Source organism: Muntiacus reevesi, chromosome 1 (assembly GCF_963930625.1).
Source record: "Muntiacus reevesi chromosome 1, mMunRee1.1, whole genome shotgun sequence".
NCBI lineage: Eukaryota > Metazoa > Chordata > Mammalia > Artiodactyla > Cervidae > Muntiacus > Muntiacus reevesi.
This window is the reverse complement of record NC_089249.1, coordinates 192,686,485-192,758,573: the sequence shown is the minus strand read 5'-3', so window position 1 is coordinate 192,758,573 and position 72,089 is coordinate 192,686,485. Positions and strand designations below refer to the sequence as shown.

General features: G+C 39.8%; 2 protein-coding genes, 1 non-coding gene and 4 pseudogenes across 3 annotated transcripts; 5 read left to right on the top strand and 2 right to left on the bottom strand.

The window, feature by feature from the left end:
• Positions 1-449: 449 nt before the first annotated feature.
• LOC136156339 (olfactory receptor 7G2-like) lies at positions 450-1,442 on the bottom strand. Its single transcript, XM_065919027.1, has one exon. It carries the CDS (start codon positions 1,440-1,442, stop codon positions 450-452), a length of 993 nt encoding a protein of 330 aa, XP_065775099.1.
• Positions 1,443-4,829: 3,387 nt separating this feature from the next.
• Positions 4,830-4,902, bottom strand: TRNAC-ACA (transfer RNA cysteine (anticodon ACA)). The gene has a single exon. It is a non-coding gene; the product is annotated as a tRNA-Cys (tRNA).
• Positions 4,903-13,368: 8,466 nt separating this feature from the next.
• On the top strand, positions 13,369-14,298 carry LOC136166345 (olfactory receptor 7E178-like; annotated as a pseudogene).
• Positions 14,299-18,655: 4,357 nt separating this feature from the next.
• Positions 18,656-19,585, top strand: LOC136166337 (olfactory receptor 7E178-like). The gene has a single exon (XM_065932474.1). The coding sequence runs from the start codon at positions 18,656-18,658 to the stop codon at positions 19,583-19,585; it is 930 nt and encodes a 309-aa protein (XP_065788546.1).
• An 11,395-nt stretch (positions 19,586-30,980) lies between these two features.
• Positions 30,981-40,983, top strand: LOC136156328 (olfactory receptor 7E178-like; annotated as a pseudogene).
• Positions 40,984-47,574: 6,591 nt separating this feature from the next.
• On the top strand, positions 47,575-48,556 carry LOC136156320 (olfactory receptor 7E24-like; annotated as a pseudogene).
• An 11,957-nt stretch (positions 48,557-60,513) lies between these two features.
• LOC136156313 (olfactory receptor 7E24-like) lies at positions 60,514-61,523 on the top strand (annotated as a pseudogene).
• Positions 61,524-72,089: the final 10,566 nt, after the last annotated feature.

Sequence of the window (72,089 nt, the reverse complement as noted above, 5' to 3'; positions counted from 1 at the left end):
ATATACATATATATATACATATATATACACACACACACACACACACACACATATATATATATATATATACAGATACATATATGAAATTGTGAAATTGTTAGTCGCTCAGTGGTATCTGACTCTTTGTGACCCCATGGACTGTAGCTCACTATTCTCCTCTGTTCATGGGATTTCCCAGGCAAGAATACTGGAGTGGGTTGCCATTTCCTTCTCGAGGGGATCTTCCTGACCCAGGGATTGAACCTTGGTCTCCTTTTTTGAAGGAGGTTTCTCTTATATATTATTTATATATAATTCATTTATATACATATAGTCAATTACCCATTGCATATTCTTGCCTCCTTTGTTGTATATCAATGATCCGCATATGATCTATGCTACAGAATGTCCATGCACACACAAAAATGTATATTCTGCCACTTACAAATGGAATATTCTACATATATCTATTAACTATTATTTTGCCTCATTCTACAAACACAAGTCCAAGGTAGAGGGCACAACCACAGAAAAGAAGGTGTCCCACTGATGAGTTTTCTCAAGGCTCCCTTCATGTCCCTGTTTCTCAGACTGTAGATAAAAGGGTTCATCATCTGAGAAACCACAATGTACATAACTGAAGCCACTGCAGTCTTCCTGGATGAGCCAGTCAGTATAGAACTTATATAAACTCCAAAACCTGTCCCATAGAATAAGGAAACAACTGACAAATGAGATCCACAGGTGGAGAAAGCTTTCAGCTTTGCACCCGCTGATGGCATTCTCAAAACAGAGGAGACAATTCGAGTATAAGAGAAAAAGATCCCAGAGAGAGGAACGACACCAAATATGCTACCCACCAAATATAACAAAAGGTCATTGATGTGCGTATTAGAACATGTTAGCTTGACAACCTGAGCAAGTTCACAGAAAAAGTGAGGGATTTCCAGGTCCTTGCAAAAAGAGAGCTGCAATGCTGTTAGACTGAGGAGCAGAGCATTCAGAATGCTTAGCAACAGTGAGAATATAATCAGCAGGCCACAGTTTTGCGGATTCATGATAATTGAGTATCTTAAGGGGTGACAAATGGCCACATAGCGGTCATAAGCCATGACAGTAAGGAGAAAATTTTCCAGAAAGGCAAAAACCATGACGAAGCACATCTGGGTGAGGCAGCCTGAATATGTGATGCTCTGAGTTTGTGCTTGGATGTTGACCAGCATTTTGGGGATCGTGGTTGTGCTCATGCAGATGTCAGTAAAGGACAGGTTGGAGAGGAAGAAGTACATGGGGGTGTGGAGGTGGGGGTCACAGCTGACAGCCAGGATGATGAGCAGGTTTCCCAGGAGACTGATCAGGTACATGGACAGGAACAGGAAGAAGATGTGGAGCTGTAGTTCTGGATCATCTGTCAATCCCAGGAGATAAAAATTGGAAACATCTGTTTGATTTCTGGCTTCCATATTGTTGATGAATCTGAAGGAAAAATAGAGTGAAAGCAAAATAAAATGAAGGGTCCCCAGGTGAGCAGCAGCAGCCCTTGGGAACTGATTAGAACTGGAAACTCTTGGTATCACTGTAGCTTTACTGCTGATAAACTCTAGGGGCAAGGGCCAGAAATTCAAATCTCAACAAACCCACCAGATGAATTTGATATATGATAAAGTTTGAAAAAATTGTGCTTAAATATTGAATATAAAGACATAAACTTCTATGTATATTGTAAACCCAAGAGAGCATTTAAGTATTTCCCTTTGCTAATTTTTTCCTCGATCATCACATTTCACACTTTGTTGGCTCTTATTTTTATTGATCACCAGCACTTTTTCACACCTTGTGCCAAGTGCTGAGACTGAAATAAAGAATAAAATGTGACATTTCCTTCAGAATTATTCATTGCTTCAAACAAGCAGAAAGATGAGAATGCATTTATTTAATCTGTCTTGTGGAGTGTGGTGCCCCAAACTTGACATACCTCAAAATAACTTGAGAGGCTTATCAGACTATAGATAAGTTATCAGATCTAAGTTACATATATCATATCTGAGTTATAATATATCTCTATTCATCCAGGGAACACTTAGGTAAGGTGAGGTTACATCAAGGTCATGAAATACACAGTGGATAGAAAATATTAAGTCTGAGCTCAGATCCTCTCACCACTGAGTTGACTCTGGATAGTACAGAATTAGCATTCCAAAACCAACACTCAGATTTTATAATTTTCCTTTAACAGTTTAATATTTTCATCTTGAAAATGCGCCAGATCTTTTCTCCTGCCTACAACATATGTTCATCTCTCCCCATGAAGTGTTGTGCAGCAGGTCATGGCATCTATACAAGTATATGCTCTGCACCTGAGCAAAGACTAGAAATGACATATATCCTCACCCATAACAATCTTTTACTTGATCTTTTCATAAAACCAGCTCTTTATTTTTGGTAGTTTATAAAGGTCAAAAGTAAGATTCACTTACAATAGTAACAAAATGGAATACTTTTAGAAAAGATGTTGATTATGTTTGAATTTGACATTTCATTATATCAATTTTCACTTTAAAAAAGAAAATATCATGTAAATTCCTTCATGATATGCAAATCATTCGCATTAGCAATTAATTCTAAGAGAAGCTGGACAAATATCACATTCTTTGTTTCATCCTAGGGGAATTTCTTCCCCTAAGATGATGGGTGAGATATCATTAAAACAAAATAGCTAGATGAGAGAGAATTAAATTCATAAGCTTCAAAAAATAGATTAAAATAGCAAAAATGTGGGCTTCCCAGTTGGCTCAGTGGTTAAGAATCTGCCTGCTGAAACAAGAGCTGTAGGAGACACGGGTTCTATCTCTGGATTGGGAAGATCCCTTGGAAGAGGAAATGGCAACACTCCAATATTCTTGCCTGGGAATTCCCATGGACAGAGGAGCCTGGTGGGCTTCAGTGAATGGGAGTCACAAAGAGTCAGACACGACTGAAGAGCCTGAGCATGCCTGCAGAGCAACAAGTTTTGGTCCTTAGAAGACAGAAAACTACAAGATAAGACAGACATATGACACTTCAAAAATATTCAGGCATTGAGACTTCCCTAGTGATCCACCTCGTAATGTAGGGGACGTGGGTTCCATCCCTGGTCTGGGAACTAAGATACATCATGCCATGCGGCAACTAAGCCTGTGCACTCTAACTCCTGAGCCGACCTCCTCCAGAGCCTCCTGCTGCAACAAGCAAAGCTTGTGTACCACAGGGAGAAGCCCACATGCCACAACTAGCAGCAAAGAGTCCTGCACTGCAGCAAAGACTCGGTGCAGGCAAAATAAAAATTGTATAGCTGAGCACCAAAGAATTGATGCCTTCAAACTGTGGGCCTGGATAAGACTCTTGAGAGTCCCTTGGACAGCAGGGAGATCAAACCAGTGAGTCCTAAAGAAAATCAACCCTGAATATTCATTGAAAGTTCTCATGCTGAAGCTGAAGCTCCAATACTTTGGCCATCTGAAGGAGTCAACTGGCTGGAAAAGACCCTCATGCTGGGAAAGATTGAGGGCAAAAGGAGAAGAGGGTGGCAGAGGATGAGATGGTTAGACAGCATCACTGACTCAACGGGCACGAGCAAATTCCAGGAGATAGTGAAGGACAGGGAAGCCTGGAGTGCTGCACTCCATGGGGTCACAAAGAGTTGGATATGACTGGGTGACTGAACAACAACATATATATTCAGGCATCCTATAGGACTATAAAGCAATAGTCCTCCTCAGCTGGGGGAGACAGAAGTGGCTAGGTCAGTCCTTATTAGCTGGTATATTATTTAGACTCAAACACTTAATCCAGGACCAGCACTTTTCTTTCAGAATTCAAAAATTGTTCAACTGTGTAAGAAACTTCAAAGTCCTTATTTGTTTAATGGGAGCTATTATAAAATATTATGGAATATTGAAATGATGAGAAATGAATAAAGAGACATCAGCATAGTACTCAGCATATGAGACCCTTGTACTCACCTATCCTATTTTAAAATTTTCTTCATGAACAAAGGCACCTGTCTCATTACACTCCTCAGAAGGAAGCAGTGATCATATTGAAAGAAGACAATAGAAAGGGGGAATGAATATTCCTCCATGGCAACTGAAAATTTCAGGGAGGTGTTATGGGCTTAAACTCCAGTTAGAAATCATCATCACATAGAAAAAATATGAAGGAAACTTTGATGATATCCATGTTCATTGGCCATGGACACATGATGAAATAGATAGAAATTAAAATGAAATAAATGATAAAATAAACCAGATACACACATCAGTACCAATTATGAAAACGGTAAGATAAATCTTTTGAATGACAAGGTCTACAACATTAGAAAATGTAAAATATATATTGAACACTTATAAGTAATAATCCACAACAAATATAAACCTGGAGGATTATTCAAGCAAAGAAATACAGAAATAAGTGCAAGCAGCATTCCCATCTTGTGAAAAGTATCAAATTCACACACATCACAGTCCTCATTCTAGGTGTTTTATTGCAATAAATAACACAGATGTATATGGAGTCCCCACAGCATGTGTTGGCAAATCTTGATGCTTTTCCTTCCTCAAGAGAACCACTAAATGAATTACATATACATTATTCTTCAACAATTTTTATTATAAGAAGAGTTATTGTTTCAAGGACAATTGCATTGTACTGCATTTTGAAGTTTTATGTAGTTGAAGTAAAGTGAAGTGACGTCGCTCAGTCGTGTCTGACTCCTTGCAACCCCATGGACTGTAGCCTAACATGATCCTCCATCTATGGGATTTTCCAGGCAAGAGTACTGGAGTGGGTCGCCATTTCCTCCTCCAGGGGATCTCCCTGACCCAGGGATTGAACCCGGGTCTCCCGCATTGTAGGCAGACGCTTTACCATCTGAGCCATCAGGGAAGTCCATTAATATAGTTAGGACCACATGGTATACGTCATTTACAATTGGCGTTCTTGTGTAATTTATCTCCTCTTTATTGTTATATTTTTAATCCCTATTCATTAATTTTAATTACCAGAGAGTATTCCACTATATTGTTGTGTGTGTGCCCAGTCATGCAGTTGGGGCCAACTCTTTGAAACCCCATGGACTGTAGCCCATCAGGCTCCTGTGTCCATGGAATTTTTCAGGCAAGAATATTGGAGTGGGTTGCCATTTCCTCCTCCAGGGGATCTTCTTGACCCAAGGGTCGAGCCCACGTCTCTGTGTCTCCCACACTGGCAGGCAGATTCTTTACCACCGAGCCACCTGGGAAACCTCACTATGCTGTTGAGCTTCATCACTCAGTCGTGTCCGACTCTTTGCAACCCCATGGACTGTAGCCCACCAGACTGCTCTGTCCATGGGGATTCTCCAAGCAAGACTACTGGAGTGGGTTGCCACGCCCTCCTCCAGGGGATCTTCCCAGCCAGGGATCAAACCTCCCATGCTGCAGGCAGATTTTAACACTATATTATTACATCATCCTTTACTTCTCTGCTTCCTAACTGATGGGTGTTATGGTTAATGCGCTTGTCTTACATATGTTTGTGAACACACGCACAATATAAAACAATGCAAGGGGGAACACTATCACGTGCAAGATGATTTTGACTCTCAGGAGGAGGGAATAAGATCTGTGGGGGATACAAACTGGATGCCTTTTGTATGTGTATTATTTTCTTACATTATATTTACAGATCTGAAGTTGGGAACAGAATGTCACCATTTTAAATTTTCAAATGAGTTTAAGGATGGTTTTATTTTTTAAAAGGTATTATACTATCTTTGCTGTTCATGTGTTAAATTCTTGTAAATTTTATAGATAGAGGTGTGCTAGGAGGACAGCCAGCTAAGGCTCTGCATGTCTCTACTTACCCCAGGGTCTTCACAGCCCAAGTACAGCAATAAGGCAAACGAACTTCTGTGCAGTGGTATTTGAAGAACCAGAAAGGGAAATAAAGGGAAAACTGACCAAATCTCTTCCCCACAACCACCACAGTATTCAAGCAAACGTCAGAAAGTTTTCTGAGGCATCAGGTTTGAGAAAGGGCATATTTCTGCTTAGGAGAATAAAGAGTGGATAAAGAGTTCTTCCATTTTTAGAGGAAATAGAAGACCAGCAGATTGAGAACTGGGTGAGCATTGGTACAAACTTATCAGCAAAAAGACAGGTTGTCTGGAATCTCATAGGACACTTCATTCTGATCATTACATGCTTGAACTCTCCTCATCGTGTCCCTTAGATAAATTTTTAGTAAAACATTTTTTCCTGCTACAAAAAAAAAAAAAAAAAAAAAAAAAATCCCCAAATCATTAACTAAGGGACTTTACCTGACTGGCATCAGTGTGTAATGATGCTTGACATGACACTTGGATATTGGAGACAGATCTGTCCTCAGAAAGGGCAGACACAGCATGTGAGACCATGGACTCCTGGTCAAGAAGGATCACCTCTGAAAGGTGGTTCAGGTGTGCCTTTCCTAGGAAGGCAAGGGCTGTTTCATATCACAGGCTGGCGGCTAACCATAGCTATACCCCTGGGGATCAATAACCGGTGTTCCTCATTAGACAAATATTTTTTATGCCATTCTGATCCCTGGGCTGTGCAAATCCTTAAAGACCACAGCAGTACAAGAGAGAATTTCATGATGGATAATCCTTGACCTTCTTAGACCAAGTGTATGCCATGTATTCTATCCACCCATTCATATACACCTGCATTTCACATATAAACATTCCTTTTCTAATTAATTCCAGGCTTCCTTCCTATTGTTTGTGGGGTGGGGCACAGAATTTTATTTTATTTATTTATTTTTTCATGGAAAGGCGTTATATTTTAAATATAGCAATATGTGCATGTCAATCCCCAACTCCCAATCTATTCCTTATTAATGTTACATACAAAGGCATCTCTGTTTATTTTATAAAATCAGAAAGCCTGATTCCAATTTTAAGTGTGGAAACCTATTTTGCATATTGGCCAAATAATATATTTATAAACATAGTTAAGATATCAGAGATCAAATTGCCAGCATTCGGTGGATTATAGAGAAAGCAAAGGAATTTCAGAAAAAAATCTACTCTGTTTCATCGACTACGATGCAGGAGACACGGGTTTGATCCCTGATCCAAGAAGATTCCACATGCTGCGGAACAACGAAGCCCATGCACTACAACTGCTTAGCCTGTGATATACAGCTTGGAAGCCACAAGAATTGAGCCCAAGTGCTGCAGCTACTGAAGCCTGCGCGCCACAGAGGCTGTGCTCTGCCTCGACAGAAGCCACTGCAACGAGAAGCCTGGGCAACCAGAGAGTAGTCCCTGCTCACTGCAGAAAAGTGTGTCGGAGAAAACCGACACACATCATCGAAGACCCAGCACCGTCAAAAATAAATGAATACTTTTTTAATGTGCCCTTCTAAAAATATTCCTAAATGTTGATGTTGCTACTGTGATGGTCATGCAGAAGGACCACTCTTCTAAAGCATTGACCATTATGGAGCATGGATAATTAACACATCCACTGGCTTGTACATATCCAGTACTCTTCCTGAGCAGATGGTGACCCAGATCATCATAGTTCTGCTGGGAGTTCAAATCCACGAGTGAATTAAGCCTCTTCCTTGTCAATGGATCCTTAAAAATCTGTTCTTCTAATTTTTATTTTCATTTCTATGTTCTACCATTTGAGTTCTTATCACAAAATCTGTGTTCTAAATTTTCTGATAAACAGTAAAATTACTAAAAACCATAATACTGAAATGGGCTTCCCTGGTAGTTCAGCTGGTAAAGAATCTGCCTGCAATGCAGGAGACTATGGTTCGATTCCTGGGTCGGGAAGATACACTGGTGAAGGGATAGGCTACCCACTCAGCATTCTTGGATTTCCCTTGTGGCTCAGCTGGTAAAGAATTCGCCTGCAGTGCAGGAGACCTGGGTTCGATCCCTGGATTCAATCCCTGGGTTGGGAAGATCCCCTGGAGAAGGGAAAGGCTACCCACTCCAGTGTTCTGGCCTGGAGAACTCCATGGACTATCCATGGGGTCACAAAGAATCAGAAATGACTGAGCGACTTTCACTTCACTTTCACTTTCATAATACTGAAATAATCATTATTATACTATACCACCACCATTAATAACAGAGTTATGGCTACTGCTAGGCAGCTATCTCAGCATCTCCTTATGTTAGCTAATTTCATTCTTCCCACACACCTATAAGATGGGCACTTTTCTCATGCCCCACTTTACCATAATTTCACTTAGGTATAAGGTAAGTTTAAGCTGTACATACATGGATTCATGCTTTTGTAAGAGGTGGTGAAGGGATTTGAACTCAGGCTTCCAGACTTTAGAGTTGACGTCATGCCACCATGTAATACGACCCCAGAGTAGAAAAGGACTATGTGACTTGAAGAGTCAATCAGATTCCATCACTTACCTTTTGAAAACTTCCAGTGGAATAAAGTCCCAAATAGTTTTTCTAATTTTCAAAATCTCATCTCTGACCACAAAGATGTTGAGTTATTGAGCTGAAAGCATCCAACAGGATTCACTCAGGACCTGAGGTCAAGATTAGGATATGTTACCTGCAACTCCAAGCTCTTATGACTATGGTCATAATACATGTGAGATAAATCACGTGACTTTGTTAATGAGACTATCTTTCCCCCCCCCAATTACTTGAAGATAAAAATATTTTTCTCATGATGTGATAAAGTAGCACATTTTTTTTTTTCTTTTCAAATCATACCAATTGGAGAAGGAGCAACATGCATAAGGTTTCAGGACGAAACTGAAGGAAAAAAGCAATAATTGGTTAGATTCTAATTTCTTTTTTTTCATTTATTTTTATTAGTTGGAGGCTAATTACTTTACAATATTGTAGTGGTTTTTGTCATACATTGACTTGAATCAGCCATGGATTTACATGTATTCCCCATCCCGATCCCCCCTCCCACCTCCCTCTCTATCCAATCCCTCTGGGTCTTCCCAGTGCACCAGTTGAGTTTTTTCTCATTTTAAGAAATTAGAATCTGTAATTGCCTTTATCTTTCTGGATTACTTCACTCTGTATAATGGGCTCCAGTTTTATCCAATGTTCATCGCAGCACTGTTTATAATAGTCAGGACATGGAAGCAACCTAGATGCCCATCAGCAGATGAATGGATAAGGAAGCTGTGGTACATATACACCATGGAATATTACTCAGCCATTAAAAAGAAGTCATTTGAATCAGTTCTAATGAGATGGATGAAACTGGAGCCCATTATACAGAGAGAAGTAAGCCAGAAAGATAAAGACCATTACAGATTCTAATTTCTTAAAATGAGAAAAAACTCAATCTGCCAACACAAACATCCAGAAAGACTGAGCTTTGTTGTTTTCTTTTCCATTATTGCTTTTTTAAGGGATATTGAATATAGTTACCTATGCTACACAGTAGGGCCTTGTTTATTCATTCTATTTAATATATACACTAGTTTGCATCTGCTGATTCAAAACTCCCAATCCATCCCTTCCCACCCTCCATCACCAGGATTCAGATTTCATCTTGCCAGCCCTCTATTGACATCTTACCACCTTGCACTGATAGAAGTCAGTTGTCCTGTTGTCAGAAGCCCATTTGATAAGAAACTAAGGGAGTCCTCTGGCTCACAAAAGACTCAATCTTACCAATAGCCATGTAAGTGAGCTGGCATTCAGATACTCTTCCAGTCAAGACTTGACAAGACTATATAGCCCAGGCCCACATTTTGAATGTAGACTCTGAGATGCCTAGAAGTATTTAAACAAAATAACAGGTGAATGCATCACAATAAACAGTGTAGAATATAACAACATACACCAATTGAGCAGAAAACGTAGAGCTAAATTTTAAACTAATTGAATTGAAGCATTTTAAATTCCAATAGAATTAGAATGAGAATTGGAACTGTCATTCAAAATAGCAAAAACCATAAATTTCCAAGGCATAAATTCCAAAACCCCAAAACAGGACTATTAAAAAAAAAATGAAAAACAGTATCAAACTCTCAGAGGTATACATCTTAATTAAGGAAATAGAAATACTATAAGAATTTTGGTATGGAAGACATGCATATGTGCAGGTGAAGTCACTTCAATAGTGTTGGACTCTTTGCGACCCCATGGACTGTAGCTTGCCAAACTCCTCTGTCCATGGCATTCTCCAGGCAAGAACCCTGGAGTGTGTTGCTCTGCCCCCCTCCAGGGGATCTTCCTGACCCAGGATTGAACCCATGTTTCTGTGTTTCTTGCATTGGCAGGCAGGTTCTTTACCACTAGCACCACTTGGGAAGCCCATGGAAGGCATAAATCTCTCTAAATTATATGACTAATCAAAGATTTACAGATGAAAATCACATATTGCTTTCTCTCACTGAATAAATAAGTGTGTGAATCTTATGGTGAGATAAATAACTTGGAACTCAGAGGTGAAAAGTACAGGTCAACATCTTCTTGGGAGTAGGAAGGGTATAGGTCCTTCCTCATACATTCACTTTTCTCCGTTTCTTCTTCCATGAAGTTAGTAAATCCTCAGAGATTGAGAGGCCATGGGCCAATTTGGCTAATTATCTTCTAGATGCATGGAGGTCTCCAGGCTGCATCACTGTAAATAGTCAACCTGTGCTTCCCAGCCCTTCAGTTAGCCAGCTCCAGTCCAATGGGTTCTATATCTGTGTGTCTCATTTTCCTGGAGATGTTGTCTGCACCAGGAAGCACATACCTGAGACTGTTTTCCTGCATGTTCTGAGGACAAACTCAGCCCTTATCCAACACCAGGTAGGGGAGATGTGAGACATCTGCATCCCTTAGTCCTGCCCCAGCAGAGAGACAGCACAGCCCAGTGAGTGCCAAGTGCAGTGGGAGACACTGAAGCAGGAGGGATTGGGGGAGCCTTGTTTTCTCATCATCAAAGCAGAGGACAGATAGGATAGCCAGTAGAAGGATACCAAAATGGATAGATCAGCTCAGAAGCCTATGAAGTTGATGTTGTTGTTACTGGTGGGGATGCTAGAACTTTTATTTAAATGTCTATTTTCCTCTCAGAATTATTCTGTCTTCCTTAGGCATCTTTTTTTTTTTTTTATCTCGAGCAAGTAATAGTTTTCTCTGAAGTACCCTCTGGGCTTCCCCAGTGGCTCAGTGGTAAAGAAACTGCCTGCAAATTAGGAGCCTCAGGAGACGCAAGTTCGATCCCTGGGTCAGGAAGATCCCCTGGTGGAGGGCATGGCAACCCACTGCAATATTCTTGCAAGCAGAAGTCCATGGACAGAGGAGCCTGGCGGGCTGCAGTTCGTGAGGTCTCAGAGCTGGACATGACTGAAGCGACTTAGCACAGCACAGCACAGTGTCCTTCAAGTGCCTCAAATTATCATGAAGGTGATAGTGATGAAAGTCGTGACAATAGCCACAATATCACGAAGCCTTATGTAGGAAGTCAGGTGCCAGGCTCTGAACCAATGTTTTTATGTGACTTGTTTTCTTTTACCTGCATTATTACCCCCCAAAAGAGAGCAACTTGCTTTATTATCATTTTAGGAGCACAGGAGCACAGTATTTTAATGTAATTTCAATCTTGCCCCGTGGTAGAGAGGAGATAAAGTCTGATTTGAATACAGACAGTGAAATTCCATTTTGTTTATTATTCAGTGGCTAAGTCATGTTGAACTCTTTGAGACCCCACGGACTGTAGCCCATCAGGTTCCTCTGTCCATGGGGTTTTTCCTGCTAAGAATACAGGAGTGAGTTGCCATTTTCTTCTCCAGGGGATCGTCCCAACACAGGGATTGAACCCAGGTCTCTTGCATTGCAGGCAGATTCTTTACCACTGAGCCACCAATGAAACCCAAAACTCCATTTACAAGGCACCTAAACAGATTTCTCTCCTGCCAACACAAACTGCATTCAGGGTGCTGAATTTAAAAGAAATACAAATTCTCTGTAAGAAAGAATTTATACCTATGGCTGGCTCATGTTGAGGTTTGACAGAAAACAGTAGAATTCTGTAAAGCAATTATCTTCCAACAAAAAATTAATTAAATGAGAAAAAAAAAAGAATTGGCCTAAAAAGCTCTTAAACTGGCATGAGAAGCCCACTTAATGTTGGGAACTTATTTGGTCTTAAATTTTTTGATAGTTCATAAGAGATTGGATCTGATGAGAAATCAACCCTTCACAAACCTTTAGGATTAAAGATATGTCATAGTTAAGAAATGTTACCTAGCCACTACAAACAAACAAACAGCAAACAGCAATCTCAATTTCAGAACTTTCCCTGAAACTGTTATAGCACTGATAGAAAAACACTCTGCAATAAGAAAAGCAAGTTCAGGGCCTTAATTACAGTTTATTAATTAATCATTGGTGCATAACATGAGTGCTATCTTCAGGTTCAGTGATAGTGTATAATTTTATGCTTCAAAATATTTTAAAGCAATTATCATTCAATATAAAATTTAAAAAAATGTATAGCCAGTAGGAATTTGCTGTGTGACTCAGCAAACTCAAACTGGAGCTCTGTGACAACCGAGAGGGGTGGGAGGTAGAAGGGAGGCTCAAGAGGGAGGGGACATATGTATGCCCATGGCTCATACATGCTGATGTATTAGGCAGAAACCAACACAATATTATAATTATCCTTTGATTAAAAATAAATAAATTAGGGGGAAAAGGGATATGAAAAATGCATTTATAGAAGTATGAAGTCCACTCAAAGCAAATATTTATATTTGAGTTATATGCGAAGAGACTTTGACCACAGCACACACATTTGAGTGAACACATATTTCCATGGAAGATGGATGTCATAAAACCAAATAAATATGAAAAACCTCTAGAAGTTAATTAACAAATAGAAATGCTATCTGATTTTGAATATTTTTTTATTTATACTCCAGAGAGTGGTTTTAGCTGTTTAGGACTATGTTAAAAACCAAGAGAGTTTCTTGTACAGCATTTGGATAAGATACAGTATATTTGAATACTTTTTAGTGTCCTTTAATTAGAATGACTTTTCTAAGAGAGAAAAAACTTTTACTAAAGATTTTTCCTTCAAAACTAAGGGGACACATATTACATCATGTTCATGGATTTATTATGTCAAAAAGTCCTTACTTCTCTTGCATTCTTTGGCCCCATGCCTCTAAAATAGGCAAGTAAAGAAGCAAATAATATTTGGGGCCTCATTAAAGATGTGCACACAACTGAGAAATATTGCTAAAGGTGCTAGGCCATGTGCCATCAACTGTGAATATTTTATTTGTTAATTGCTTAAATCCAAAGTATGGACACTTCTCTGGGAGCCTCTAATATTGTTTTGTATATTCAACACTCTTCTTTTCATAAGGTATCCCGTGTACATGGAAAAAAAGAATTTAACAGGTGTCTCTGAATTCCTCCTCTTGGGCCTCTCAGATGATCCGAACCTGCAGCCCCTCTTCTTTGGACTCTTCTTGTCCATGTACCTGGTCACTATGCTTGGGAACCTGCTCATCATCCTGGCTGTCATCTCTGATTCCCACCTCTACACCCCTATGTACTTCTTCCTCTCCAATCTGTCCTTGACTGATGTCAGTTTCAGTACCACCACCATCCCCAAGATGCTAGTGAACCTCCAGACACACAGCAAATCCATCACCTATGCAGGCTGCATAACTCAACTGACCTTTTTTTCTCTTTTTGCATGTTTGGAGAGTCTCCTTCTGACAGTGATGGCCTATGACTGGTTGGTGGCCATCTGTCACCCTCTACACTACCTAGTCATCATGAACCCCCGCCTCTGTGGCTTGTTGGTCCTGGTGTCATTCTCCATCAGCCTTTTGACCTCCCTGCTGCACTACTTGATGGTGTCACAGCTTACCTTCTGTGCCATAGTGGAAGTTCCTCATTTCTTTTGTGATCCTCCTCAACTCTTCAATCTTTCCTGTTCTGACACCTTCATCAATAACATATTAATCTATTTCATTGGTGCCATCTTGGGTGGAGTTCCACTCTCGGGGATACTTTAATCCTATACTCAAATTATTTCCTCCACTCTAAGAGTATCATCTTCAGGTGGGAAGTACAAAGCCTTCTCCACCTGTGGTTCTCATCTGTCAGTTGTTTGCTTATTTTATGGAACTGGCCTTGGGGTATACCTCAGCTCAGCTGTCTCATCTTCCCACAGGAAGGGTGCAGTGGCCTCGGTGATGTATACTGTAGTCACTCCTATGCTGAACCCCTTCATCTACAGCCTAAGGAACAAGGACATAAAGAGTGCCCTCTGGAAGATTATTATCAGAAGAACCTAATTTCAATACCTGTGTCATATGTGCCTGTATGTGTGTGTGTGTGTGTGTGTGTGTGTGTGTGTGTGTGTGTGTGTGTATGTGTGTATGTTCCTAAGACTACTAAAGGCAGTAACAACAAATATGTGCAAGAAGTGATTCTGAATATTCAGTTTCACACCATATATGTACCTACCTATCTGGCTCTCTGTTTATATACTTTCCTATTAAAATAGCTCTAATGGAATTGGAACATTATTTAGTCACCCTAGTCATAACCATTCCAAGATTTTGCATACCACATCACTACACCTTTTCAATTTCCTTATGTATTACACAGAGCCCTTTGTCCCTGGAAGTCTTGTTTCTATAGTTACAAAATAAATTCAGCTCTTTGCTGTTGTTGTTCAGTATCTGAGTCATGTCTGACTCTTGCGACTCCATGAACTGTAGCATAGCAGGCTCCTCTGTACTCCACTATCTTCTGGAGTTTGCTCAAATTCATGTGCATTGATTTGGTGATGCTATCTAACCATATCATCCTCTGCCACCCACTTTTCCTGCCCTCAATCTTTCCCATCATCAGAGTATTTTCCAATGAGTCAGCTCTTTCCATCAGGTGGCTGAAGTATTGAAGTTGAAGCTTCAGCATCAGTTTTTCCAATGAATATTCAGAGCTGATTTCCTTTAGAATTGACTGGCTTAATCTCCTTGCAGTCCAAGGGATTCTCAAGAGTCTTCTCCAGCACCACAAATCAGAAGCATCAATTCTTTGGTGCTCAGCCTTCATGGTCCAAATCTCACATCTGTACATAACTACTAGAAAAACGATTTTGACCTTTGTCAGCAAAGTGATGTCTCTGCTTTTTAGTAGGCTATCTATGTTTGTCATAACTTTCCTTGCAAGGAAGGAAACACAGCTCTATTTCTTGCTATATATTGATTCTATACTTTTCCTTTTATTTTTCCCTATTTGTCATATGTATCTATACTGTACTATAATGATCAACATATCCAATTGCTTTATTTAATTGCTTATTATTGTTAATAATATTTTTGTGAAAATAGGATGGGTATATCATTTCCAAATCAGAGAAATTTGGAAATTTGGAAAGGGCACTATGAATACTGAGTTTACATAAGCAGTTATCAATTGGGACTTTCCTAGGAAAACTGGGGTATATGCTTCCCAAGGAGTAGCGAGGAGACTACCTACCAGAGCAAAATTGATTCCAAAATTTTCTGATAAATCTCCTTCCTATTCCATCTAACTTCTCCCCAATCATATTACTTAGTGAGACAGAAAGGGACAAAACACTGAATGATTCCACAGCTAAAGCAGTCATATTTAAAGAAAATGATGGTTGCAAAAGGCTTTGGGATCAGGAGAAGGGGAGTTAGTGTTTAATGGGCACAAAGTGTCCATTAGGTGAAGATGAAATAGTTCTGGAGGTGGATGGTGGTGATGGTTGCTAAACAATGTGAATGTACTTAATGCTGTTGAATTGTACACTTAAAAATAGTTAGGAGGTAAACCTTATGTTATGTTTTTTTTCTTATCACAACAAAAAAATCTCCTGTCAGAAATGAGAGATGGAATGCTCCAAGTTTGCATGTTAGCCCTCAGGAATCAACTCCTAGAGGTACCTGCCTCAGCTTCAGAGAGCCCACATATGAAGACTGCATTATGGGGGGGGGGAGGGGGAGAGAGCATTTGGTACCTTTCCCCCAACTGCAGTCAACTCTAGGGGATCATCGTTAGAGCACCCTGGTGATTTTCATAGAACTTTGAGGGTCTTCAACTTGGTTTGACTTTTCCACTGCCCTTTCATGCTACAGAGAGTTTGCCAAACAGCAGAGTCTACAGAACAGTTCTCACAAGACTGTCCTCATTTCAGACAACAACCCAAGTGCAGTGGTTCCCAGAGTGACTTTCACTATGGGTATCTTGGCTCCAAATTCAAAATATATAATAACAAAACCCATAAATCTCCAAAACAGAAAGCCCAAAACTTGAGACCAGGACTATAGAAAGAAAAATATGACAATGCCAGAGACAGAAAACTTAACCATGAAAATAGAAATATAATCACATTCTTTGAAGAGAAGACCAAAATCTCTCTAGATTTCATGATTAATTCAGTGAATTTACAGACATAAAAACATGTATTGCTTCCCCTAATTGAGAAAAAAGAGTGTCTGATTTTTATGATGAGAAAATAAACTGGAAGGCAGAGGTGAGGAATACAAATCAGCCTCTTCCAGGCTCTACTGGATCCTTCCTAATACATTCACTTTTCTTCTTTTCCTCCTCCATTAAATTAGCAAACCCTCAGGGACCGAGAGACCATGGACCAGTTTGGCTAATTATCTGCTCTGTGCATGGAGGTCTCCAGGCTGAATTACTGTAAATAATCAGGCTGTGCTTCCCAGACCTTCAGTTAGCCAGCTCTAGTCCAATGGGATCCATACCTGTGTGTCTCATCCTCCCAGAGTTATTGTCCACACCAGGAGGCCCACACCTGAGTCTGTCTTACTGCCTGTTCTTAGGACAAATCCTCAGTCTTCATCCAACAGCAGGTAGGGGACAGGCAGCCAATCTGCAACCCTCAGTCCTGGTCCAGCGGAGACACAGCCCAGCCCAGAGAGTGCCAAGTGCAGTGGGAGACCCTGAATGCAGGAGGGATGAGGGAGACTTGTATGCTCACCATCAAGGCAGTGGGACAGTTATAATAATCAGTGGGAGGCCACCAAAATGCAAAGATCAACTCAAAGTCTACGAGGTTTATGTTATTGTTAGTGGTGGGGATCCTAGAATGCCTATTCAAGTTTTGTTTTCCTTCCACACTGATTCTATCTACCTTGGGCATCTTTTCTACCTGATTAGGAGATGGGTCCTTCTAAAAGTGTTCCCTAAGTACTCCAGTTGATTTTGAAGGTGATGGTGTTGAAATGATGACAATAACCACAGTTTTACAAAGACTTATGTAGGAATCCATATGCCAGAGCCTGGAGTAATTTTTTAATGTAGTTTGTTATTTTATTTGCACTGGAAGTGTGAATGTTTTAGTCACTAATTCATATCCAACTGTTTACAACCCCATGCACTGTAGTCTGCCAGGCTCCTCTGTCAATGGAATTCTCCAGGCAAGAACATTAGAGTGGGTTGCCATTCCCTTCTCCAGGGGATCTTCCCAATCCAGGGATCAAACCTGGGTCACCTGCATTACTGGTAGATTCTTTACCATCTAAGCCACCAGGGAAACCACAAGAATACTGGACTGGGTTGCCATTCTGTTTTCCAAAGATCTTCCAAACCCAGGGACTGAACCCAGGTCTCCTCTATTGCAGACAGATTCTTTATTCTTTGAGCCAACAGGGAAGCCCTTTATCTGCATTCCCATCCCCCCAAAAAGAGCAACATGCATTATTATCATTTTCCACCTGAGGATAGGAATTTTAATTTTAATGTAATTTTGATCAGGCTCTGTGGTAGAGAAGGGGATAAAGTCAGATTTTTACAAATGCAGGCAGTGAAACTCCATTTATAAGGCACCTAGACAGTATTGTCACTTGTGACACTCCATTTACAGGGCAAAAGTGACACTCCATTTACAAGTCACCTTGACAGTATTCTCTCATGCCAATCCAGCCAACATTTAGGGGGCTGAATTTAGGAGAAACACAAAATTCTCTATAAGGAAGAATTGGCATGAAAAGCTCTCTTAAGCTGGCATAAGGAGGCCAAATCAGTGTTGAGACCTGATTAGGTGTTAAATTTTTTGACTGTTCATAAGAGATTTTTTGATGAAAAATCAAGCCTTCATATATATTCAGGAGTAGAGGGATATTTAAGAAGTTTTACCTGGCATGACAAAAAAATACAGCAAAATGTAAACTCAACCTCCAATCTTTTTCTGAAAGTATTTGATACCAATTGAAAAAAAATTCTGTGTATCTTTGGAAACATGTTACCTAGGTCTTCCATCCATTTTTTATTGATTTTTTTTCTGATACTGAGTTTCACAGGATCTTTCTATATTTTGGGGATTAATTCTTTGTCAGTAGCTTCATTTGCAAATATTTTTTCCTATTTTGAGGTTTGTCTTTTCATCTCATTTATGGTTATTTTTCCTGTGCTAAAGCTTTTAATTTTAATTGGGTCCCATTTTTGTTGATGTTGTCAATTTATTTTCATTACCCTTGGTGGTAGGTCAACAAAGATCTTACTGTGATTTATGTCAAGGAATGTTCTCCCTGTTTTTCCTCTAATACTTTATTTGTGAATTGGTTAAATCCAATTTGGACACTTATCTAGTGCCTCTACCATTGTTTTGTGTATTCAACACTCTCTACTTTTTTTGAAAGGTGTCCCATCAACATGAAACCACAGAATCTAACAGGTGTCTCAGAATTTCCGCTTCTGGGCCTCTCAGATGATCCAGACCTGCAGCTCTTCCTCTTCGGACTCTTCCTCTCCATGTACCTCGTCTCTCTACTTGGGAACCTGCTCATCATCCTGGCTGTCATCTCTGATTCCCACCTCCACATCCCCATGTACATCTTCCTTTCTAACCTATCATTGACTGATGTCAGTTTCAGCACAACCACCATCCCCAAGATGCTTGTAAACTTCCAGACACACAACAAATCCATCACCTATGCAGGCTGCCTAACTCTACTGACCTTTTTTTCCCTTTTTGCATGTTTGGAGAGTCTTCTTCTGACAGTGATGGCCTATGACCGGTTGGTGGCCATCTGTCACCCTCTGCACTACCTGGTCATCATGAACCCCCGCCTCTGTGGCTTGTTGGTCCTGATGTCATTCTCCATCAGCCTTTTGAACTCCCTGCTGCACTACTTGATGATGTCACAGCTTACCTTCTGTGCAGATGTGGAAATCCCTCATTTATTTTGTGAACTTTCTCAACTCCTCAACCTTTCCTGTTCTGACACCTTTATCAATAACATATTAATCTATTTCATTGGTGCCATCTTGGGTGGAGTTCCACTCTCAGGGATCATTTACTCTTATACTCGAATTATATCCTCCATTCTGAGAGTCTCCTCATCAGATGGGAAGTACAAAGCCTTCTCTACCTGTGGTTCTCATCTGTCAGTTGTTTGCTTATTTTATGGAACTGGCCTTGGGGTATATCTCAGCTCCACTGTCTCATCTTCCCACAGGAAGGGTGCAGTGGCCTCAGTGATGTACACTGTGGTCACTCCTATGCTGAACCCCTTCATCTACAGCCTAAGGAACAAGGACATCAAGAGTGCCCTGTGGAGAATTATCATCAGAAAAGCCTAATTTCAATACTTGTGTAATTTTTCTGTTGTTGTTTGTTAAGACTATAAAAGACAGTAAAATCACATATGTGCAACAAGTAACCGTGAATCTGCAGTTTCATAGCATATATGTAGCAATCTGGCTTTCTGGTTGCACATTTTTTCCCTCTTAAATTAGCTCTACTGAAATTGGGACATTATTTGAGGGTCATAAGCCTTCCAAGATTTTGCACACCACCTCATTGTACACTTCTCAATTTCTTTATGTATTGCCCAAAGCGCTTGGTCACAGGCAGTCTTATTTCTATCACCTCCAAATAAACACAGATCTATTTCTTGTCATATACTGAATCTATGGGTTTTCCTGCTGGACTAACAGTAAAGAACCCTCCTGCAGTACAGGAGATGGGGGTTCAATCCCTGGGTTTGGAAGATCCCCTGGAGAAGGAAATGGCAACTCACCCCAGTATTCTTGCCTGGGAAATCTCATGGACAGAGGAACCTGGCAGGGTACAGTCCCTGAGGTCTCAAAACATCTTAGGACTAAACATCAACTGCCTCTATGTTTTCCTATTATTATTCCCTATTTGTTACATGTATCTAAACCCTACCTTAATGACCAAGACATCTAATATATTTTGCTCCTTAATGAATTTTGGGCAATTAGGATGGGTATTTCATTTCATTTCCAAACCAAAGTATTCTGATATCAAAATAGAACACTATGAATACTAGGTTTGAAAAAGAAGTTGTTGCACTTTACTAGGGAAACTGGGATGTGTGCTTCCTGAGGGGTACATATAGAGTACCCACCAAAGTCATTTTCCAATTTTCCTGATAATTCTCCTTCCCATTCCATCTAACTTCTCCCCAATTTTATTACATAAGTGAAGTTGCTCAGTTGTGTGTGACTTTTCACAATCCCATGGACTGTAGCTTACCAGGTTCCTCTGTCTGTTGAATTTTCCAGGCAAGAGTACTGGAGTGGGTTGCCATTTCCTTCTCCAGTGGATCTGCCCAATCCGGGGATTGAACCCAGGTCCCCCTCATTTCAGGCAGACGCTTTTCCCTCTGAGCCACCAGGGAAGCCCAATCATATTACATAATCAGACAAAAAGAACAGGAGTTGAGTGATTCCACTGATATGAAGGACCTAAAGTAGTCAAAGAATAGACAGAGAAGAGAATGATGACTGCCAGAGGCTTTGGGAAGAGGAAAGGGGAGTTAGTGTTTAATGGGCACAGAGTTTCAGTTGGAGAAGACAAAATAGTTCTGGAGATGAATGGTGGTGATGGTTGCAAAACAATATGAATATACTTAATGCTACTTAACTGTACACTTAAAAAATAGTTAACAGAGTAAAATGTATCTTATGTTGTTTTACCACACACACACACACACACACACACACACACAATCAGTCAGAAATGAGAGACAATTTCCCCAAATGTTGGGTGTTACTCAGCCCTCAAGATTCATGTAGATGTATGGCAAGACCATCACAATATTATAAAGTAATTATGCTCCAATTAAAATAAAGAAACTTTTAAGAAAAGAATTAACTTCTAGAGGGATCTCTCTCTGCTACAGAGAGCCCAAGGCAACCCACATCCAAAGATTGTGCATGATGTGAGTGTGTAAGCATTTGATTCCTTTAGAGCACCCTGGTGGTTTTCATAGACCTCTGAGGGGCTTCAACTTGGCTTTACTTTTTCCACTGCCCTTTCATGCTGAAGAGAACTTGCCACACCACAAAATCGATAGAACCATCCTCACAAGACTGCCCTCATATCAGATACCACCATAAGTGCAGTGGTTCCCAGGGTTCCATGTCTAATTTGTGCTGAATGTTCTCAGTGCTCAGTCGTATCCAACACTTAGCAACCCCATGGACTGTAGCGCACCAGGCTCCTCTGTCCATGGAGTTTTCCAGGCAGGAATACTAGAGCTGGTTGCCATTTCCTATCCCAGAGGATCTTCACAACCCAGGGATAGACCCTGCATCTCTTGTGCTTCCTGCAGGGCAGGTTGGTTCTTTACCACTGTGCCCCTTGGGAAGTCCCATGTCCAATGTAATTGAATATTCTTATTATCTGATAGGCAGAAAACTAGACAAATAAATGCAGCTTAATTGAGAAAACTGCATATCTAGTTTTCTGTCTATCAGTTAATGAGGAATTAATCTCTGAGTTCCTCATACATAGACTATGAGCCAGGAGTACTGCAAGGATAAGATGTAGAAGGTCACAACAGACCACATCTCACATATCCTGCTTTAAAACTAAAAGGACACTGTCTTAATGAACACCAAGAGTTCAAACACAAAGGTTTTAAAGAAACATATATTTAGAGAGAGGTATAACCCCTTTGTTGAGTAGAAATAAGCAATGCAGGAGATGCCAGAGACCCGGGTTTGATTCCTGGGTTGGGAAGATCCCCTGGAGGAGAGCACGGCAACCCACTCTAATATTCTTGCCTGGAGAATCCCATGGGCAGAGGAGCCTGGTGGGCTATAGTCCAAAGGTCATAAAGAGTCAGACACGACTGAGGGAAGAGCACTGAAATGTTCTAGAACAGTGGTAGAACTCTGCCACTGGAAAGACTGTGGCTTATTCTAACAGTGATGGAACGACTCTATGGGTGTAAGAGAAACAAGAGGTATTTCTGACTATATGGCTAGGAAAAGCAAAGTGGGATCTGCAGAAGTACCCACAACAGGGCAAGTTTTTCATGTTCTAGTTCTTCTCTGGGGAATTTTTCTTGAAAAAATGATGTTTTGGAGCCAAGGTCCCATTTTTATGTTTGCTTTTATTTTCATTATCCTAGGGGGTAGTTCAAAAAAGATCTTGCTGTACTTTATGTCAAGGAGTGTTCTTCTGATGTTTTCCTCTGAGAACTTTAAACTGTCCAGTCTTATATTTAGGTCTTTAATCTATTTTGAGTTTATTTTTGTGTATGGTGTTAGGAAGTGGTAGGAATGTAGATTAATACAGCCACTATGGAGAACAGTATTGAGGTTCCTTAAAAAATTAAAAAATACAGCTTCTGTATCATCCAGCAATCACAGTACTGGGCATACACTAAGAAAACTGTAAATCCAAAACACACACGCACCCCAATGTTCCTTGCAGCACTAGTCACAATAACCAGGACATACAGCAACCTAAACATCCATCAACAGATGAATGGATAAAGATGTGGCACATATATACAATGGAATATTACTCAACCATAAAAAAGGATGACATTGGGTCATTTGTAGAGACATGGATGGACCGGACCTAGAGACAGTCATACAGAGTGAAGTGAGTCCGAACGAAAAAAAAATGAATATCTAGAAAAGAATCTAGAGAAATAGTACAGATGAACCTATTTGCAGCGCAGGAATAGAGACACAGACATGGAGAATGGGCTTCTGGTCATGCAGCAGGAGAAGGGTGGGATAAATTGGGAGACTAGAAATGACATTTATGTAATGTATGAAACAGATAGCCAGTGGGAAGCTACTGCATAGCGCAGAGAGCTCAGCTGGGTGCCCTGTGGTGACCTAGGTGTGTGGGATGGGAAGTGGGAGTGAGATCCACGGGGGAGGGAGTATGTGTGTACACGTACGTGATTCACTTTGTTGTACCACAGAAACACAACATTGTAAAGCAACTAAACTCCAATTTTTAAAAATTTGCAAATACGAAAACAAGTTCAGATGTATATTAAAATTTAATGGTTAACCATTGGCGCATTGTATATCAATACTGTCTTCAAGATCAGCAGTGCCAAATGGCTTTGTTCTTTCAACAAAAACATATTCATCAAAATGTGAAGTTCACCAAGAACAAGTGTTTATCAGTTACATCTATCTTTAGATGATCTTCAGACTGACCAAACCACCCACACATATGAGTGAGTTCTTATCCCCATGAGAGATGTATTTCATAAAACCAAAAAACAAGGAAAAACCCTTAAAGTTAACTAGCAAACAGGAATGCTATCTGACTGTAAACATTTGATTTTAATTTAGAGTCCAGTGAGTAAGGTTTTATCTCTTTAGAACTGCATTGCAAATCAATGAACTTTCTTGTAGTGCATTTAGATAAGATACAGTATATATGAGTGCTTTTCAGTGTCCTCTAAATATAATTTATTTATTTATTTATTTTTCATTGATTTTTATTAGTTGGAGGCTAATTACAGTATTGTAGTGATTTTTGTCATACATTGACATAAATTAGCCATGGATTTACATGTATTCCCCATCCCGATCCCCCCTCCCACCTCCCTCTCTACCCAATCCCTCTGGGTCTTCCCAGTGCACCAGGCCCGAGCACTTGTCTCATGCATCCCACCTGGGCTGGCGATCTGTTTCACCATCGATAATATACATGTTTCGATGCTGTTCTCTCGAAACATCTCACCCTCGCCTTCTCCCACAGAGTCCAAAATTCTGTTCTGTACATCTGTGTCTCTTTATCTGTTTTGCATATAGGTTATCATTACCATCTTTCTAAATTCCATATATATGTGTTAGTATACTGTATTGATCTTTATCTTTCTGGCTTACTTCACTCTGTATAATGGGCTCCAGTTTCATCCATCTCATTAGAACTGATTCAAATGAATTCTTTTTAATGGCTGAGTAATATTCCATGGTGTATATGTACCAGAGCTTCCTTATCCATTCATCTGCTGATGGGCATCTAAGTTGCTTCCATGTCCTGGCTATTATAAACAGTGCTACGATGAACATTGGGTGGCACGTGTCTCTTTCAGATCTGGTTTCTTCAGTGTGTAAGCCCAGAAGTGGTAATGCTGGGTCATATGGCAGTACTATTTCCAGTTTTTTAAGAAATCTCGACACTTTTCTCCATAGTGGCTGTACTAGTTTGCATTTCCACCAACAGTGTAAGAGGGTTCCCTTTTCTCCACTCCCTCTCCAGCATTTATTGCTTGTAGACTTTTGGATAGCAGTCATCCTGACTGGTGTGTAATGGTACCTCATTGTGGTTTTGATTTGCATTTCTCTGATAATGAGTGATGTTGAACATTTTTTCATGTGTTTGTTAGCCATCTCTATGTCTTCTTTGGAGAAATGTCTGTTTAGTTCTTTGGCCCATTTTTTGATTGGGTCATTTATTTTTCTGGAATTGAGCTGCAGGAGCTGCTTGTATATGTTTGAGATTAATCCTTTGTCTGTTGCTTCGTTTGCTATTATTTTCTCCCAATCTGAGGGCTGTCTTTTCACCTTGCTTACAGTTTCCTTTGTTGTGCAAAAACTTTTAAGTTTCATTAGGGCCCATTTGTTTATTTTTGCTTCTATTTCCAATATTCTGGGTGGTGGGTCATAGAGGATCCTGCTGTGATTTATGTCGGAGATTGTTTTGCCTATGTTCTGCTCTAGGAGTTTTATAATTTCTGGTCTTACATTTAGATCTTTAATCCATTTTGAGTTTATTTTTGTGCATGGTGTTAGAAAGTGTTCCAGTGCTGGGCCAGCCGGGAGATTTCAGCGAGCAACACGACGTGTTCCTTTAGGCTAAGAAATAAAGACACAGGACAGATGGGGTCGAGAGGATCGCTGCAGTCAACGATGCTCCTTTATTTCTCTAAGCTTCATTTATACTTAAACCAAGAAGGAGACATCACAAAGAAAATTCTTCCCCATGTACATCATCTTAAGATAACAATAATTAGAACTCTCACTAGGTGCCAGAGCACAGGAATGGCATCCTGATTTAGATTAGGGATAATCGTAAAAAGGCTATCTGTCTGCGTCTTGTGTGCATTCAAGGCTTCCTAGTGTTGTGTTTATCTTTGGATAGTAAATTCAGAGGGGTGGCGGGACAGAGAGCTATGTCCTTGAAGGAACCCTTGATAATCAAGGCAGCTCCCAGAGTCAGCTCTTTCAAGCCGCTCCCCACAGATCCCCCTCTTTTATTTAGTAAAAGGGCACACCTGATTCTTTTGGCGTAAGTAATTACTGTGTAGGACAGCCTTGATGTCCCACAACTCTGTAATGAATTTCTTTATGATACAAGGAGCAATGCACACAAAAAGCGCAAACACTAGGAGCACAGCCACGACCCCTGAAAAAAGATGCCAAAGTGAGGTAATCGAGGGAAAATTGGAAAACAAACTGTTAACAAACTCTTCAGCATTTTTTGCCAAATCCATACTAGCCCGAGGAGCATTTTCTATATCAAGAATTTCCTGATGAAGTTGTAATAGATCCAAGGAAATATTTTCATTATACCAAATACCATCTAAATGTAATTTTATCTTATTCCAAGGGGTCTCAGTATTATTATAAATTTTTGTTGTTACACAAATCCAACGATAATTAGCATGACACCTGATTTTAGCCCTCAATTTCAAGCCTAATATTTCTTCTCCCAAAAATCTCATGGTATCATAGAGGGCATTTAGCCTATCTTCAAGTTTTCTATCAATATCTTCCTGAATTCCTAAAGCTTTTGAAGTATTCTTTGCCAAATCATCTACAATATTAGCAGTATGCACAGATTGAGCTAAAGATACAGAAGCAGTAACAGCAGAAGCAATCAAAGTTATTAGAGTTACTACTCCCAGAATTATTAATCCTATCCCCCTTCGTGGCCTAGCAAGGACTATACGCACTCTTTCCCATAGTTCAAGCCCAGACTCTTCATACCAGGGCTCAATAAGATTTACAGGCAACATAACAAAAGGTGGTTGTTTAACTATTAAGACTCCAGAATTATTTCTTATTCCTCGAATGCAATTGGTTAGGGTACAATTAAAACAATGAACATGATATTGACTATTTTTCTTAGTAAGATTTACAGAACCAGCAATAATCATAAATGGATAAGGTACACAAGCCCGAGGATACCTCCAGGTTGCATTCCAAAAAAGTCCACCTTAACCTTTTCTCCAGTCTGCAGGAAGGATCCGCTTGTTTCAAAAGCGGCCAGCAACTTCCAGACCTCAGTTTGATAAACAAGGGTGCCGCCAAGATTCCACATTCTCACTGCAAACTGTCTGTTACTTTCCTTTCCGGGGTTTCTCTCTGAGTCTGGCGACCAGTCCCACAGTGAGTGCGTGCTGTCAGGAATAGAATACACCGTAGCAGTCTCATTACGGCAGAGTTTCCATGGCACCGCTATATGTTTCCCTTTTTTTTGCCCCAGGCCACAGAATGGGATATCCTGGGGTCCCGTTCTGTTGCGTCGCTGTGCATGCCCTGTGAGCTTGGTCACACCAGGAATATCCACACTCCAGCCAGTGCTGTAATCATAATATCTAACATCTGTAACAGTGAGACAACCTGAAACATTATGATTTCGGAAAAAGCACATTGGTAATTGTGAAGAGGATCCAGTATAAGAAATGTTGGCATTCTGCGGAAAAATATATTTATCAGAAAACCCCCCCAAAAGTATTGTGTCATTCACATACACAGGAACAGAACTCATTTCCCATCCAACAGGCTGCAAAAGAGGGGGATCAGGAACATATGCCCAGAAGACATCAGCATTCATGGAACTTATCTGGTTTAAAAGGAGTAATAAAGAAATTAATATACTAGTAGGAGAGGCGGGGGAAGGGTTTGGAGCATCCTCATACGCCATCTGTAACAGGGGCTGTATCTGCTGAGCTGTCGGCAGCGGGACTGTCTCCTGGATTGTGAGCTGTCTCACTCGCTCCACCAGTGATCTCCTCCGCCGTGCGTACCAGCCTTTCCGGGAGCCAGCGCGGCGCTTCAGCATTCTGCGGGAAAACACAAACATGACCTCTCCCCCATGTTAGAACTGGATCCGGCCCATGCCATCTGCCTTCCAGCGGGTCTTTCCACCTGACTAATGACCGAGCCTTTTTATTATCATAGTGCCAAAAACGTTGACCTGCTGATTTGCCATCCCGGTCAAGACTTAGAAAATTCAAAATGAATAAGGCATGGCTGAGGAGATTGTTAGGAGTAATAGTATATAAATTCCCCCCTTTTAATTTTTTCAATTGGTGCTGAAGGGTTTGATGTGCCCGCTCAACAATTCCTTGGCCCTGTGGATTATATGGAATACCAATCTTATGCACAATTTGTAATTGGGCACAGAAGGCTTGAAAATTGCGACCAGTATATCCAGGGCCATTGTCTGTTTTGATGCATTTAGGTAGGCCCATAGCAGAAAAGCTCCGTAAGCAATGCTGAATACAATGCTTACTAGCCTCTCCAGGTTGAAGTGTGGCCATGAGGAAACCAGAAAAGGTATCAACAGTAACGTGCACATATTTCAATTTTCCAAAATCAGAAATATGTGTAACATCCATTTGCCACAAATCGTTGGGGAGTAAACCCCGAGGATTGACTCCATAAGTGGGAAGAACAAAAAACTACGGGCAGGTAGGACAAGTTTTTACAATGTGACGAGCGGCCTCTCGGGAAATTCCAAATTGCAGCCGTAAAGAATTGCTATTCTGATGGTGTATTGCATGAGAGGCCTGTGCCACAGAGATAGGGGTTAAGGAAGAATAACATACCATACGGGTGGCTTCATCTGCCAGAGCATTCCCGGCCGTTAAAGGCCCAGGAAGGGCAGTGTGAGCGCGTATGTGCCCAAAAAAGCAAGGATGAGTTCGGGCTCGAATGAGATTCTGAATTTTCAAAAACAAGGTTTGAATAGAGGGCTTGGCAGCTCCAATGAGGGGTACTGTTTCAATGACTGAGAGAGCTCTGACAACATAATGACTGTCAGAGTATAAATTAAAACTTTGAGGAACACCTTGCAGAGCCTGGATTACTGCAAAAAGCTCTACTTCTTGAGCTGATGAATATGAGGTTTGACAATAATAAGGTTCATTTTTGATCACCAAACTGGCCATGCCACTGGAAGATCCATCAGTAAAGACAGTTGTCCCCTTTTCCAAAGGGCATTGCTGCACGACTTTTGGAAAAATAAACTGATGGAGCTGTGCAAATTGTAACAATTTATTAGCAGGATAATGTTGTTTAATCTCCCCTGCATACTGTGCAAGCGCAATTGCCCAATCATCAGAAAATTGAGAGAGCCATAACTGTTGTTCAGTTGAAAAAGGAATACAAATAAAGTGGGGATCCCTTCCTAAATAATTAACGGATTCCTGTCTGCCTTTGGCTATTACTTTAGCTACAAGAACATGATAAGGACTTAACACCCATAAAGGAGAAACTGGCAAGTAAATCCACCTTAGAGGGTTATCTTGAAACAGGACACCAGTAGGTGAATGTTCTGAGGCAAGGATATAAAGTCCCCAAGGCCTTTCATAGTCACAGTAACTGGAATGCTGCTGTGATAAGGCAGTTTCCACTTTCTGAAGAGGGCTGCGTGGGGAGGTAGGATTATTATCTCCCTTTAAGACATCAAAAAGAGGCTTTAATTCATATGTTGCAAGATGTAAATAGGGCCTAGTCCAACTAATGTCCCCAAGCAACTTTTGAAAATCATTAAGTGTTTTCAGATTATCCCTTCGCAAAGCAATGGGCTGAACTCCAAATGTCTCCCTTTCTAAACGAAAGCCAAGATAGGAATAAGGAAGAAAGGTTTGCACCTTTTCTTTGGCTATTATAAGCCCTGCAGCCTTCAAAGTTGGTTCCATGAAGGCATAAGCTGCTAACAGATGTTTTTCATCAAAATGTTCCAGCAGTATATCATCCATGTAATGCAAAATGTAAACATCGGAGTATTTTACTCGAGCGTCTTCTAATGCTGCTGCAACAAATTTTTGACATAAAGTCGGACTATTAGCCATACCTTGAGGCAAAACTTTCCATTGATAGCGGCGCATTGGTTGAGAGAAATTAACAGATGGAACACTAAAGGCAAATCAAGGACAGTCTTGAGGTGCCAAGAGAATAGTATAAAAACAATCCTTTAGGTCTATGATTATTATATGAGCATTTCTTGGAATAGCCATGGGGGAAGGTAAGTCAGGTTGTAATGCTCCCATGGCTTCCATAGTTTCATTAACCTTTCGTAAATCTTGCCAAAGGCTCCATTCCAGCCTGCTCATCATCCATAATCTTACCTACTGCTTCAAGAAGACGAGCCACAAAATCTTGATATGGTTCATCAGGCCCCTGACGAATTTTTGAAAGGTCCTCAGTCTTATTACTAGAACAAGGAAGCTTTTTCCAAGCCTGCCAAGCAGCATTAGAAATTTGAGCATATGCTCCAGGCAAATAATTTAATTGAGCATTCGTATTCTGATAAGCTCCTTCCCCTGTCAACATCTCATATGTAGTATTAATCCCTTGCCGCTGGTTTAATTCAGCTATAAGGCCACATTGTTCCATAAATTCTGATTTCCACAATAAATAGTCCCCTCCTGTTAAGCAAGCTCTTGCTATTTGTTTCCAGTCACTTGGCGGCAAATTTTGACCTCCTAAATTCTCTATCATAGCCTGCGTAAAAGGAGCCATGAGGCCGTATTGTGCACAAGCAATTTTTAATTCTTTTAGTTGTTTGAAAGGTAAAGCCTCATAATACCGCTGATTAGCATTCTCAAACACCGGAAAAGCGGCAGGAAATCCTAGAACAGCCTCTCCAGCTCTTTGGACTTGTTGCATAGCTTTTTGCAAGGGGGACAAACTGTGTGATTCATGAGCTATAGCTAACGAATTTTCAGGTTTGGAAATAGGCGGAGGATATAATCCAGCAATAATTGAGGGTGCACAAGCAGGAGGCGCAGCAGGGATTGCACCAGCACCTTCATCCCTACCTTCCCTTTTTATTTCTTCCTTTATTGCTATTAATAATTGCTGCATGAGTGCCTCCAGACTCTTTGTCGGAGGGGCAGCTGCTGCCTGCACATTTGAATCATCAGTTACAAGTAATTCCCAATGATCTTCCTTATGGTAAGCAGCTGCCTGTTCCTCTAAACTTTCCTCATCCTCTGGAGTCAACGTTCCCTCATTTTCCTTCAAAGGTTTGGCAGATTGTAATTCAAAGGTTGTGGGTCTTTTCCCTTCAGGAGTAGCATAAACTTTAGGAGTAGCATAAATTGGATCTTCAGGTGAGAGCATGTGTTTTAATTTACTCCCTTCCTCATGTTCAAAATCAAGGCAGTCTCTTATTAAAGACCATAATGAAAATGTCTCCACAGGAACCTTATTAGGTCCATGGAGAGTATAATATGTTTGAATCTGTTTCCCTATCTTTTTCCATATCTCTAAACTCATAGTCCCTTCCTGTGGAAACCAGGGACATACTTCCTCAACAAAACTAAGAAAAATCTGCAATTTTGTTTTAGTAACCTGCATTCCCCGATGCTTCAACATTATCTGTAACATACGCACAAACAACTGATGACTATGATCTTGCCCCATAGTTTATACTCTCGACAATAAACCTTCCTAACCCACAATATTCAAGCAAATATCCTTTTACTTACTTTCTGCACAATTTCCAATGGGTAGCGGCCGAGAGGAACTTTCGACGAGCCACACGCTTGGGCGCCACTTGCCGGGCCAGCCGGGAGATTTCAGCGAGCAACACGACGTGTTCCTTTAGGCTAAGAAATAAAGACACAGGACAGATGGGGTCGAGAGGATCGCTGCAGTCAACGATGCTCCTTTATTTCTCTAAGCTTCATTTATACTTAAACCAAGAAGGAGACATCACAAAGAAAATTCTTCCCCATGTACATCATCTTAAGATAACAATAGTTAGAACTCTCACTAGGCGCCAGAGCACAGGAATGGCATCCTGATTTAGATTAGGGGTAATCGTAAAAAGGCTATCTGTCTGCGTCTTGTGTGCATTCAAGGCTTCCTAGTGTTGTGTTTATCTTCGGATAGTAAATTCAGAGGGGTGGCGGGACAGAGAGCTATGTCCTTGAAGGAACCCTTGATAATCAAGGCAGCTCCCAGAGTCAGCTCTTTCAAGCCGCTCCCCGCATTCGAGGTTCATTCTTTTACAAGTGGTTGACCAGTTTCCCCAGCACCACTTGTTAAAAAGGTTGTCTTTTTTCCACTGTATATCCTTGCCTCCTTTGTCGAAGATAAGTTTGTCAATAGGTTTGTGGCTTTATCTCTGGGCTTTCTATTCTGTTCCATTGATCTATATTTCTGTCTTTGTGCCAGTACCATACTGTCTTGATGACTGTGGCTTTGTAGTATAGTCTGAAGACAGGCAGGTTGTTTCCTCTAGTTCCATTCTTCTTTATCAAGATTACTTTGGCTATTCGAAGTTTTTTGTATTTCCATACAAATTGTGAAACTATTTGTTCTAGTTCTGTTAAAAATACCATTGGTAGTTTGATAGGGATTGCATTGCATCCATAGATTGCTTTGAGTAGTATAGCCATTTTGACAATATTGATTCTTCCAATCCATGAGCCCATTATATTTCTCCATCTGTTTGTGTCCTTTTTGATTTCTTTCATCAGTGTTTTATAGTTTTCTATGTATAGGTCTTTTGTTTCTTTAAGTAGATATACACTTAAGTATTTTAATCTTTTTGTTGCAATGGTGAATGGTATTGTTTCCTTATTTTCTCTTTCTATTTTCTCATTGTTAGTGTATAGGAATGCAAGGGATTTCTGTGTGTTACTTTTATATCCTGCAACTTTACTATATTTGTTGATTAGCTCTAGTAATTTACTGGTAGAGTCTTTAGGATTTTCTATGTAGAGGATCATGTCATCTGCAAACAGCGAGAGTTTCACTTCTTCTTTTCCTATCTGGATTCCTTTTACGTCTTTTTCTGCTCTGATTGCTATAGTCAAAGCTTCCAAAACTATGTTGAATAGTTGTGGTGAGAGTGGGCACCCTTGTCTTGTTCCTGATTTTAGGGGAAATGGTTGCAAATTTTCACCATTGAGGGTATTGCTTGCTGTGGGTTTGTCATATATAGCTTTCATTATGTTGAGGTATGTTCCTTCTATTCCTGCTTTCTGGAGAGTTTTAATCATAAATGGGTGTTGAATTTTGTCAAAGGCTTTCTCTGCATCTATTGAGATAATTATATGGTTTTTATCTTTCAATTTGTTAATGTGGTGTATTACATTGATTGATTTGTGGATATTAAAGAATCCTTGCACTCCTGGGATAAAACCCACTTGGTCATGGTGTATGATTTTTTAAATATGTTGTTGGATTATGTTTGCTAGAATTTTGTTGAGGATTTTTGCATCTATGTTCATCAGTGATATTGGCCTGTAGTTTTCTTTTTTGGGGGCATCTTTGTCTGGTTTGCGAATTAGGGTGATGGTGGCCTCATAGAATGAGTTTGGAAGTTTACCTTCTGCAATTTTCTGGAAGAGTTTGAGTAAGATAGGTGCTAATTCTCTCAATTTTTGGTAGAATTCAGCTGTGAAGCCATCTGATCCTGGGCTTTTGTTTGCTGGAAGATTTCTGATTACAGTTTTGATTTCCTTGCTTGTGATGGGTCTGTTAAGATCTTCTATTTCTTCCTGGTCAGTTTTGGAAAGTTATACTTTTCTAAGAATTTGTCCATTTCTTCCAAGTTGTCCATTTTATTGGCATAGAGCTGCTGGTAGTAGTCTCTTATGATCCTTTGGATTTCAGCGTGTCTGTTGTGATCTCTCCATTTTCATTTCTAATTTTGTTGATTTGGTTCTTCTCCCTTTGTTTCTTAATGAGTCTTGCTAATGGTTTGTCAATTTTGTTTATTTTTTCAAAAAACCAGCTTTTAGCTTTGTTGATTTTTGCTATGGTCTCTTTAGTTTCCTTTGCATTTATTTTTGCCCTAATTTTTTAAGATTTCTTTCCTTCTACTAACCCTGGGGTTCTTCATTTCTTCCTTCTCTAGTTGCTTTAGGTGTAGAGTTAGGTTATTTATTTGACTTTTTCCTTGTTTCTTGAGGTAAGCCTGTAATGCTATGAACCTTCCCCTTAGCACTGCTTTTACAGTGTCCCATAGGTTTTGGGTTGTTGTGTTTTCATTTTCATTCATTTCTATGCATATTTTGATTTCTTTTTTGATTTCTTCTATGATTTGTTGGTTATTCAGAAGCGTGTTACTTAGCCTCCATATGTTTGAATTTTTAACAATTTTTTTCCTGTAATTGAGATCTAATCTTACTGCACTGTGGTCAGAAAAGATGACTGGAATGATTTCAATTTTTTTGAATTTACCAAGGCTAGATTTATGGCCCAGGATGTGATCTATTCGGGAGAAGGTTCCGTGTGCACTTGAGAAAAAGGTGAAGTTGATTGTTTTGGGGTGAAATGTCCTATAGATATCAATTATGTCTAGCTGGTCCTTTGTGTCATTTAAGGTTTGTGTTTCCTTCTTAATTTTCTGTTTAGTTGATCTATCCATAGTTGTGAGTGGGGTATTAAAGTCTCCCACAATTATTGTGCTACTCTTAATTTGCTCTTTCATACTCATTAGCGCTTGCCTTACATATTGCAGTGCTCCTATGTTGCATGCATGTATATTTATAATTGTTATATCTTCTTCTTTGATTGCTCCTTTGATCATCATGTAGTGTCCTTCTTTGTCTCTTTTCACAGCCTTTATTTGAAAGTCTATTTTATCTGATATGAGTATTGTGGCTCCTGCTATCTTTTGGTCTCCATTTGTGTGAAATATTTTTTTCCAGCCCTTCACTTTCAGTCTGTATGTGTCCCTTGTTTTGAGGTGGGTCTCTTGTAGACAGCATATATAGGGGTCTTGTTTTTATATCCATTCAGCCGGTCTTTTCTTTTGGTTGGGGCATTCATCCTATTTACATTTAGGGTAATTATTGATAGGTATGGTCCCGTTGCCATTTACTTTGTTGTTTTGGGTTCACGTTAATACAATCGTTCTGTGTTTCCTGTCTGGAGAAGATCCTTTAGCATTTGTTGAAGAGCTGGTTTGGTGGTGCTGCCTTCTCTCAGCTTTTGCTTGTCTGTAAAACTTTTGAATTCTCCTTCATATCTGAATGAGATCCTTGCTTATTACCGTAATCTAGGTTGTAGGTTATTCTCTTTCATTACTCTAAGTATGTCCTGCCATTCTCTTCTGGCCTGAAGGGTTTCTATTGATAGATCAGCTGTTATCCTTAAGGGAATCCCTTTGTGTGTTATTTGTTGTTTCTCCCTTGCTGCTTTTAATATTTGTTCTTTGTGTTTGGTCTTTGTTAATTTGATTAATATGTGTCTTGGGGTGTTTCACCTTGGGTTTATCCTGTTTGGGACTCTCTGGGTTTCTTGGATCTGTGTGACTATTTCCTTCCCCATTTTAGGGAAGTTTTCAGCTATTATCTCCTTAAGTATTTTATCATGGCCTTTCTTTTTGTCTTCTTCTTCTGGGACTCCTATGATTCGAATGTTGGGGCATTTCATGTTGTCCCAGAGGTCCCTGAGGTTGTCCTCCTTTCTTTTGATTCTTTTTTCTTTTTTCCTCTCTGCTTCATTTATTTCCACAATTTTATCTTCTATCTCACTTATCCTATCTTCTGTCTCCATTATTCTACTGTTGGTTTCCTCCAGAGTGTTTTTGATCTCATTTATTGCATTATTCATTTTTAATTGACTCTGTTTTATTTCTTCTAGGTCCTTATTAAACATTTCTTGCATCTTCTCAATCTTTGTCTCCAGGCTATTTATCTGTAACTCCATTTTGTATTCAAGATTTTGGATCATTTTTATTATCATTATTCTAAATTCTTTTTCAGGTAGATTCCCTATCTCCTCCTCTTTTGTTTGACTTGGTGGGCATTTTTCATGTTCCTTTACCTGTTGGGTATTTCTGTGCCTTTTCATCTTCTTTAGATTGCTGTGTCTGGAGAGGGCTTTCTGTTTTCTGGTGGTCTGTGGTTCTTTTTTATTGTGGAGGTTTCACCCAGTGGGTGGGTTTGGACAATTGACTTGTCAACGTTTCCTGGTTAGGGAAGCTTGCGCCGGTGTTCTGGTGCGTGGAACTGGATTTCTTCTCTCTGGAGTGCAATGGAGTTCCAGTAATGAGTTTTGAGATGGGTCTATGGGTTTGGTGTGACTTTGGGCAGCCTGTAAGTTGACACTCAGGGCTATATTTCTGCCTTGCTAAAGAATTTGCATGGTATGTCTTGCTCTGGAGCTTATTGGCTGTTGGGTGGTGGTTGGTTTCAGTGTAGGTATGGAGGCTTTTGGATGGTCTCTTATTACTTAATGTTCCCTGTAGTCAGGAGTTTTCTGGTGTTCTCAGGTTTTGGGCTTAAGTCTCCTGCCTCTGGATTTCAGTCTTATACTTCCAGTAGTCTCAAGACTTCTCCATCCATACAGCACTGATACTAAAACTAAGTTAATGGTGAAAAGATTCTCCCCCGTGAGGGACACCCAGAGAGGTTCACAGAGTTACATGAAGAAGAGGAGAGGGATCAGGGAGATAGAGATGAACAGGAGGAGAAAAAGGGTGACTCAAGAGAAGAGAGACAGATCTACGCAGCTCTCTGTTCCCAAAGTGTTCTCCGTAACCCGACACCCACAGAGATTCACAGAATTGGATTGGGAAGAGAAGGGGAAGGGAGGAAACAGAGGTGATCTGGGGGAGAAAAAGAAGAGTCAAAGGGGGAGAGAGTAATCAACACACTCCTGAATAAAAATGGGAACTAAATATTAGCTTCTTAAATGTCCAAAATTTATATCACATACTGAAAAACAAAGGTAAAAAATCTAGAGTAGAGGTTAGACTCTTAAAAATACAATATTAAAAACAAAAACAAAAACACAATAAATTTTAGAAATATATATGAAGTTCAGTTTAAAAATAGGGCTTCTCTTTTTTTTCTTTGCAAGGTTATAGTGAAATGAAAATGAAAATTAAGGAGTAATAGAGGAGTAATCAAGGACTTTAAAAGAAAATAAGAGAAAAAAGAGAAAAAAAAATTTTTCTAATGAAAAAAATTGTAAAAATATATGAAAATGAAAGTTAAGGTGTAATGGGAGAGTAATAGGGAATTTTAAAAGAAAATAAAAGAGAAAAAATAAAAAAAGAGGAAAAAATTTTTTTAATTAAAAAAAAAGTAAAAATATATCTAGGAATTTCTCTGGAGCTGTTGTGGTCAGTGTGGGTTCAGTTCAGTTTCAGATAGCTCCTCGTTCCAGCTTACACTTCTTGATATCTATAGGCCCCTTCTGGTGTAGTCGGTGTTTTCTTCAGGGATTTTAATCTGTTGCACCGGTCCTTTCTGAAGTGGTTCCCTTTGTTTATTTGGCTTCTGTTTGCCGGTCTCTTCAGTGTCTAAATTCTGCCATGACACAGGCAGGCGGAGGTGGTCTCTAGTTCAGGTTCGCTAGTTCAGTCCTGCTGCGTGCACGGAGGGACGCTGCAGACAGGTATCGCTGTGTGTGGGGAGCACTCACAGTGTTCTGGCCACACTGGGTTTGCCCCGCTCACGGGTGTGTGTGCTCTCCCCTTCTACACTGTTCAGGCTCCCAGCTACTCTAAATGGAGCGGGCCCTGCGTTGCGCGAGGTTCCAGTTTTCGGGTATTCCACAAAAGTGTAGACTCGGTTCCACCTGCAAAGTTTTGTGCCTTCCCCGACCGCAGCAGCTCAAGCAGCCAGGAGCTTGATGGGCGCACTCTCCCCGGGTGTGGTGCGCCTTCTCCTCTCCGCAGTCCCAGCCTCAGTTTCCGCCTGCGCCTGTCGGGTGCGTGCGCCTTGTGTTTAGCCGCGACCCTCCCAGCGGATGTCGACCATCCAGAATCTCAGGAAGTCTTTGGGTAGAAACTGGAGGCCTGTTTGCAGTGTGGTAGGGGATGCCATCTCTGTGGCCAAATTTGCCCCTTTCCCCTCCCCCACCCTGCCTCCTGCCTCCAGTGGGGATGGGCCAGTCCGCAGCAGACTAGCTCTTCTCTGGAGTTTCTCAGACCCTTTGTTCTGCAAACAGCCGGCAGTGTGTTCGGACCGGTTAATTTTCTCTCTCTCTTGCTATCCCACAGTTTAAGTTGCTATCTCATGAAAGATCCCTCCCATTGCTCTCAGGGCTTTCGGGCCGGTCCTTACCCTAAGCAATGCCGCCTGCTCCTCTCCGTTCCTCCCCCACTTGCTGGTGGCAGATGCGGGCATCTGGGGTCCTTTTCTGCTGGGAGTTGCTTTTAGGCACGCAATCTGTGGGTTTTTTAAATTTTTCCTCCCAGTTAGGTTGCCCTCCGAGATTTGAAAACTTCCCCCAGACCCGCCAGTGTGAGGGTTTCCTGGTGTTTGGAAACTTTCTCTATTAAGACTCCCTTCCCGGGATGGGTCTCTGTCCCTAGCTCTTTTGCCTCTCTTTTTATCTTTTATATTTTGTCCTACCTCCTTTTGAAGACAATGGGCTGCTTTTCTGGGCATCTAATGTCCTCTGCCAGCAATCAGAAGTTGTTTTGTGAAGTTTGCTCAGTGTTCAATTGTTCTTTTGATGAATTTGTAGGGGAGAAAGTGGTCTCCCTGTCCTATTCCTCTGCCATCTTGGCTCCTCTCCCCCAGAATTACCTTTTAAAGGCAGAAGTGTAAGAACTGCAATCCCTGTATCAGGAAGGATTGACATGGAAATTGGTTAAGTCGTGATAAGAAGGTTGAGTTCTGACCTGACTGTGAAAGCTCCCCTGAAACTCAACTGTAAATAAGAGAGTTTATGATCAGGAGAACAAGATCACCAGGTAAAAGGCACTGAACATCAGTTAATATGAAGACATGCTAGTCCAAATGTGTATTAAATATCATCTTATATCTGTTAGGATGGCTATTGTATAAAAAAAGCAACAAATATTGGTGAGGATGTAGAGGTAAGTGAATCTTTGTACTTGGTTGGTGGGAATGAATATTTATAGACACTAGATAAAACAGAATGAGGTTCCCTAAAAAAGAAAAAATTGCAATGAACTGAAATAGAACTACCATAGGACCCAGCAACTGCACTTCAGAGTACATGCTAACAAAATGAAGTCAAAACCTTTAAGAGGCATATGCATTCCCTTGTCCTTGTGATATTATTTTAAATAGTGAAATATGGATACGTGTCTGTTGACAGATGAATAAATATAGAAAATGTGCTGTGTATATATAAATGATGGGCTACTATTCAGCTAAAAAAACAAGGAAATCTTCCCATTTGTGACAACATGGATGGACCTGAAGAATATTATGCTTATTAAAATATATACACCAAACATAGACAGTCAAATACTGTATGAACTCACTTAGGTGTGGAAGCAAAGAATATCAAACTCTTCGAACCATAGTTTAAACTGTAGTTGTGAGGATTGGTGGTGGAGAAAGTGAGGAGATGTTGGTCAAAGGGTACAAACTTTCAGTTATAAAATGAGTAAGTTCTGTGGATCTAATGTACAGCCTAGTGATTATAGCTAATAATTCTGTACTGTGTTGTTGAGATTTGCTAAGAGAGTTTGGCTTACCTGTTAATACACACAGAAACACACACACACACACACACACACACACACACACAAAGAAACTATGTGAGGTAATGGATATGTAGTTAACTTGACTGTGGCAATCATTCCCCATGTATATATGTATTTAAATCATCCTTTTGTATATATTTAAAAAGTTACACTTCACACAACCCAAATATATGCCATTTTGTCAATCACTGACAATAAATTGACAATCACTTCAATAAACTGAGAAAAAGAAAAACAGTGAAGTAGTATTATCCTGTCAGTACAGAACAGAGTCCAAGGATGTAAAGTAGTCTCATACTTCAGACATTTTACTGAGATGGTTTGAAACAAACAATCCTGTATAAGATAAAAAATTTCAAGAGGGTTACTTAAATTTCATTACCATTTAATCACTGACAATACTGTGCAATGAACACCATCTTTGTAGTCATCAACACAGTAGGTCTTGTACTCTTAATTAAACAAAGCTGATTAAAATTTGAAGTCCACCAAAATCAAAGATATGGAGTATATACTATATGACTTCTAAAAGACAGCTCTGATAATTTGAGTAATCTCTATTTCATGAAGGAAGGAAGATAGGAAAACAAAGAATGAATAAAGCTCTGAAGATAAAACAAAATGTTTCTGATTATGAACATTCATCTTTGATTTAGAATCCAGGTGACATAGTTTTGAATTTCATAGAGATTTGTAAATAGAAAAGTGAGAGAAATATCTAGAATTGTATTTGAAAAAATAAGATTTATATAAATGACTTAAATTTTTTATATTTGAATTATTATTTTCTTAGACAGGGAAGGAAATCTCTTATTCTACATCATCTCTAAAGAAGTAGGCTGTGTTTAACCGAGATCATGGATATATTACCTCTAACGTTCTTATTCCTTTCACTTTTCAGTGAAGTTTTATAAAGTAAGAGTGCATAGACAGATGTGAATAACACAGAAACCAATGAATAAAGAATTCTAAGCAGATAGCATTTGTCACACTGAGAAATATTGCTGAAGGAACTGGGGTATATGATCTTAGAAATGAATTGCTTGAATCCAAAATATAGGCACAGTACTGCATGTCATTTACTTGTTTTCTTTCTTCCAAATGTCGTTTCTTTTTCAAAGGTGTCCAAGGTACATACAACCACAAAATCTAACACAGAATCTAACAAGTGTTTCAGAATTCTTCCTCCTGGGCCTCTTGGATAATCTAGAACTGCAGCCTTTGCTCTGTGTCCTGTTTCTGTCTACATACCTGGTCACCGTGCTGGGAAACCTGCTCATCATCCTGGCCACCATCTCTGATCCCCATCCCCACACCCCCATGTACTTCTACCTCTCCAACCTGTCCTTGGCTGACATTGGTTTCATCTCCACCACAGTCCCCAAGATGATTGTGAACATCCTAACTCACAGCAGAGTCATTTCCTATGGGGGCTGCCTGACGCAGATATCTTCTTTTATCCTTTTTAGATGTATGGATGGTATGCTTCTGTCTATGATGTCCTATAACAGGTTTGTGGCCATCTGTCACCCACTGCACTACCTGATCATCGTGAACCCACACCTCTGTTGCTCTTTAGTTTTGGTCTTTTTTTGGTAGGCTTATGGACTCCCAGGTACACAATTTGATTGTGCTACAACTTACCTGCTTCAAAGATGTAGAAATTTCTAATTACTTCTGTGACCCTTCTCTGCTCCTTAAGCTTGCCTGTTCTGACACTTTCACCAATAATATAATCCTGTAATTGACTGGTGCTATTTTTACTTTTGTCCTTTTCTCAGGGATCTTTTTCTCTTATTACAAAATTCTTTCCTCCATTCTTAGAGTCCTGTCATCAGGTGGGAGGTATAAAGCCTTTTCCACCTGTGGCTCTCACCTGACAGTTGTTTGCTTATATTATGGGACAGGTCTTGGTGTGTACCTCAGCTCAGCCATCTCACAATCTCCCAGGAAGGATGCACTGGCCTCAGATATGTACACTGTGGTCACCCCCATGCTGGACCCCTTCATCTACAGCCTGAGGAACCGAAACATGAAAAGGGCCTTGTGCAGATTCCTGAACAAAACAATCTAACCTCCATTTGGAGTCTGGGTTGGAAAATGTAGCAAAATTAACACCTGGATCTGAAAATGCTACCTCTCTCATGACATCATTTGTAGACCTTAGGGCCTTCTTACCTCTCCTTGTTTTATACCTGAATATTGCTTCTTTATATATGTTTTTTATGGGGCTGGGAGGGTCTTCTGGGATTCTGTAGATGTCAAAAATACTGCATAACTGAATCTTATTGTATCTAAGGAAGAGTCTCTCATTTACTGTGGTGACCTACATACTAGGAAGATGAACAGCTCCATTTTTACACATTTAGCTAGTATAGCTTTGGGGAAGCTGTTTACTTTCCAGCTGATTGCTATGTTTTAAATCTGTGCATGCAGTCTATGTGGAGAAGGCAATGGCACCTCACTCCAGTGTTCTTGCCTGGAAAATCCCATGGACAAGGGAGCCTGGTGGGCGATTGTCCATGGGGTTGCAGAGTCGGACATGACTGAAGTGACTGAGCACACATGTACGCATGCACTCTATGTGTGAGGATACACGTCACTGCTTCTCAGCCAAAACTTTTCTCAAAATCACTTGGGAGGCTTAAAAATGCTGTTTTGCAACATTGCAAATCAACTATACTACAATAAAATAAACTAAAAAATAAACTGACAACTGAGTCTCACTGCCAAACTATGGTACATATACACAATGGAATATTACTCAGCCATTAAAAAGAATACATTTGAATCAATTCTAATGAGGTGGATGAAACTGGAGCCCATTAAACAGAGTGAAGTAAACCAGAAAGATAAACAGCAATACAGTGTACTAACGCATATATATGGAATTTAAAAAGATGGTAATGATAACCCTACATACAGGACAGAAAAAGAGACACAGATGTATAGAACAGACTTTTGGACTCTGTGGGAGAAGGCGAGGGTGGGATGATCTGAGAGAATAGCATTGAAACATATATATTATTTTATTCTTATTTATTTATTTTTAAATTTATTTACTTATTTTAAAGGAGGATAATTCCTTCACAATGTTAGACTTAAGGTGTCCTGAACTGAGGATTTTAAAAAATTACTTGTTTTTATTTTTGGTCGTTCCATGCAGCATGTGGGGTCTTAAGTCCCAGACCAGGGACTCACGCCTCCTGCATTGAAAGGTGGAATCTAATCCACTGGACCACCAGGGAAGTCCCAGCGTGAGGATTTTTAAACACACTGAGGCTGGTTCTAGCATGTGGCCAAGGTTGGAACTTCTGATCTAAGTCAGATCTTTCAGTCAAATGTGACCTTTATGTCACGTGTCCTAACTGCTCATGGACAAATGTCCCAGATCCTAAAGAGATCTGCGCTCATGGGGGAAAATATGAAGAGCCTGCTGTAGTAACAGGCAATGTGCCTGTGTGCATACTCTGTCAGTAAGTTGCGTCTGACTCTTTAGCGACCCCATGGACTGTAGTCTACCAGGCTCCTCTGTCCATGATATTTTCCAGGCAAAAATACTGGAGTTGCCATTTCCTTCTCCAGGGGGTCTTCCTGACCCAAGGATGGAACCCATATCTCTTGAATTGGAAGGCAGTTTCTTTACTACTGAGAAGCCCAACAGGCAGGGTGTTTTCCCCATTATTGCTGATAATGATTCTTCACATGTAGCCTCTCTACACCATATAGTTTGGTCTCTATAGCCCATGTGCTGTTTATAAAGCTATTGTCTCTACTCCAAACTCACACTTATGTACATTGCTTTGGGGTGTGGCTCTTGAAATGTTTGTTCCATTTTCTAACTTACATACATTCAATAGTGTTCAGTATACATTGTACGCGTTGCATACAGTATACCTTGTATACGTTGATTTGGGGGTGTGGCTCTTGAAATGATTGCTCTATTTTTTATCTTACATACATTCAATAGGTTCAGTAAATTCTCTTTGCCCTAAATGCTCAGGTGTTCATTTTATACTCCTCAATCCCTTGGTGGAGTAACATCTTTCTTTGCTCATGAATGCTATGTTACTGCTATTGCTAATCTTACTGTTACTGCTATGTTATTCTTTACCTGTTAGCATTTCAATATCTTTTAAACCAACTCCCAGTTTCAGTTTAGTTTAGTTCAGTTTCACAGTTGTATCTGACTCTTTGTGATGCCTTGGACTACAGCATGCCAGGCTTCCCTGTCCATCACTAACTCCCAGAGCTTGCTCAAACTTACTTTGATCAAGTCGGTGACGCCACCCAACCATCTCATCCTCTGTCATCTCCTTCTCCCCCTGCCTTCAATCTTTCCCAGCCTCAGGATCTTTTTCAGTGAGTCAGTTTTTCACATCAGGTGGCCAAAGTATTGGCGCTTCAGCTTCAGCATTAGTCCTTCCAATGAATATTCAGGACTGATTTCTTTTAGCATTGGCTGATTTGATATCTTTACTGTCCAAGGGACTCTCAAGAGTCTTCTCCAACTCCACAGTTCCAAAGAATCAATTCTTCGGTGCTCAGCTTTCTTTATAGTCCAACTTTCACATCCATACATGATTACTGGAAAAACCGTAGCTTTGACTAGATGGACCTTTGTCAACATGCTGTCTAGGTTTGTCACAGCTCTTCTTTCAAAGAGCAAGCATCTTTTAATTTCACGGCTGCAACCACCATCCACAGTGATTTTGGAGCCTAAGAAGATAAGGTCTGTCACTGTTTCCATTGTTTCCCCAATCTATTTGCCATGAAGTGATGGAACCAGAAACCATGATTTTTGTTTTTTGAATGTTGAGTTTTAGCCAGCTTTTTCACTCTCCTCTTTCACTTTCCTTGAGAGACTCTTTAGTTCCTCTTTGCTTTTGGCCATAGGGCGGTGTCATCTGCATATCTGAGGTTATTGATACTCTTCCCTGCAATCTTGATATCCAGCCTGGCATTTCATATGGTATACTCTGCATATAAGTTAAAAAAGCAGGGTGATAATATATAGCTTTGATGTATACCTTTCCCAATTTGGAACCAGTCCAGTACTTCTTGACCTGCACACAGATTTCTCAGGAGGAAGGTAAGGTGGTCTGGTATTCCCATCTCTAAGAATTTTCCACAGTTTGTTGTGATCCACACAGTCAATGACTCTAGCATACTCAATGAAGAAGAAGTAGACAGTTTTCTGGAATTCCCTTGCTTTTTCTATGACTACTTGATCTCTGGCTCGTCTGCCTTTTCTGAATCCAGCTTGTCCATCTGGAAGTTCTTGGTTCACTTTTGAACCAAGTACTGTTGAAGCTTTGCTTGAAGGATTTTGAGCATTACCTTACTAGTGTGTGAAATGAGCACAACTGTGTAGTGGTGTGGACAATCTTTGGCATTGCCCTTCTTTGCAGTTGGAATGAAAACTGACCTTTTCCAGTCCTGTGGAAAGTGGAAAACTCTGAAAATGGATAGTGTATCACATCGTTGGTCTAGACCTCATGCTGCAAAGATTTCGTGATTGATACAATGGATTTCAACAAATCAAAATCACACAGTGTGTGGTAAATTGAGGAAAAAAGGTCTGATGTTATGTTAAGATCCTGCAACTTGGTAGTAAGAAGCAAGAGTATGTGGAATTTCCTCCTGAGATGAAAAGGGACCCAGACCCTTCCCAGGACATTCACTCTTCTCCTTTTCCTGTTCTTTTAATATTAACAAGTCCCCAGAGATGAGGACAACATGGACCAAGCGGCTAATGATGAGCTTTGGGCATTGAGCTCTAAGGTCATTGTAAATAATTGGCTAGTGCCTCCGAGATCATTATTTTGCCTGTTCTAATATTGTGAATCCACACCTATGTCTCCATCCTTTGTAGGAACTTGCATCAGAATGTCCAGCTTGAGTCTGTGTTCCTGCCCATCCTGAGGAGGGACTCTGAGACTTCATCACACACCAGGCAGGAGAGGGACAATGAGTCTGAGCTCCTTGGTCATGCTCCAGCATGGATACAGCCAACCCAGTAAGTGCTGAGGAAGACAGGGATGGTGAAGGTGTGTTGGGAGCAATCTACATGGGTTTGGAATAGAGCGTTTTGAAGTTCATATTCTTAGTTTTGGTTCAGATGTGAAAGCTCTCATTTAGAGTTCTGGCTTCACCCTCACTGGCCTGGCTCTGGCTGGCATGCGTTCCACTAGAGAAGCAAATGCGCCTCTGTAAACTTTCCCCTTGTTCAGTTGTGGTTCAGTTGTTCAGTCATTTCCTACTCTTTCCAACCCCATGGACTGCAACACACCAGACTTCTGAAAGGTTGTCGCTGACCCACGGAAAGACACCGGGATTCTTGGCCTCTGGAGAAGAATCAATCTGGGGCCAGAGACGCGGCTTGATCACTCAGAGTTTTTGTGTAATAAAGTTTTATTAAAGCATAAAGGAGATAGAGAAGGCTTCTGACATAGGCATCAGAAGTGGGCAGAAAGAGTACCTGCTTGCTAGTGTTAGCAATGGAGTTATATACTCGCCAATGAATTATTACAGTGAATCAAAAGAATGTCTGGAGGTAGTAAAGACCTCACTAGACCTACTCCCATAATTGACATATTGAGATAATAGGATTAGCCAGAAGGTTTTTTCCAGAGACTGTCCTCAAACAGGATAGATTATTATTATATAACCCTAAGGAATGTAGAGGAACAAAAAAGTTTCTCCTTTCTTCTTCCTTGAGAATTCCAGGCCCCTCTCTCCTTGGGGACCCCTAGACTTCTTATCAACCTGGCTAGGAAATGACTCTCTCATTTCCCTGTCCTTCACCATCTCCCGGAGTTTGCTCAAACTCATGTCCGTTGAGTCGATGATGCCATCCAAACATGTCATCCTCTGTCCCCCTTCCTTCTAGCACTTCAGTTCATTATGGGATCATGATGAGGATGAGAATGCACATGACGAGGATGACATGAACCATACCATCCTGTCCTGTTATTGAAGGTCTCTTAAGTGTCGGGCTCTGAAGTATAAATTTTGTATTTCCTGCTTGATTACATGTGCATAATTTATCCCCAATTATATGTATATAGCATTACTATTATTTTAATGAGAGGAAAGCAGTGAAGCATTTTATGTAACATGTGCCAGATCTTGGGGCTTCCCTGGTGGCTCAAGTAGTGAAGGATCTGCCTGGCAATGTAGGAGACTTAAGTTCTGTCCCTGGGTCATCAAGATCCCCTGTAGAAGGAAATGGCAACCCACACCAGTGTTCTTGCCTGGGAAATACCCTGGACAGAGGAGCCTGGCGGGCTACAGTTCTTGGTGTGGTAAAGAGTCAGACAAAACTCTGGGATTAAACAACAGCAACCAGATCACGAATTAAAGAATGATAAAATCATGTTTGAAGTGTCATTTTAGACAGGCTGATTCCAGATGCAAGGTATGTGGGCAATGCCTCTACCACCCCAAACCATCATGTCACTTCCCTGTCAGTCCTGGCAAAGACTCCCTGATCCCTGCTCACTATTATGGGAACACTTGGAGTTTGTTGGTGGGAATGAATATTGGTACAGCCATTACAGAAAACAGAATAGAGGTTCCTTAAAAAAATTAAAAGCTGCAACTAATTGAATAGAACTACCATAGGATCTAGTAACCCACTTCAGGGTAGATGCCAAAGAACTGAAATCAGAACTTCTAAGAGATATTTGCATTCCCTTGTCATTGTCATATTATTTTAAATAGTGAAACTGTGTTTATTGACTGTTGAATAGGTTAAAAATATTGTGTGTTTATATAAATAATGAGATATTACTCAGCCATAAAAACAAGGAAATCTTGCCATTTGTGCCAACATAGAATGATCTGGAGAATATTATGCCTATTTAAAAAATTAATTTATTTTAATTGTAGGATGATTACAGCATTGGGATGGTTTTTGCCATACATCATCATGAATCAAAATTTCAAGAGCGTTTCTTAAATTTTATTACCATTTAATCATTAACATTTTTCTGTACAGTAGTACCACCTTTGTAGTCATCAAAGCATTATGATCTTGCATTTATTAAACCATACTGATCAAAGTTTGAATTCTACTAAAGTCAAAGATATGAAGAATATACTAAAAACTTTTAAAAGACTACTCTGATGTTTGAGTAATGACTAATTTTATGAAGAAGGGAAGGCAGAAAACAAAGAATGATAAAACTCTGAATATCATGTAAAATGTGTTCTCACTATCAACATTTATTTTTAATTTAAAATCAAGAGGACCTAGTTCTGCATTTCATAGATTTGTCAATATTGAAAATGAGGAAAATATCTAGAATTGTTTTTGATTGAATTAAGATTTGTATAACTATGTATGTCTTCATTTCTTTAAATCAAACTTTGTATTTTATTAGAGGGGAAGGGAACTTCTCTTTTTACATTATGTCTAAAGAAGTTGGCTATATTTAGCTGAGATCATGGATGTATTAACTCCAATGTTCTTGTTCCCTTTCACTTTTCTATGAGGTTTTACCAAGTAAGAGTGTATAGGCAGAGATGAATAACATAGAAACCAAGGAAAAAACATTTCTAAGCAGGTAGAATTTGTCAAACTGAGAAATATTGCTGAAGACACTGGGATGTATAATCTTAAAGCGAATTGCTTGAATCCAAAATATGGGCATAGTGCTCAATGCCCATGTACTTATTTCCTTTGTTTCCAGCCCTCTTTTCTTTCTCCAGAGTGTCCAAGCTACAGAGAACTGGAAATCTAACAAGTGTCTCAGAATTCTTCCTCCTGGGCCTCTCAGATGATCCAGAACTGCAGCCTTTGCTCTGTGTCCTGTTTCTGTCCATGTACCTGGTCACCGTGCTGGGGAATCTACTCATCATTCTGGCCATCACCACTGACCCCCACCTCCGACCCCCACCTCCACACCCCCATGTACTTCTTCCTCACCAACCTGTCTTTGGCTGACATCAGTTTCATCTCCACGACCGTCCCCAGGATGATTGTGGACATCCAAACTCACAGCAGAGTCATTTCCTATGAAGGCTGCCTGACACAGATGTCTATTTTTATCCTTTTTGGGTGTATGGATAGTATGCTTCTGTCTGTGATGGCTTATGACAGGTTTGTGGCCATTTGTCACCCACTGCACTATACAATCATCATGAACCCACGCACCTGTTGCATCTTCATTTTGGTGTCTTTTTTTGTTAGCCTTTTGGACTCCCAGGTGCATAATGTGATTGTGTTACAACTTACCTGCTTCAAGGATGTAGAAATTTCTAGTTTCTTCTGTGACCCTTCTCAGCTGCTCAACCTTGGCTGTTCTGATACTTTCATGAATAATATAGTCGGCTATATTATCGTTGCCATCTCTGGTTTTCTCCCTACCTCAGGAATCTTTTTCTCTTACTATAAAATTCTTGTCTCCATTCTGAAAGTCCCCTCTTCAAGTGGGATTTATAAAGCCTTTGCCACCTGTGGCTCTCACCTGACAGTGGTTTGCTTGTTTTATGGAACAGCCCTGGGGGTATATCTCAGCTCAGCCATCTCCGTTTCTCCAAGGAAGGATGTAGCAGCCTCAGTGGTGTACACTGTGGTCACTCCCATGCTAAACCCCTTCATCTATAGTCTGAGGAACAAAGACATCAAAAAGGTCATGTAGAGGTTCCTCAGCAGAAGAATCTCAGCTTAGGACCTGGCCACCCATTTGAGTGTCGGCTAGAAAATGTAGCAAAACAAAACCTGGAGATTTAAAATTCTACCATTCTTATGTTATCAGTTTTGCAACTCTTATGATCTTCATGTCTTTCTTTGCTTTCCACCTGAATATTGTTTGTGTTTCTGGTTTAACATGACGGTGGGAGATCGAGGATCCTTTGTGTGTCATAATCACTTCTTACCTGAATTTCTTTATTTCTATGGAGATTCTATAATTTATCTTGGTGGCACAAACGTCCTCGAAGAATGAATACTTTCCTTTCAAAATATTGAAAATTTATGAGTTTTGCACAGCTGTTATGTCATTTCCATAGTAAATTCTGTATCTATGTTTTAAATCTGCACATGCAGTTATGGGTGAGGAGGTTATGTCACTGCTTCTCAACTTAGGCTTTTATTGAAAATATCTGGGAAGATTAAAAATATTGACCTTGTGTTGCACCACCAGACACTCTAACTGTACTTGGTTGTGGCCTAAATATGAGGATTTTTAAAGCACTTAGGTGGTTCTAGTGTGTGGCCAAGATTGAGACTACCAATATAACTCAGGATTTTCCTCAAAATTGACCTTTATACTTTGGGTTCTAACTGCTCATGGACAAATGCTGAAGATCCAAAAGAGATCAGAGGTCAATGGGTGGAAGATATGAAGATTCTGCTGTAGTAACAAGCAATGCATTTCCCCCGTTATTTCCAATAATCTTCACATAATGTATCTACATATATGCATGGACTTTGCTCTGGGGTGGGATGCTCAGAATCACTGTTCTATGTTGCATCTTGGGTTGATCTTACATACTTTCAACATGATCTGTAAACATCTCTTTGCCCTAAATGCTCAGGTGATCCCTTTAAACCCCTCAAGCCCTTGGTAGAGTAGCTTCTTCCTTCATTTATGATGGATATGTTACTTCTTTTTCTTTCTTTCTTTCTTTTTTTTTTTACCTTTCAGTCCTTCAATGACTATTTAACTAACTCTCTATGTTGAAGCTTTTCACTAAAATGATTAACTACATTATTCCTGGCTGACTGCCACTCAGCCATAAAAAGTAGTGAAATAATGCCATTTGCAGCAACCTGAATGCACCTAGAGATTGTCATACTGCATGAGGTATGTCAGAGAAAAACAAATATCATATGATATCACTTATATGTGGGATCTATAAAAGGGTACAAATGAACTTATCTACAAAGCAGAAATAGTGTTACAGATGTAGAAAACAAATTTATGCTTATCAGTGAGTAAGGGGGTAGTAAGGGATAAATTGGAAGGTTGGAACTGACATATAAACACAACTATATCCAAATAGATAACTGTTAATAACCTACTGCATAGCAAAAGGAATTCTACTCAATACACTGTAGTGAACTATGTAGAAAACATTCTGAAAAAGAATGGATATGTGTATAATTAATTCACTGTAGTGTACACCTGAAACTAACACAACATTGTAAATCAACTCTACTCCAATAAAAAAGTTTTTGAAAAAACACTAATTGGTTTTTCTTTACTTGACTGTCTCTTGACTGATACGATAGCACTGGGTATAAATGTTTGCTGTTATGTATCTTCTTGCAATTGGAAGATGCAAAATGTGCCCAGAAAAGACAGGTGGAAGTCGAGGGTATGTCTTAGTTTTGGGTACGCAGTGGAGAATAGGTGGTAACATATTCCAATTGCTATGTGACTCCAATGATGCCTGAAGTACATTGAGTCACCCAAGTCTTCATAATAAGTTTACCTTCTTCCAAGGGAGGAGTTTTCCTTTTACTAGAAACAGCCTGGTTAGGACTTCACTTGATTACCATGCCTTCCTGTTCTCTGTCTCAATAATTACATCTTAGGTCACCTATTGAGTTCTGTAAGACAAATCAATCAGTTCAGTCACTCAATAGTGTCTGACTCTTTGTGACATGATGGGCTGCAGCACAGTAGGCTTCCCAGTCCATCACCAACTACTGGAGCTTGCTCAAACTCAAGTCCATCGAGTTGGTGATGCCATCCAACCATCTCATCCTCTGTCATCCCCATTCCTCCTGCCTTCAGTCTTTCCCAGCCTCAGGATCTTTTCCAATGAGTCAGTCCTTCACATCAGGTGGTCAAAGTATTGGAGCTTCAGCTTCAGCACCAGTCCTTCCAATGAATACTCAGGACTGATTGCCTTTAGGATGGACTGGCTTGATCTCAGCATTCCAAAGGACTCTCAAGAGTTATCTCCAACACCATAATTTGAAAGCATCAGTTCTTCAGTGTTCAGCTTTCTTTATGGTTCAACTCTCACATCTGTACATGACTATTGGAAAAAGCATAACTTTGACTATATGGACCTTCATTGGCAAAGTAATGTCTCTGCTTTTTAGTATGCTGTCTAGGTTTGTCACAGCTTTTTTTTTCCAAGGAACAAGAGTCTTTTAATTTCATGACTTCAGTCACCATCTGCAGTGATTTTGGAGCCCAGGAAAATAAGGTCTGTCACTGTTTCCTTGTTCCCCCATCTATCTGACATGAAGTGATGAGACCAGATGCCATGATCTTAATTTCCTGAATGTTGATCTTTAAGCCAGCTTTTTCACTCTCCTCTTTCACTTTCATCCAGAGGCTCTTTAGTTCCTCTTCACTTTCTGCCAAAAGGATGGTGTCATCTGCATATCTGAGGTTATCGATATTTCTCCTGGTAGGTTTGATTTCAGCTTGTGATTCATCCAGCCTGGCATTTTGCATAATGTACTCTGCATATAAATTAAATAAACAGGGTAACAATATACAGCCTTGATGTCCTCCTTTCCCACTTGATTACCATGCCTCTGTCAGAATATTTACATTTTAGGGCTCCTATTGCTTTCTGCAAGATAAGTATCCATCACAAATTGAGATGTCACATATTGTTTTTGTGGCAGTAATCTTGGCTAACTGAAAGCTGTGCAGAACTACTTTAGTTACTTTCCATTTCACCACTTAAGAAAATCACCAACCAACTCTACTGATGAGAGACTTTGATGATAAAAGAAAGAATATACTTGAAAAAAGATACATTTTTACTAGTTTAGGGAAAGGAATATCACCCCCCAAAAGTTACTAAAGTCACTAAAATACTATATCTGCATATCCATTTAAGTTAACCTAAGTGATGTTTTTCCAGTGGTCATGTATGGATGTGACAGTTGGACTGTGAAGAAAGCTGAGCGCTGAAAAATTGATGCTTTTGAACTGTGGTGTTGGAGAAGACTCTTGAGAGTCCCTTGGACTACAAGGAGAGCCAATCAGTCCATCCTAAAGGAAATCAGTCCTGGGTGTTCAATGGAAGGACTGATGCTGAAGCTGAAACTCCAATACTTTGGCCACCTCATGAGAAGAGTTGACTCATTGGAAAAGACCCTGATGCTGGGAGGGATCGGGGGCAGGAGGAGAGGGGGACAGCAGAGGATGAGATGGCTGGATGGCATCACCGACTCGATGGACATGAGTTTGAGTAAACTCCGGGAGTTGGTGATGGACAGAGGCCTGGCGTGCTGCGATTCATGGAGTCGCAAAGAGTCGGACACAACTGAGCGACTGAACCGAACTGAATTGAACTGAAGTAACAGTCAAAGAATCTTGAAAGAAGCCAAAGTAATGCTACTTTATGTGTGTGTGTGTGTGTGTTTGTGTGTGAGTGTGTGTGTATGGTTCTGTGGTTTAATTTTCTGTTTATGTTCTATTAAACTTCTATCACTTGGTTTCTTTGTAGATCGTGTTAAATTCTCATAGCAAATGAATATAAGGCATTTTAAATCCATAAATATTATGAGAAAGTATACACTTGAATAGTAATCCTAGGTGTTCTACAGTATTCATGGAATGATTTTCTGCAAAGTTCACAATTGATAATATGTCAGAAAATACATTCTGATTGTATGAGTTTAATATATTACATTCCACAGAGAAGAGAAATCCTATATTCCATGTCTTTCACTGTCTGACTTATTTCACTTAGCATAATGACCTAACAGAAACAGAAGAAATTAAGAAGAGCTGGCAAGAATACATAGAAGAATTGTGTAAAAAAAAGTTCTTAATGACCCGGATAGCCATAATGGTGTGGTCACTCACCTAGAGCCAGACATCCTGTAGTGTGAAGTCAAATGGGCCTTAGGAAATAATATGATAAACAAAGTTCGTGGAACTGATGGAATTCCAGCTGAGTTATTTCAAATCCTAAAAGATGACACTGTTAAAATGCTACACTCTATGTGCCAACAAATTTGGAAAACTCAGCAATGGCCACAGGACTGGAAAATGTCAGTTTTCATTCCAGTTGCAAAGAAGGGAAATGCCAAAGGATGTTCAAACCTCTGCACAATTGTGTTCATTTCACATGCTAGTAAAGTAATGCTCAAAATCCTTCAAGCTAGGCTTCAACAGTGTGTGAACTGAGAACTTCCAGATGGACAAGCTGGAGTTAGAAAAGGCAGAGGAACCAGAGATCAAGTAGTCAACACCCATTATAGAAAAAGCAAAGGAATTCCAGAAAACTATCTACTTCTGCTTCATTGACTACACTAAAGCCTTTGACTCCATGGATCACAACAAACTGCTGAAAGTTATTAAAGTGATGGAAATGTCAGACCACCTTACCCATCTCTTGAGAAAGCTGAATGCAGGACAAGAAGCAATAGTTAGAACTGGACATGAAGCAATGGACTGTTTCAAAATTGGGAAAGGAGTATATCAAGGTTGTAGATTGTCACCGTGCTTATTTAACTTATATGCACTGTGAACATCATGCGAAATGTCAGGTTTGTTGACTCACAAGTTGGAAACAAGATTGCCTGGAGAAATATCAGCAACCTCAGATGTGACAACAACCTGACACCACCCTAAATGCAGAAAGCAAAGAGCCTCTTGATGAAGGTGAAAGAACAGGAAAGTGAAAAAGCTTGCTTAAAACAAAACATGAAAAAATTAACATCATGGCATCTGGTCCCATCACTTCATGGCAAATAAATGGGGAAATAATGGAAACAGTGACAGATTTTCTTTTCTTGGGCCTTAAAATCACTCCCTACAGTGACTGCAGTTATGAGATTAGAAGATACTTGTTTCTTGGAAGGAAAGCTATGACAAACAGGTAGTATATTGAAAAACAGAGACATCACTTTGCCAACAAATTTCCATATAGTCAAAGCTAGGGTTTTTCCAGTAGTCATGTATGGATGTGAGAGTTGGACTGTAAAAGAAGACTGAGCACTGAAAAATTGATGCTTTCAAACTGTGGTGTTGGAGAAGACTCTTGAGAGTCCTTTGGACACCAAGGAGATCAAACCAGTCAATCTTAAAGGAAATTAAACCTGAATATTCATTGGAAGGACTAACAGTGAAGCTGAAGCTTCAATACTTTGGCCACCTGATGTGAAGAGTTGACTCATTAGAAAGCACCTTGATACTGGGAAAGATTGAAGGCAGCAGAAGGGAATGACAGAGGATGAGATGGTTAGATGTCATCACCAAGTCAATGGACATGAGTTTGAGCAAGCTCCAGGAGATGGTAAAACACAAGGAAGCCTGGTGTGTTGTAGTCCACGGGGTCACAAAGAGTTGAACATGACTGGGCGACTGAACAACACCACCACCTGGAAAGCCCATAATCAAATCTACTGAGTTGCTATTTGGTCATCATGATAGTGGGCATTGGGAATTGGGAAAAGAACATGACATATATCATATTTTATGGTACAAACATAACTACCTTGGTTTCCTTGTCTCATGTCCTATAAATTCGTCCTTGTCTTGGACCCTAGAATCTTATTCCTAGATCTCAGTATGAAAGCATTTCAGTTTAGTGATACATTTTTGCCGTGAACTAAATATTTAAATGCTACAACACCCAGTAACTTCCTCTCATATCCACCTGTGCATATCTGCTATGCGATTTCCCCTAAAAATATCCTCTGTCACTTATTTATACACAGTTGCATAACATTCTTTCCTCCATATCCAATCTGATATGGTTTAAGTTAAAGTTTTTTTCATGTCACTTAAGGACAAACCAGCCTCTGCATTCCTCAGGAGAGCACTCTCTGTCAGGAAGATTGCATGGACAGGATTGAGAAGATTACATCCCAACACTATCCACGTACATCCCACTTTATCCAACAGCAAAAATGGGTAAGCCAAATCCATATTTTATTAAAATCCTCAAGAGCTGAGACCACAAAGAAACCAAGGGAAAATATATCCAGGTTTGATTGAATTCCATTTGAATTACCAGAAATCAGGAAAGTGTGGAATGTAACATGTGGACATTTGTTACATCGCTTCATGGAACAGCTGCAGGTTGTGCCGACGCTGATGGAGGGGCTCTCCTAGTGTATCAGAAACCAGGGGTCTACTTGAGACTGAATGACCTGAGGTTGTAGAAATACCCAGGGGAGAGGAAGGTCTACCCATTTCTAGTTTGTTTCCAGGGAATTTTTGTTGAGATCATATTGGTGCAGTGAATCTGGGAATATACTGAAAAGCAGATGGGCAAGACTTGATCTTGGAAGGGTTTGGTGCACAAAGTCCATAAGGATGAGGCCTGTGTGGTGGACAGGATCTGAGATGCTCTCACTTATCCCACCTCTTGGTTTTCATTCCATTGTATGTTTCCTCCCATCAACTGTGAACTAAAGTAAGGAGATGAAAGCATATTATCTTTACCGACAATTATTAACTCTGCAAAAGGAAAGTGCATCACATCATTGGCTAGACTGCTTGCTATATAGATTTCATAATTGATACAATGGATTTCAACATATCAAACCCACACATTGAATAGATAAAATTGAGGGAAAAATGTCTGACATTATGTTAAGATCCTGCAAGTTGGAGGTAAGAAGCAAGAGTACATGGAGTTTCCTCCTGAGATGAAGAAGGACCCAGACCCTTCCCAGGACTACCCTTGATCTTAGCCAAAAGGCTGAGAAGTGATTCACTTTTCTCCTTTTCCTGTTTTGTTAATGTTAACAAGTCACCAGAGAGTGGGACAACATGGACCAACTGGCTAATGATGAGCTTTGGGCATTGAGCCCTAAGGTCATACCTTTGTCAATAATTGGTCAGTGTCTCTAGCTTGTTATGTTGCCAGTTCTAATATTGTGAGTCCACACCTGTTTCTCCATCCTTTGTAAGAACCTGCATTAGAAGGTCCAACCTGAGTGTATCTTCCTTCTCATCCTGCAGAGGGACCCTGATAATTCATCACACACCAGGCAGGAGAGGGGCAGTGAATCTGTGCTCCTTAGTCATGTTCCAGCAGAGATGCATCCCAGCCCAGTAAGTCCTGAGGGAGACAGTGATTGATGAATGGAAGGGATTTGGGGAGCATGATTTTAAGCACAACATGGCAAACATGACAGTGGGATAGACAGATGGGATTTCAGATTAGAGTCCTATGACACTTATGTTCTGGTATGTGAGAACTCTGATTCAGAGTTCTGCTTTCACCATCACTAGTGTGCTTCCCACCAGAACAGCAAATAGGTCTCTGTAAACTTTCCCACTTCCCCACCCTGGTGGCTCAGAGGTCTGCCTGCAATGTGGGAAACCCAGGTTCGATCCCTGGGGAGGAACATCCCCTGGGGAAGGAAATGGCAATCCAGGACTCTTGCCTGGAAAATCCCATGGATGGAGAAGCCTGGTAGGCTACAGTCCATGGGGTTGCAAAGAGTTGGACACAACCCAGCGACTTCATTTTCACTTTCACTTTCAAACTTCCTCATGAGCACATCAAATAACTCTGCAAGTGCTGAGGAAGATGGTGAGGAGGATGACATTAACCATAATATCAGGTACTGTTACTTAAGACTTCATAAGTGTCAGACTCTGAGGTATATGTTTTATGTTTCTTTTTTTATGCATCTACACCAAATTATGGTCTTTCCAAGTGGTGCTAGAGGTAAAGAACCTGCCTGCTAATGCAGGAGACATGAGAGACTTGGATTTGATCACTGGGTAGGAAACACCCCCTGAAGGAGGTCATGGCAACCCACTCCAGTATTTTAGCCTGGAGAATTCCATGGACAGAGGATCCTGGCTACAACCCATGGGGTCACAAAGAGTCGGATTCGACTGAAGTGACTTAGCACAAAGGCATGCACAAAATTATAACTGCCTACATTATTATTAATAAGAGAAAAGAAGCACAACATTTTATGTCATATGTATCAGGTCATGAGTTAGAAAGTGCTAAAGCCAAGTTGAAGCCAGTCATTCTGGAGAGAATGACTCAAGACACAGGGAATCTGAGCAGTCTCCCTCTTGCCACCCAGTCAGTTAGTCACTTCCCTGTGAGTCTGGGCAGAAACTCCCTGCTCACTGTGCCCTTCCCCTTGCAGCATTCTGGAGGACACATTGGAGGTTACTAGGTAGCACTTGCTGCATCAACTATAGGAAGGAGGTCTGAAATCACAGACAAAAGTCATAGAAATATTTGGCACCTCATACTTCATGGTGGGCTTTCCTGGTGGCTCAGACAGTAAAGATTCACCCTGCAGTGAGGGGGACCTGGGTTTGATCCCTGGACAGGGAAGATCCCGTGGAAGAGGAGATGGTGATCCACTCCAATGTTCTTGCCGGGAGAATCCACAGGACAGAGGAGCCTGGTGGGCTACAGTCCGTGGGGTTGCAAAGAGGCAGACATGACTGAGTGATTAAGCGCAGCACAGCACTTCAGCATGGATCTCTGTTGACTCTGTTCCTGGGTTTCAGGTCACCTGCCCACTTTCTCCTCTGTGCTTAAAATCAGTTTCCTCAATCATGAAAGGAGACACAGAATCAGAGTCCTGTGGTCCGTTCCCACTCAGAAAAAATGAAAACAGTTCAAAATAATGTATACCAGATGTATGTGTTGTTAAATCTCTCTACTTCTGCCAAACAATTCCAGGAAGTTTGAAGAGAGTGAGGTTTAGGGTATGGGACTCAGAGAAGAAAAACTTAATTTTGAATCCTCTATGCTGCACTTATTCTCAGTATATTATGGGAGATTTTTTAGAATCTGTGAGATTTAGCAGTGTCAAGTGCGCTGATTGTTCACAGACAGAAACCCACTGAAGTTGGACTAAAATAATAATAGTGCTTTGTGTAATAATTGTATGATGGACATACAAGAAGGGCAAAATATGTTTTTGATTTTTTTTTTTTTACTAATAATGACTATGCTAATTTTCATATTATCAAATTTAAATATCTGTTGATCTGATGCCCTGATCCCTGACAGAGCGTTTTGTTTTTGTTTACACAAGTACATTCTTCATAAATGAAGAGAAATGACTGGGACTCATTAATTTTTGATTCCCCATAGACTCTATCTTGTTGACACAGAGACAGCAACAAGAATAAAATAAATCCAGTTAAATTTTGTTTAAAGCCTTCCATTTTTCATAGAAACAAAGTGTGCACACAAGTTCATGACACTGGTGTATCATGAGAGGGAGGTGTTTGCAGAGAGATGGATTTGAGCTGAGACATCAAGAGAAGTTAAATTTTCCTGTCAATCAGTCCTGATAGAGGGGTTGTAATTCTTCTAATTCTGCTTTTTATGGGCAATTCAAGTTCTTTATTTTTGCGTTCAAATTATGACTTAATAGTGAAAAAAAAGATTAGAATAATGCAAACACATCTGGACAGTTTCCTTATCTATGAAATTTTGATAGTATTTGAACCTACTGAATAGGGCTATTGCAAGACAGTTTTTTTAAAAACCATTAATATTGCTTAAACAAGTGGTTTTGCGTTCCAGTTGATTGATTATTTACATGTGCTTACTTTAAAAATACTCACTTACTCCAGCCTCAACCTCAAATCAGGACTGATTGACAGGAAAATTTGTTACCTTGACAAAAGAAGGCTAGGTCCTGACTTGGGAGTGGGACCTTCCCTTGTGTTAACCTCCTCAACAGTAAATAAGAGGGTTTATGATCAGGAGAACAAGACCATTGGGTATAAGGTGCTCAACATTAGGTAACATTAGGACATGCAAGACCAAATGTAAATCAAATATCACCTCACATCTGTTAGGATGGCTATTATATACAAAAAGACAACAAATATTGGGTAGGATGTGGAGTTTAAGGGAGCATTTGCATTTGGTTGGTGGGAATGAATATTTGTACAGTTATTACAGAAAATAGAATGGAGGTTCCTTAAGAAATTTAAAACTGCAACAAATTGAAGTAGAACTACCTTAGGATCCAACAACCCTACTTCAGGGTAGATGCCAAAGGAATGAAATCAGAACCTTAAAGAGATATCTGCATTCCAATGTCATGGCATTATTATTTTAAGTAGTGAAAATATGGGTATGTGTCTGTTGACAGATGAATAAATAAAGAAAGCATGTTGCGTGCATGTAAGCAATTAGATGTTACTCAGCCATAAAAACAAGGAAATCCTGCAATTTGTGAAAACAGGGATGGACCTGGAATATAATATGCTTATTAAAAACCATATACCAGATGTAGAGAGTCAGATACTGTATGATCTCATTTATGTATGGAAGCTAAGAAAGTAAAAGTCTTAGGATCATGGATTAGAATTCTATTTGTGAGAAATGATGGTGGAGAAACTGTCAGTTATGCAATGAATAAGTTCTGGGGCTCTAAATACAGCCTGTTGATTATAGTTAATAATAATATATTATATTCTTGAAATCTGCTAAGAAAGATCTGCTTAACCATTACTACACACACACACACACACAAATAGAAATTCTGTGAGGTGACAGACATGCTAATTAGCTTGATTGTGGTAATCGTTCAGAATGTTGATGTATATTAAATCATTTTGGACATCTTTTAAAATACTTCATTGCATAACCCAAATACATGCAATTTTGTCAAACTTCAAAAAAACCAAAAAAAAAAAAAAAAAAAAAGAAAAAGAAAAACAATGATGTAGTATTATCCCACCAGTACAGAATAGAGTCCAAAAATGTAAGTGGTATCACACATCAGACATTTTGCTGAAGCAGAATTGAGACAAATAACACCATATAAAAGAAAAGATTTCAAGAGTCTTTCTTAACTTTCATTGTCATTTAATCATTAACAGTCCCCTGTAAACTAACACCATCTTGTAGTCACCAATGCATTATGATTATGTGCACTTAATTAAACTATATTAACTGAAATTTGAAGTCCATCAATGGGGGCTCGCTTGTGATTCAGCTGGTGAATCCTCCTGCAATGTGGGAGACCTGGGTTCAATCCCTGGGTTGGGAAGATCCCCTGGAGAAGAGAAAGGCTACTCACTTCAGTATTCTAGCCTGGAGAATTTCATGGACTGTAGAGTCCATCAAAGATATCAAGTATATACTAAATGGCCTTCAAAAGAAAACCTTGACATTTGAGTAATCACTTATTTCATGAAGGAGGGAAGACAGAAAAATAAAGAAGGATAAAACCTTGCATATCATATATAATGTGTTCTGATTATGAACATCCATTTTAAATTTAGAATCCAGATGACATAGTCCTGTATTTCATAGAGATCTGTAGATATTCTAAATGAGTTATCTAAAATCATATTTGAATAAAACAAGGTTTAATAGCTTGATTTCTTTAAATTGGAATTTAATTTCTCTTAAAGGAGGAAGAGAATTTCTCATTCAGGCTAATGGAGAGAGCAGCATGGAAACATATACACTAACATATGTAAAAAAGAAGGCTGTATTTTACCGAGATCCCAGAGGTATTACCTCTAATGTCCTCCTTCCCTTTCACTTTTCAGTGAAGTTTTATAAAGTAAGGGTATATCGACAGAGGTGAATAACACATAAACCAAGTAGGAAACAGTTCTAAACAGATAGAATTTGTCACACTGAGAAATATTGCTGAAGGTACTGGAGTATATGGTCTTGGAAATGAATTGCTTGAATCCAAAATATGGACACAGTGCTCAATGACCATTTACTTATATCCTATTTTTCAAGCCCTCTTTTCTTCTTTCAAAGGTGTCCAAGCAGCACAGAGCTGGAAATCTAACCAGAGTCTCAGAATTCTTCCTCCTGGGCCTCTCAGATGATCCAGAACTGCAGCCTTTGCTCTGTGTCCTGTTTCTGTCCATGTACCTGGTCACTGTGCTTGGGAACTTGCTCATCATCTTGGCTGTCACCTCTGACTCCCATCTCCACACCCCCATGTACTTCTTCCTCTCCAACCTGTCCTTGGCAGACATTGGTTTCATCTCCAGCACTGTCCCCAATATGATTGTGAGCATCCAGACTCACAGCAGAGTCATTTCCTATGTGGGCTGCCTGACACAGATGTCTGCTTTTACCCTTTTTGGTTGTTTGGATGATATGCTTCTGCTTGTGATGGCCTATGACAGGTTTGTGGCCATCTGTCAGCCACTGCATTATCAGCTCATCATGAACCCATGCCTGTGCTGCTCCTTAGTTTTGGTGTCCGCTTTTGTTAGCCTTTTGGAGTCCCAGGTGCACAATTGGATTATGTTACAAGTCTCCTGCTTCAAGGATGTGGAAATTTCTAATTTCTTCTGTGACCCTTCTCTACTCCTCAAGCTTGCCTGTTCTAACACTTTCACCAATAACATAGTCATGTATTTTGCTGGTGCCATCTTTGGATTTCTCCCTATCTCAGGTATCTTTTTCTCTTACTATAAAATTTTTTCCTCCATTCTGAGAGTCCCCTCATTAGGTGGGAGGTATAAAGCCTTCTCCACCTGTGGTTCTCACTTGGTAGTTGTTTGCTTATATTATGGGACAGGCCTTGGTGCATACCTCAGCTCAGCCATCTCACAATCTCCCAGGAAGGATGCAGTGGCCTCGGTGGTGTACACTGTGGTCACCCCCATGCTGAACCCCTTCATCTACAGTCTCAGGAATAGAGACATCAAAAGGGCCACATTTAGGTTCCTCAGCAAAACAATCTAATCTCAGTACTTGTGTCTTTCATTTAGAATGTAGGTTAGAAAATGCAACAAAACTATGCATGTGGACCTCAAATTCCACCTCTCTCATCACCTCGCTTTTGTAGTTCTTCTGGCCTTCAACACTTCTCCTTGCTTAACACCTGAGTGTTGCTGAGTTTGAAATGTCTTTAATGAGACTGTGGGAGTATTCTGGGATCCTTTGTATAGCTTAATAAATGCAGGATTGAATATTATTTTACTGTGGTGATTGCTTCATTTTATTGTTAGCGGCCCAAGCATCCTGGTAAGATGAACAACTTTTTTTACATATTTACAATTTACTTCTTTCCCATAGTTCTTGTATATTTTCCATGTGTATGCTCAGTTGCTCAGTTGTGTCTGACTTTTTGTGACCTCATGGATAGTAACCTGCCAGGCCCCTCTGTCCATGGAGTTTTCCAGTCAAGAATACTAAAGTGGGTTGCCATTTCCTCCTCCAGGGAATTTTCCCAACCCAGGGATTGAAACTGTGTCTCTTATGTCTTCTATATTTGCAGATGAATTCTTTACCACTAACACCACCTAGAAAGCCCAAAAGCAATAGACAGAGGAGCCCAGTGGGTTAGTGTCTAAACGGTTTCAGAGTTGGACATGACTGAGCCACTAAGCCCTTCCACTTCCATGAGAGAACAGAGGAGTTCTCATTGTTCTACATCCTCACCATTGCATTGATATTTGCCATATTAGCTTCTATTTATCAATTCTGCATATGGAGTTTATGTGGGAGGATACATATAATCTTCTCAGTCCTGGTTTTTATGAAAATCATCCAGGAAACATAAAAATACTGACAATTGGGTCTCAACAACAGAGATTCTGATGTAACTGGACTTAGTTGTGCCCTGAGGATGAGGATTATCAAAAGCACTCAATGGTCCTGCTACTGATATGAATCAATACTTTCATTCAAAGGTGACCTTTATGCCTTGGGTCCTAACTGCTCATGGACGAAGATGCTAAAGCCATGAGAGCTCATTAGGAGATAATATGAAAAGACAACTGGCAGTTTATTTCCCCCATTATTCCTGAAAATGATTTGCACATATGGTCTCTCTTCACACCATACAGTTGGGTCTGTGTGCTGGTTGTGAAGTTATCATGTTTGCTCCAAACTCACATTTATATACTTCGCTTTGGGGTGGAGCTCTAAAATCCCTGCTCTATTTTCCATCTTGTAGTCATCTTGTATACATTCAATTGTGGTCAGTAAAATTCTCTTCACCCTAAATCCTCAACTTTATATCCCTCCTTTATATCCCTCAAGGCCTTCGAGTTGTAGCTTCCTTCACTTTTATTTTTCTTTTTTACTCATTCATCAATCACTTATTTTTCCTCAATTGTTTTTTTGCAAAAACAACATCCACTCATTGTGACAAGCCAGTGATAGAGTTATAAAGAAAATCATCCTTTCCCTCCTTTCTCCAACCTCACTTGCTGGATTAATTGAGGATTGCACCCAGGATTTCTTTCATCCACTTCTCTATATTCAGATAGGCATAAGCAAATGCAAGGAGTTATTTTTTGTTTACCTTTTACAAAGAATAGGGGTGTTCCATACATATCAGTCTGAAATTACAATCAATATGCATGGGTATTTTTTTGTTTTTAATTTTTATTTTGTCTTGTAATTGGAAGAAAATTGATTTATAATGTTATGTTGGTATCTGCTATATAACACGAATCAGTCATACTTATACATATATCACCTTCCTCTTGAGTCTCCCTCCTCTCCCCTGATCCCACCTGTCTAGGTTATCAAAGAGCACCAGTCAGGGCTCCTTGTGGTGTATAGCAACTTCTCATCAGGTATCCATTTTACACATGATAGTGTACATATGTCAGTGCTACATTCTCCTTTCATCCTACTTTCTCCTTCATTCACTATGTCTACAAATCCATTCTCTACATCAGGTGTTCCTTTCCTGCCCTGCAAATAGGTTCATCAATACCATTTTTTAAGATTCCATATATATATATAATATGCATTAATATATGATATTTGTTTTCTTTTTCTGACATGTCACTCTGTATGACAGACTCTAGGTTCATCCACCTCACTACAATAGACTCAGTTTCATTTCTTTCATGGCTGAGTAGTATTCCATTGTATATATGTACATCTTCCTTATCCATTCATCTGTAGTTGGACATCTAGGTTGCTTCCATGTCTCGGCTATTGCAACTAGTGCACTAATGAATGTTGGGATACATATGTCTTTTTGAATTATGGTTTTCTCAGGGAATATGCCCAATAGTAGAATTTCTGGGTCATATGGCAGTTGTATCCTAGTTTCTGAAGGAACTTCCATGCTGTTCTCCATAGTTGTAGATAGAATTTAAAAAAATTACATCATTGACTTGAATCCGCTATGAGTGTACATGTACAGCAAAACCAATACAATATTGTAAAGTAAAGTAAAAAAAAGAAGAAAAATAAATTACATCATATCACTATCCACAAACATCCCACTTAATCCATTATTAAAAAACAGGTGAGCCCAAACCACATTTTATAAAAGTCTTCAAGCACTGACACTACAAAAAAACCTAAAGAAAACATATTCTGGAGTGAGTAGATTCCAATGTAGTTAGCAGAAATTGGAAGCGCATGGAACATTTATTACATTTGCCCAGAAAATGGGTGCAGGTTGTCCTGATGTTGATGGAGGTGCTCTCCTAGTATATCAGAAACCAGGGGTCTACTTCAGACTGTATTATGTGAAGCAGTAGCATGGGATCTGCAGAATTACCCAGAGGAGAGGAAGTTCTACCCATATCCTAGCGTGTGCCCAGGAAATTTTTTGTTGAGATCATGGTGGTGGGATGAATTTGGGGATATGCTGGAAAGCAGATAGACAAGCCCTGAGTCTTGAATTGTTTGGAGGACAAAGTCCTTACAGAGAATGAGGATTGTGTGGTGGGCAGTATCTGAGATGCTCCCGATATCCGAACTCTTGGTTTTTATTGCTTTGTGTATTTCCCTTCCCACTGAGTGTGACATGTACATAGAGACCCACTTCCAACAATTAGAATGTGGAAGAATGTTGGGAAGTCAATTCTGGGAAGAGAGTAAAATAATCTGGCTTTCTTCTTGCTGCATCTCTCTTGTTTTATTGATAGTTCACACTAATAAAACCCAACTGTCCCACCAGGCAAGGAGGTCAAATGTCAAGGAACTGAAGGGATTCTTTGGACAATATTGTGTGAACAGGTGAATCCTGTCAACAGGTTCATGAGTGTGCTAGAAAGTGGACAACTGCTGATTCAATCTTGAGATGCCTGCAGCCCTGGCTATCACCCAGAGTGCAACCTTCTGGGAGGCACACTGAAATATAACATATCAGTAACAAAATAATAAGTAAAGATCAATAGTTTTCTAATATGACAATGTAATTCATTTACAGAAAAACTTAGAACCGAAGATTCATTCAAATTAGCAAAAAAGTGATGTCCACCATTTCTAATACCAGCTGAGCCAGGGTGGGGAAAGGAAAATAAGAAGTTATCCTTAGAAACAAATATTAACTCTGAAAATGGAAAGTGTATCATATCCTTGGTATGAATATAATGCTGCATAGATCTCATGATTGATGCAATCAATTTGCAGATATCAAGACCACACTGAGTGTTTAGATTGTGAAATAAAGTCTGAATTTTATGTTAAGAACCTGTAAATTAGAAGTAAGAAGCAAGAGTACAGGTGAATTTCCTTCTGAGGCGAAGAGGGACTGAGTCCCTGCCCAGGACTTTCACTTTTCTCCTTTTTCTTTTCTGCTAATATTAACAGGTCCCCGGAGATAGAGACAACACTGTCCCACTGGCTAATGATGAGCTTTGGGCATTAAGCCCTAAGGTCAAATCATTGTAAATAATTGGCCTGTGCCTAGAGCTGTTTAGTTTGCCAGTTTTAATATTGTGACTCCACACCTACATCTTTATCCTTTGCAGGAACCTGCATGATAAGGTTCAGCCTGATTCTGTCTTCCTGCCCATCCTGAGGAGGAACCCTGAGACTTCATCACATACCAGGTAGGAGAGGGTCAGTGAGTCTGTGCTCCTTGGTCATGTTCTAGCAGAGATGCAGCCCAGCCCAGTAAGTGCAGAGGGGAATGTGTAGAATGTTATTATATCTACAGAGATCCTATGGTTTATCCCTAGTAGACCAAACTACTCAAAAGATGAGTAATTCCTTTTCACTTATACATCAGCATATGTAAAATAAATAGCAAGTGAGAATTACAGGGAACTCAACCCAGTTCTCTGTGACAAACTTGAGGGATTGGATAGGATGGGAGAGGGGAGGGGGACTCCAGAGGGAGGGGACATATGTATACCTGTGGCTGATTCATGTTGATGAATGGAAGAAGCCAACACAATATTGTAAAGCAATTTTCCTCCAAGGGAAAAAAAAAAGAAAAAATATCTAAAGAGGTATAAGCAAGTAAAAATTAATTTTAATATATTTTTATAGTATTCTTCAGGTTTTAGTTCTTGATTTGTAGTTACCTTTTGTACTATGGTATAGCGGCTAATAAAAATAAAATCTTAAAAAATTTTGTTTTAATATATTGAAAATTTACAATTTTTCTATAGCCCTTATGTATTTCCTATGTGTTTGTGCCTAGTCACTTCAGTCGTGTCTGACTCTTTGGGACCCAATGGACTGTAGCCCACCAGGCTCCTCTGTCCATGGGGATTCTCCAGGCAAGAATACTGGAGGGGGTTGCCACGTCCTTCTCCAGGGGATCTTCCCAACACAGGGATCGAACCTAGGTCTACCACATTGCAGTTGGATTCTGAGCCACCAGGGAAGCCCATATATTTTCCATAGTAAATTCTATTTTTCAAATCTCTGCATGCCGTTATGTGTGAGGATGCATGTCACTGCTTATCAACCTTGGCTTTTATCTAAATCATCTGGGAAGCTTAAAAATACTGATTACTGGGTCTCACCACCAGATATTCCGATTTAACTGATGGGTGTGGTCTTAGTATGAGGATTTAAAAAATACTCAGGTGTTTATACTGTATGGTCGACATAGAAACCTACTGAGGTAAGTCAGATGTTTCACTCAAAGGTGACCTCTAAACCTTGGGTCCTAACTGCTCATGCACAAATGTTCAAGATCTGAAAGAGATCAGAAGTTGGAGGGGGAAGATATAAAGAGCCTACTCTAGTACTAGACAATGTGTTTACACATTGTTTCTGATAATTTTCTTCATTTAGCTTCTCTACACCATACACCTGGGCTTTGCTTTGGATTCAGTTCAGTTCAGTTCAGTCGCTCAGCCGTGTCTGACTCTTTGCGACCCCATGAATCATAGCACACCAGGCCTCCCTGTCAATCACCAACGCCCAGAGTCTACCCAAACCCATGTCCATCGAGTCAGTGATGCCATCCAGCCATCTCATCCTCTGTCATCCCCTTCTCTTCCTGCCACCAAACCTTCCCAGCATTAGGGTCTTTTCCAATGAGTCAACTCTTCGCATGAGGTGGCCAAAGTATTGGAGTTTCAGCTTCAGCATCAGTCCTTCCAATGAACACCCAGGACTGATCTCCTTTAGGATGGACTGGTTGGATCTTCTTGCAGTCCAAGGGACTCTCAAGAGTCTTCTCCAACACCACAGTTCAAAAGCATCAATTCTTCAGTGCTCAGCTTTCTTCACCATCCAACTCTCACATCCATACGTGACAACTGGAAAAACCATAGCCTTCAGTAGATGGACCTTTGTTGGCAAAGTAATGTCTCTGCTTTTAAATATGCTATCTAGGATTAGGGGGCTTGAAATCACGGCTCTATTCTCCATCTTGTTGTCATCTTACATATGTAGTAGTGATCAGTAGTGATCACTACTTACTGTAGTGATCAGTAATATCTCTGTGCCCTTAAAGTTCAGGTGGTCCCTTCATACCCTTCAAGCCCTTGGGGCATTAACTTCAACCTTCACTTAGGATTCCTATGTTACTTCTTTATTCTTTCTTGCCTTTCAGTCATTCAGTAACTCTTTAACCAACTCACTCTATTAAATTTTCTCACTCAAAGAACTAATTTCATTATTCCTGGCTAGTGGCCACTCAGTCACACAAAATAAATAAATAATGCTATTTTCAGCAGTGTGGATGGACCTAGAGGTTTTCATACTGGGTGAAGTACCTCAGAGAAAGACAAATATCATATGATATCACTTATACATGGGATTTTAAAAACAGGCACAAATAAACCTATCTACAAAACAGAAATAGTGGGGTTCAGGAGGGAGGGGACATGCATGCCTATGGCCAGTTCATGTTGATGTATGGCAGAGGCTACCACAATATTGTAAAGTAATTATCCTCCAAATAAATTAACTTAAAAAAGGAAAGAAAACAAAAGGTTAAGACTCACAGACTATAGGTTGGGGTTTGAAAAGTACTACAAATAACAAAGGCAGAAAAATTGAGGATAGAAATTTCTCAATTTCATTTCACATGGTGAAAACATTCCCATTTTCTGAAAAGATACTCATTAGGTTTGTGAAGAGGAATTGAGAAAAGGTAATCACTAAGTTTATTATATACACACCAGTATCTGTGTGTTTCATACACCATGTCCTGTACACACATCTTTGGCAGAGACTCTGATATCATATCCCTTCTACACTATGTGCCATGAGTTCAGGTTAATACTATTTTTGCTACTGTCCAAATATTTTAAATGACCCCAACACTCACTTCCACTTTCTCTAATCCACCTCTGCTTACTTACCACTTAGTAAAGGATACTCATCATGGGAACTGGGAAGAGTACAAAGTATATGTCACATTTTATGGTCCAAACATAACTATTACTGGTTTTCATATCACATGTGCTGGAAATCATGTTTGTTACTGGTGGTCAGTTGCTTCAGCTGTGTCTGACTCTTTGCGACCCAGGTTACTCTGTCCATGACATTTCCCAGGCAAGAATACTGGAGTGGTTTGCCATTCCTCCAAGGGATCTTCTCAACCAAGGAATTGAACCCACATCTCCTGCAATGGCAGGTGGATTCTTTACCACCACACCACCTGGGACAACCTTTTGTCACTGAAACTAGTACCTTATCTTACCCATTCTACTCACTATCGAATAACTTCTGTTTAATAATATATTTTTGCACGGACTCATTATTTTATTTTATTTTATTTTATTTTTGGACTCATTATTTTAAAAGCCTCAACACTCAGTCTCTCTCTCTCTCATATACACTTCTACATATTTGCACGGACTCATTATTTTATTTATTTATTTATTTTGGACTCATTATTTTAAAAGCCTCAACACTCAGTCTCTCTCTCTCTCATATCCACTTCTACATATCTGCCATGTGCTCTTGACTAATTGGTCCCATCACTTTTTGGCAAATAGATGGGGAAACAATGGAAACAGTGACAGACTTTATTTTCTTGGGCTCCAAAATCACTGCAGATGGTGAATGCAGACATGAAATTAAAAGACACATACTCCTTGGAAGAAAAGTAATGACAATCCTAGACAGTGTATTAAAAAGCAGAGACATCACTTTCCTGACCAAGGTCCTTATAGTCAAAGCTATGGTTTTTCAGTAGTTAAGTATGGATGTGAGAGCTGGACAATAGAAAGGAATGAGTGCTGAAGAACTCATGCCTTTGAACTATCGTGCTGGAGAAGACTCTTGAGCATCCTTTGGACAGCAAGGAGATCAAACCACTCAGTCCTAAAAGAAACCAACCCTGAATATTCATTGAAGGACTGTATTGAAGCTGAAGCTCCAATCTTTTGGCCACCTGATGGTAATAGCTGACTCATTGGAAAAGATCCTGATGCTGGGAAAGATTGAGGACAGGAGGAGAAGACAGAGGATGAGATAGTTGGATGGCATCACTGACTCAAGGGACAGGAGTTTGAGCAAACTGTGGAAGATGGTGAAGGACAGGGAAGCCTGGCATGCTAAGTCCACGGGATCGCAAAGAGTCAGACCAGACTGAGCGACTGAAAAACCACTCCCCTAACAATATTCTTTGTTTCTTATTCCCACACAGGTAAATAACATCCTTTCCAGGATATCAAATTTGAATTTGGTATAAATTAAAGTTTTCTTCATATTGTTTAATGATAAACCATTCTCTGCAATCCTCAGCACAGAGTTCTATGAGTCAGAAAGGCTGCATGGACAAGATTTAGATGGTTACATCACACTACTACCCACTTACACCTCACTTTATCCACTAGAAGAAAACACATAAGCAAAAACCATACTTTATTAGAGTCTTCAAGAGTTGAGAACACAAAAGAATGTGAAGAAAATATGTTCTGGAGTGAGTTGATTCCTCTTTAGTGAGAATGAATTGGATTCACTGGGAACGTTTGTTACATCTGTCAATGGAATGGTTGCATATTGGTCTGATGTTGATGGAGGCAGTCTCCTAGTGTATCAGAAAACAGGGGTCTACTTGAGACTGCATGACCTTAAGCTGTAGAGTGGAGTCTGCAGAAGTATTCAGTGAAGGGAAAGGTCTACCATATGCTAGTTTCTGTCCAGGGAATTTTTGTTGATATCATGGTGGTTCAATGAATTTGGGAATACGCAGGAAAGCAGATGGACAGGATTTGAGTCTTGAATTGCTTGGAGAACAAAGTCCTTACAGTGGATGAGGGGGCAGGATCTGAGATGATCTCACTGATCCCAACTCTTGTTATTACTGTTTATTTCCTGCCCGTTGACTTGAGTTGCAAATCGTGACTCATTTATAACAATGAGAAAGAAATATTGGGAAGTCATGACAGGCATTAGAGTAAAAACATAAATCTGGCTTTCTTCTTGCTGCTTCTCTCTCTTTTGGTTGATAGAACCAACTGCCATGTTGTGCCCTACTCCTTCAGGGGCCCATGTAACAAGGAATTTCTGGAATTCTCTGAATAATATCTTGGGTACTTGCGAATCCTACACAAGACCTGTGAGTGAGTTTGAAAGTGATCCTCTGTTCATCAAGACTTCAGTTGCCTGCAACCCCAAGCAATATCTTGACTGCAAACTTCTTGGAGGTGCTCTGAAGTATTTCAGCAAATTTCAGTTACCAAATAATAAGTAAAAACTAAAGACTTTGGTTTTCTTATACTGAGCTTGCGCGAGCTGTTCATATATTTGGGAGATCAATCTCTTGTGGGTTGCTCCATTTGCAAATATTTTCTCCATTCTGAGGACTGTCTTTTTGTTTGTTTATGGGTTCTTTTGCTGTTCAAAAGTTTTTGAGTTTACTTAAGCTCCATTTGTTTATTTTTGTTTTTACTTTCAGTACTCTAGAAGGTAAATAAAAAAAGATGTTGCTGCAATTTATGTCAGAGATTTTTCTTCCAATAGTTTTATATTATAGTAACTGGTCTTAAATTTAGATCTTTAATCCATTTCACATTAACAATCAAATTTTAAAAAATGAGCAGAAAATTTAAATAGACATTTCTCCAAAGAAGCCATACAGATAGCTAAAAAACATATGATGAAGATAAGTTCTTTTTTTTCTTTTATTATATGGTTTACTATCTGGGAGAATAAAAAAGCCATTTTTATTGTGAAATTATTAAATTTAAGACTTGTCTCACTTTTAAAATATTATATGCTGTATCACTCCTGATACAAGTGTATTATTTGCATTATTAAAAAAATAGAAAGCACATGAAAAGAGGCTCAACATCACTAATTACTGGAGAAATGCCAATCAAAACTACAATGAAATATAACCTCACACCAGTCAGAATGACCATCATCAAAAAATCTACAAATAATAAATGCTGGAGAGGGTGTGGAAAGGTGGAAACCCTCCTACACTGCAGGTGGCAATACACAGTGATACAGCCACTGTGGAGAATAATATGGAGGTTTTTAAAAAAGTAATAGAACTATCACATATGAACCATCAATCCCACTCCTGGGCATATATCTGGAGAAAACCACAAGCACCCCAATGTTCATTGCAGCACTATTTACAATAACCAAGGCATGGAAGTAACCTAAATGTCCACCATAGAGGAATGAATACAGAAGGTGTGGTAAATATATACAATACAATATTACTCATCCATAAAAAGAATGAACTAATGTCATTTGCAGCAAAACAGATGGACCTAGAGATTGTTATACTCAGTGAAGTAAGTCAGACAGAGAAAAACAAATATCATGGTGTCACTTATATGTGGAATCTTTAAAAAAGGTAGAAATCAATTTATCTACAAATAGAAACAAAGTTATAGATGTAGAAACTAAATTTACAGTTACTATGGGGTAATGAGGGGATATCCCTCTTGGGAGATTGGGACTGACATATACACACAACTATACATAAAAATATAAAACTAATAAGGGCCTACTATTTAGCATAGGGAACATTTTTCAATACCCTGTAGTGACTAATATGGGAGAGAACTAAAATAGAGCAGGTATATATGATGTATAAATGATCCACTTTCCTGTACACCTGAAACTAACACACCATTGTAAATAATTTATATTCAATAAATTAAAAAAATATTTTTC

Bases quoted from the DNA above. Each gene is read 5' to 3' on its own strand.
- LOC136156339 (XM_065919027.1), bottom strand. From the start codon at position 1,442: ATGGAAGCCAGAAATCAAACAGATGTTTCCAATTTTTATCTCCTGGGA.
- LOC136166337 (XM_065932474.1), top strand. From the start codon at position 18,656: ATGAAACCACAGAATCTAACAGGTGTCTCAGAATTTCCGCTTCTGGGC.